This window comes from Mesocricetus auratus, unplaced genomic scaffold (genome assembly GCF_017639785.1).
Source record: "Mesocricetus auratus isolate SY011 unplaced genomic scaffold, BCM_Maur_2.0 Super-Scaffold_100019, whole genome shotgun sequence".
Lineage (NCBI taxonomy): Eukaryota > Metazoa > Chordata > Mammalia > Rodentia > Cricetidae > Mesocricetus > Mesocricetus auratus.
In genome coordinates this window covers 15,630,271-15,702,359 of record NW_024429200.1, presented here as the reverse complement: position 1 = coordinate 15,702,359, position 72,089 = coordinate 15,630,271, and the positions used below count along the sequence as shown (strand labels likewise).

Here is a 72,089-nt window from a genome sequence, read left to right as displayed (position 1 = left end):
CACGGGAGTGACACAGGACTTGAAGAACAAGAGGAACTGGCTGATGATGTTGAGGAGGTCCATGGTCTGCTGTGAGACGCCCGTGGCCATGTAGGCAGTGACGATGTTGCAGATATTCTCAGGGATGATGCAAAACCCATATAAAATGGTTAGGGCCACCACCGTGCAGTTCATCTGGCTCTCCAGATGGATCTGTCGCTTGTTCCCACGGGTACTGGCCTTCTCTGCTTTGCGGATCTTCCGAGCAGTCACCAGAGAGCAGGTGATGGTGAAAAGTGTGGGCAGACAAAAGTAGCAGCCGAAATACCACCAGAGCCTTGCACCGTCGTAAGTGAGGGCCAAAACATAGATGGTGTCCGGTAAATCGGGAGAGATCTTTATGACACACCGTTCTGCAGGAGCCTGGCCACTAAAGCCCAAATCCTCCTTGCTCAGTTGGCGGAGGACAACTTCCGGAAGTGCCAGCAGCAAAGCGCCAACCCAGATCACCGCAAGTTTGGCAGTGGTGGATGAACAATTTTCGATCATTTCATAGTACATCTGTACGTTGGTGGCAGCCCGGAAGCGATCTATGCACAGTGCGCATAAGGTGAAAGTAGTGACGCCCAGAGAAGCCACCTGTGGGGGACACAGAAGGCACAGGTTCTGAGAGATCATAACACTGGAAAATAGAAACGGGAGAGAGCACACAGGAGGAGAGGTAAGGGGAGGGCAAAGTACAAGAGGGCATGGGAGAGAGGAGGGAGGAGAGGCGAGGAGGACTGCGGAGGGCAGAGGAGAAGAGGGGAGGACCGGGACAGGGGAGGGCAGAGAACTGGAGATAGAGAATTGAAGGCAGGGGAAATACTGGAAGATTGGGAAGGGAAACTGGACCAATCACTTAGGTAAATCATTTGGGCCTGATAAAAAGAAAGCTTGTAATATTTCTGGGTGATGTACACACACACACACACACACACACACACACTCACACTCACACATACACAGAGCCTGGAACTTGTAGGAAGGTCAGCAAGTCCTGTGTGATTTTTCTGTCACAGATAAGAACCTCCGGAGGCTGAAAGAGTTTCAGTCGCTGGGAAAATGCCAGCCATCAGGACATCTAGATAAACAGCAGAGACTGGCTTGTGTCTCGTTTTTTATCACTGCAGAGGATCGTCACGTTTTCCCAGGTGGGACTCAGACTGCCTCACACAGCCAGTGCTTCTGAGCTGATTGTTTCTCTCAAGCTCCTTGATTGGAGATACCCCCCAATGTTTCCTAAACACAAAATAAGACACACTTTCTGTTCTTTTCTACAAAACAAGAAAGAGAAATTCTCCAGGGATCAAAATCCGTGAGAAAATACATTTCAAGTCAGTCACTAACAGCCCCTTTTCTCCTTGGGGTTTCCTGGCATTTGGTGCAGGGTGCTAGGAGTCGATGCACACAGACAGAAGATAAACTTAGGACCAATGTAACTAAGGACGCTGGGAAATGACATAGTATGTGCTTGCCTCCAAGCCTGATGACCTCAGATTGATTCCCAGATCCAACTTCCTACAAGGGGAGACCTGACATTTGCAAATGGTCCTCTGACTTCTGCTTGTGTGCACTCTGTTGTGTCTGTTTTCAGATGGGTGGATCCTAAGGACTCTAGCCTAATGATGGGTTGAACCCATCATGATGCATTGAACCCTAGATGGGCTCACAATGTGATGGCTTTGTTGACAGGTGGTGAAAGGCAAGAGAAAGGGCCTCGTTGGGGGAGAGTAAGTCATTGGAGGACACCAGAGTAAGTCATTGGAGGACACGTCCTTGGAGCTTTATCTCATCTAGATGCTGCCCTTTACTTTCCTTTCTTTGCTTGAGTTTGTCAAGAGATGAAGTAAGGATGCTCTCCCCAAGCCTCCAGACAATAGGCTCCCACAAGCATAATGTTCTGCTTAAGTCTCCACTGTGATGCTTTGCCGTAGCACCCAAGGACAAACCTATGAAACCATGAGTCCTTCTAAGTTATTTCTCAAAAGTTTTGGCCACAGAGATGCAAAAAGAACTAAGACACAAACTGTCATTTGTCTGCGAAATATTCCTTAGGCATTGGGTATATTCTAGTAAAGCACAGATATACGCAGTCAATGCATGTACATATTTATTGATAACAACACTAAGCCAAGCACTGTGCTCGTTACTGAAGATTTAGAAGGGAACAAACAGCTGTTCCTCCAGTTCACAGCCAGCCAGGAGTGGTAGAACAATACTAAAGTCACAAGCTCAACCTTGCAATCACCTGAAACAAAATTTACCTACGTATTTGGTGGGATATGTAAGCAATTTAGCATTTAATTAATATGAATACTTCTTTTGGTTTAAAAAAGGACAATAAATAAAAAGTGTTGATGCTTTAGAAATAAAAGTCTTCAGGTAGAAGAAATGCTTCGGACTTTGCCCCAGAAACTGAGTTAAGCACAGTTGTTCCCATGCCTGTTGATGAGAAAGTTTTAAATCATAGTTATGTATGATGGCTTGGCAAAAAGGAACAAGGAAATTAAAATATAATGTTAGTATCAGCTTTTTAGAACCCAATGGGATCATGATAGCAAAACCATTATAATGCTATGACATTTGTTGTTTATCTGCCACATTCAAGCTGCCTCTACCCCCAGAGCTATGCCAACATGTTTTGTAGGTTCTCTCCAATATGCTTTCTTCTTCCCACACATGACACATCACACAACATCCCTAAGCTCTCATATGAAATATTTCATAGCCCATTTCATGACTACTTTTACTATTATTGGTGAAAATAACCTTACAATGGGATATAACATTTTAACAGCATGGAAAACAAAAGGCAACACAAATTTACAAGGAAGCTCTGAATGAGTCAGATAAACAGCTTACCACTGAATTTATGGCCATAACACTTCAAGTCCTTTTCAAAATCCTCCCAAATACCCATATAGTTAGGGAAATGAAAAGCCACATTATAAAAATTAACTTTCAAATATAGGAAGACTTGGAGGGAGGCAGAGGACCAACAGTGATGTAGGTGCTCATTTATAAGTATCTCAAATAATTCAAAAATAAGTAATAAAGAGAAAGTTAACTTTTACTATGATGATTCATTCCTTTTGATGGATATTTGCTTCGCATTTCAGCTCCAAATGCTAAACAATTTTATAACCGAGGTCCACATCACATTATTGTTTTCTAATGAGGCAACTTTTTAATGTCACTATCCACACTTGGAGGGGATTTTAAGAAAGATTGTTACTATCTAGGGGTCTCCATCAAACAACATCACGAGGAAACTACAGTACTTTGCAAATTGTTTTCAAATTTTGTATTTGTATTTAAGGTTTTGAAGTGTTTTGATTTACTTATTATAAGAATGTGAACTAAAGAAACCCTCAGCTGCTCAGGTATCAGCCAATCCTCCCAAGAGTCCCTGTGCAGTCTCACTAAGGAAAATGTTTGTGCATGGTTCCCTGTCATCACTGTCATGAATATTCAGAGTCCATGCACAACTACGAACCCCTGCGGGTTTTTTATGCTGCAAATATTTTTTAAATGATGAAAAGTGCTTGTGATAAAAGGAAGTCTTGGCAAAACAAAAACCGGTGACTGAGAAGATGCAGCACACCTACTGGTTAGTAGGTTTCTTTCATTACTTACAAAGAACACACAATGTACAATGGATAGCATATTCTTTCCCTTATTCTAATAATTAGTTTAGAGAGTTCTAAACTCTCAAGCACATATTACAAGTGCCAGTGTCTAGCTCTGGGTCAGTTACAGATCATTAAGTAAGAAGTGACAGTAAATTCATGTGGGAAGACGAGTATTAAATGGGAGTGGTAGATTGCCAGCTACAGAAACTGTGGAAACTGTGTCTTAATGAGAACATGCTCTCTGTCTAGAAAAAAAAAGCAGAACAATTCCAGGTTCCATACATTGTATCTCACAGCAAATATCAGGACAGATTTTACTCGTGATTTGCATGGGCTCCATCTCTTTGTCCATTAATTCTTTTAATGTATTTGACTGGCAGATAGATAGCCACATTCCCAAAGTTTCACTATATAGGTTAGAATCTCAAATGCATCTATATTCTTCTGTGGTTGTCTTGAGAGATCATTCCAGTTTTCATGTACAAAATTCACATAAGTCCTGTATCAAGCTTCTTATTTACCAATCATCCTTCTTTCTGATAGCTTGCTCTGCAGTTAAGACTCAGCAGAAATACTTGAACCCAGAAAGGTCACAAGAGCATCAGAAAGAGTTATTGAAGGAGACAGTAGGGAAAGCTGTGCTATCCCAAATGCTGATAGCCCTTGGAATGTAGTTGCCAACAGCAACTGCAACCCAAATGTCAGTCTTAGACCTCGTTGCTCTCCTGCTGTCACCACCTGCAGCCCTATTACTTCAGATATTTTCTGAAAATTCACTCATGCACTAAATTTTATGATGTGAAAGAAAAAGAAACGTGTAAAATGCTCTGCTAAGTAACTCCCCAGACTATTTATAGGTTTTAGCACATATAAAGATTTAGCTGTTTATCTCAGAGACAAATAGATAAAAAATCATCAGAATAGGAGAATTAGCCCAGTTTCTGCATACTCATATATAAAATCTATCCATGTAATTAAAAGTGACTAAATGCTAAGATAACATGAAAAATATCACTGTCACAATTTTAAATATACTTGTTTACCTACAGCTTATTAAAAACTCTATGAAGATGAGTATTGCAATCATTTGCAATTATGAAACTGTGTCATGAACTCTGGATCTTCTGCATGTAATGACCATATATGATGGATAAACCACTGTGATGCATGCTCTTGGGAGGAAAGCTGTAAGGCATTGGCTTAGACAGGTAGTTCTTTGGTGCATCACCCTGAGATGGGATGAGTGAGATGCTGTCTCTTATGAATTAAATGCCAATGTAGAGAATAATAAACAGCAATAAATTCAGAAATGATAGACAAAATTTTTAAGGGTAGATGAAAGCTGGAGGCAGGGTGTTTTAATGACTGGGGGAAAAAGTCATTAGAGGATTGGTATCAAAATTCAGAAAAGGCAAAAGCATCAAAATAAAAAATCTCAAAGATTTTCTTTCCAACAACAAGTCCTGCTGTTCTCTGTATCCCCGAGGAGCAACAATAAAGCTCCTTCAGCTCCTGCCCTTCATAGGGCAGCTTCAAGGAACTGTAGCATCTACAGCAAGACTCCAACAATAGTCCAGGTCTGAGAATTGACCCAGGGTACAATTCCAAAGTATGGGCTTAAGGGTCACTCTCTCTCCTTAATCAGACTTACAATGTGACTGTAACAATTGTGACAGCATCATTGTGGATTTACTAAATTCTGCTTTCAGTACCTAAGAGAGTGTTATATAAGTTCATGCTACAAAATGAATGCTTGTACACACACACACACACACACACACAAACGTGTATATACACACCCATATGTACAGAACTATACATGCTATATCATGCTTACTGGCCAAAAAAACCCATAATGAATAAGATATACATTATATCTTCAAATAGCATCAAACCAAAACCACAGTTTCTCCATTACCTCCTACTTGCTACTATCTATCTAGCAAGTAGGCTTGAGGATGGAATGGCTGTGCTGGATGGATAGACTTGACTTTACACACTTTATAACATGCTTTCTGTGACTCACCTTACTCTGGGACACATCCATGCATTTTAGAATCCACTCAAGGTGGGTAGAGAAACATAATTTCCAAATGTCCCTTAAGGAGATGGCTACAGATGTCTAACTAGCTTCCTAAGCTGACCGAATTATTTTTCCATATTATACATTTCCAAAGGTTATGATCTACATCTTGTCAAATAATACCAATGTGCTACTTAAGCCATTACAGTGGGATACATTTGGGATTGGCCTTTTCAATTGCATGCTAACAATCGAGATAGTCATAAATTGTACCTTAAGGCTTTCATTCAGCTCTGTAGGCTGAAAGGATGAATCACACAGGCAAAGACCCTGAAGACCACCCAGAATTTGGCTCTCAATATGCTTTTTGTTGGTCCTGACATGTACAGTGACCCTCATAAAGTTGAAAGGATTTTCTCTTCTTTAGAAAAATAATAGCCCAGAACAGAGGTTGTCACTTATGTGCCACTTTGATCATTAACGGGACCATTTAATGTCTGAATGGCTACTTGACTTTTCTCTTATAGGCTGGTATATTTTAGAGATGGAGCTGTTGCTGTGGTAACTTTTGCCAACTTGAAGATCTATGAAGTGCTTGAGAAGGAATACTTCAGACTGAAGTCACTCATTATAAATGTTGGATGGTATTACTAACCCAAACTGGACTCCATATTGAATTCATATAAAAAGTTTTATTCCTAATAGAAGTTAGAGTAGAATTCATACAATTAGTGTCCCAGATATTCCAGACCACATCTGGTACCACAAGAGACGAATTATAACCTTCCCCTTAGCCATCTTTGATAAGGAGGTGGGTAGTGTAGACTCCTCCCTTTACTGCGGACTCTGGGACATTACACTCATAGAAAGAAATGAAATAAACAAAAGAAGTATAGAGGATTTTAAAAATATGCTGGAAGTGGCTTCTTTTAAGGAATGGACCCTTTTGTTATAGAAGCTAACCAAATCAATACATTTAGATACTTTATAATGACACAATACAAATAAAGTTCCCTGCCTAGAAACTGCAATATTCTTCAGGCAACCCCTTATATCACTGGCAAGACTTACCTAAAGAAACCCAGTCAAATGATTATGAAACTCATAGATAGGCTCTGACTATCCAACACCAACTTCTTCTGGGAAATTTATGTATATTGTATCATGGATCCTAAATTTCTGCTCCAACTTGTTGATGACCAATTTAAGACAGCTATGTTACACCACTGAGGAGTAATTACATCAACAAGTTGTGGATGACAATGTCTTTAGGGAAAGATTCATTGTGAAACTCTCTTCTTGCATAAGAACAAGAAAGGATTTCACTTTCCATCACAAGTCATTTTGAAGGTCAATGGTTTCCTAGGTTCTTTAAAAAAAGCACAACAGAACAAGGCAAAATAATGACAACAGTAGAAATCACACTTTGGAAGTACTTTTCAGGGTTTACAGATGAAGTTTCATGAAGTTAAAAATCTACAGAGATTAAAAAGTAAACGGGAGAAAAAAATTCAAGCTATGAAATAGGGAAAGGTGTTTTGCCAAAGGCACATCAGACAGGGGGTTAATATTCAGGATATATAAAGAACTGAAAATACCAAACACTGAAAATCATTCAAACAATAGGTGAGCTAATGAACCGAATAGATAGTTATTGAAGAAACAACAATCAATAGATTTAGAAAAAGTGTGCAACACGCTTAGCCTTTGGTGAAATACAAATTAAAATTTCATTGAGATTGCTTGCATCTGAGTCAGAATAACTATCATTAAGAAAGGCAAAGGTGCGGGACATCAAATGTGGCAAGGATGTGAAGGGGAAGGAAACATCATTCATCACTGCTAGTGAGAACTTAAGCCTGTTAAGCCACTGTGGAAATCATTAGGAAGATCCCTCAAAAATACAAACTGAAAAAATTTATTATATAAACCAGCTATGGCACTCAGGCATAGAGTCATAAGACCCAAGTTAAGTTCCACATAGATAGCTTAACTTCTATGCTTAGTGTTGCATTTTAACAATACCCAGAAAATGGAATAGATTAAGAATGTTGGACACAACAGAATTTTATGCCGCCATAAAGAATATTCCAAACAAAATAAATGGAACTGCAAATTATAATAGTAAAGAAAACCCTTGCTATATTCAAAAAGACAAACACCCCATGTTTTTTCTCATATGCACAACATACATTTAAAATCCTATATGTAAGTATATACATGTACATGTGTATGGGATGCATGTCTATAGACTATGAAACTAGAAAAGGATTACCAGATGGGAGGAAGTCATCTTAAGTTGGGAAATAGAGTAATGGAATACATGTGATAAGAAAGCAGACGTTGGTATTCACTAGTGGAAGAGAGGCAACCAGCTGGAGCACGAGGCGATGAGTGAGAACAAAGTATATAGACATATACTCGTAGGAAGATGCCCTGTTGAAACCTATTTGATTGTCCAGTGATTTACAAAACTGATCTTTAGAAAAACCATGTCAGAAGAATATAAGGGGCTGGAGAATTAGCTCAGTGGTTAAGAGCACTTGCTGCTCTTATAGAAGACTTGAGTTCAGTTCTTAGCATCCACATGGCAGATCACAACCATCTATAACTCTATTTTCAGGGAATCTGATACCCTCATGTGATTTCTTCAGGTACAAGAGATGCACATAAATACATACAGGTATTCACATCCATAAAATAAAAAAATAAAAAATCATGTCAGTCTTTTGGAAAACAGTGATCTGTGGAGATCCTATGTAAGTAGTTGGCACTTTTTTTCCAAAGCTTACTAAAAATAAGGAGTAAAGCAACTGTTAAGTTATAGATCAAGTTGAGAAACATGCAAGAGAGCACGCAAAGTAAGCAAAACTCTTGTGGAATAAAAAGCATCTTTTACTAAATCTTCCATTGGAATCAGGTACCACTGCAGAGATAGATCAGTATAGTTCTAAGCAGTTTGCTTCATGGGAAACTCAATCTACATGCTTAAATAATTTCTGTAAAACAGGGAAATTTCTAACCAAGGTCATGAAAACTGTATTCTAACTTTGCTTTTATATCTAAAATGTTCAATACATCTATTTATATAGCATCTTTTGTTTACAAGGTATCCTAGAGAACAAGGGCATTATTGTTGAGAAATCCCATTCATTTGGGTCATGAATGGCGATCTATTATAAGGCAGTGGTTATAGGAATAACACCCAGTCAGGAAAGGGCAGGATGAGCACAGGGCACTTTCCTTTCAAGCTCTAAATGGCTGTAACTTGTATGCTTTTGGCTTTTTCTTGCATTTTCCATAATCTCCATCGTTGCAGCACTTCAGGGCAACTTCACCAGGAAAAGGATACTGTACACCATGAGAGAGCACATTCAATAGACCTGTTGTTGATCAGATTGCTGTAAATAAGATGACCTTTATGAAAAGGCCATCATTTTAGAGTGAGTACAGATGATAACTATGGCAGGAACATGCTTTGAATAGTGTTTCCAAACGCAAAGATACAAATAGACAAGTAGGCCTCGCTCCTCATGTGTGCATAGAGCTCTGAAACCAAAGGGTTATACATAACCACAAGTCCACAAAGAGAAGGTCTCTTGCCCTTTGAATATGAACAATACTTAATATAACACATCACATCTAACACAAACCAAAATTAGTCTGTTAGAACTACCCTATTTTATTTATATGTGATTTCTAATGTCACTAAGAAAAGTATATGTAAGGCATTGACTGCTGACTGCCATTTTAGCCTCCCACTGCATACTTTGCACTTGTTTCATCTTAGTATTAAGTTAGCTCTGTTTAAAAACAAAATAAGACTATTTTAAAAACAATATATTGCTTCAAAAATTGATTTGATCATGCATTTTTTCTTTCAAGTTCCAGCTTGAATGAAGGTTTCTTTTCAACTACAACCTCTGTAACACAGTATATTCCTTCCATATTAAAAACTAAGTTACATTTGTCTCATGCAACATTATTTAGCTAAATATCTGTCAATTTTTCATTAATTTTAAAAACAGAACAGTAAGCAATATTGATGCCACTTGTCTTAAGATATAAGCTACCATTTCGAATGAACTAAGTCAATGATAATTTTTATGTCCCACATTTATTCCCAGTAATTAGAAATTTGTTTGAAAATGTCATTTCCCAAGCTTACAGTCCAGCTTTCAATTCTTGGTACCATTATGATATTTTAGTCTCAACTTAATGGAACTTGGAATTGAATCTGGGTAAGTCTTCATGAATAAGCAACAGATTTTCAACTTACTTTTCTTGTCATTACTTAAATCTATTTGCATGATAATTAGTCCAAACTAAAACAGAATTACTTGTAGTTGAATATTTCTGCCACTTTTAATGATACTGAAAAAAAACATTTAACATGAAATTTCTTAGCTTTTAACTAGAATTATACTATTGGTAACCTGGTAAAGAAATAGCCTCTCTTTATTTATTTGGCCCTCATTAAAATGGCAAATATTTGCAATTCTGACATCTTGAAGTGAATTAATTTATTAGATTGTCTTTCCTGAAAGAAAGATACTTGAACAAAGGACAAGACACAAAACAGACTAGGTAAGAGGACAGGGAAGTGGAGCATGCTAATACAAGGTTATTTTGCTAAAAATAGCAGTCAATAATAGAGTCATAGACCTGCAGGAAGCAAGGCATTCTAGGCAAGAATGAAATCAGTTAATTGGACCTCATTAATGATATGAACCATTCATACATGCAGAAAAATAACATAAAAATTATCACAAATTCACAAGCATAGAGTATCTGTTCTTTATAGTAAGTTTTGTCCATTATGGAAATGATCTAAAAAATCAATACCCACTTTGCAAACAGAAAGACCCCAAAGTTTGAAACTCTGGTAATTCCATTCTCTACCGTGATATTTGAGATGACATCACTTTTTTTGGCGCAGAGAATAGTATTTTAATAAGGATACTTAAGAGTGAGTCTTGGCAACATAGTTGTGTTAATTATGGGACTTTGGCAGGTAAGTTCTTGAGAGATAAAATGAGGAAGTACCCTTGAAGAATGTGAACATGAAACACATTTTGGTGAGTAGATGCCTGTCCATCTCTCGCTTTCCACAGTATACATCTCAGATGCAGTTCTATGTGCTTCCAAAGTGACAAAATTAAATATGGTTGCAACACATTAAGAGGAGGGAAAATGCCATCAAGACCATGCATTAGCATGAAGAGCAAGGTAGATCCTTGCCGGCTCCACCTATGGTTATACTAATAAACTCAAAATTTTTTCCTTGGCTTTATTTTTGTTTTGTGACCATTTATTGTGCCTTTGCTTTGTTTAAAGACACTTTGCTTACAGATTTGGGATACCTTGGGACCGCTAAGGAGCTCAAAGTCTCCAGAAATTAATCCAATTCTTGTACATGTTTTATGGTTCCTTTTCCCAGGCTTGTAATAATGTGCAAAGTGTCTCCTTTGTCAACCTTCCTTCTTAGTTTCTCTAAGGTCATATTAAGCACAATTGCATGGCTTTGAGATTATCAAAAAAATGACCCAACTTAACGTATTATTGAATTGCTAAATAAAATGCCAATTAGTTAATGTTTACATAGATGATGAGCAGAACTGATAGTTATTAAGTAAAGATAGTTCTTTTGGCATTTATATAAATTTTGTATTTTAAAAGAAATTTCTAGTCCCTTTCTGCTGATTTATTTTGTAAATTTTAAATTTTATATATCAGGAAAGTTAATGACATTATGAAAACAAGAATTAGAAGATTTTCACAGCTATGACTTTTCAACATGAATCTAAGTCGTGGGAGAATTTAAATTAGTGACTGTAATGTAACTGAAAAGAACATTGCATGGAACAGAGTTTTCAAATGAATTTCTCCATATTTGGTCATAATCCATTATGATTGTGGACTGGTCCATCTGAGACCATCCCAGAATTTCCCCAATGCTTCCTTAAGGTCTATATTACAGTGTTAGTTATGCTGAAAACCATTATATTACTCTTTGAAAACTTTAATAACCATAGCTTACCTATGATAGTCATCTTTAGAAAGTTTTACATCTTTTCCTCCACCCATGTCTCCTAACATGTTGCCTTTTGCTGAAAAAAAAAAGTCTAAAAAATGCGTAATGAGTGAATAGTCAGTGGATCAATGGAAGCCTAATGGCATATATGAAAAGGGATCGTAGACACCGATGAATTATTTAGACTGTTCTTAGTCATCAGGTGCTATTGTTTTATACATAGTCCTTAAGAGCTTAGTGTCAGATAATAATTCTAGGAGAGAAACAAAATGCATGTCCCTGACCTTGATCCACTGATGAGCTTTCAAAAGGTCTCATTTCCACCACAATCACGTTAGCTATTTGGAGCTGAAATTTAGTTATTATAACCTTTGCTGATTAAGCTCCAAATTCAGTTAACTTCACCATATACTTTTTCAGGATAGGAGTGTCAATGAAAGCCCAGTCTGGGAAACTGACTCTCTTTCCCACTGGAGTCTCCAACCAAATATTTGCTCACGCTTGGAAATGTAGAAAAGGATTACAATGGGATTAATGGGAAGCCATAAAATATTTGTTAAGTACCATTCTCACAGATCGAGTCCATTTTCCCAGAGAATATTGTTAGTAACTTTCAAATTGCTCATAAAACTGCATGTTTCCACTTAAAAGTCCATCAGAATACCTAATAGCTAATCTGCGACTAAAGCAAATTTAGCATCTGCTGTGATAAATGTGCTATTACTAGAATGTGGGGTTTAGGAAAGTTTGTGTATTATTGCACAGTTACTGGTCATGCCATCTTCAGCATCCAATTACCCTTCCTTTCTTCACTTGTCAGTGCTGAGTACAAGCTAAGGCAATGAAAGAACTATTTGTTTTACACAGTTTAAAAACCAATATTTCCCGAGTGCTGGGATTAAAGGCGTGCGCCACCACCGCCTGGCTAAAAACCAATATTTCCAGAACCATTGAAAATGCCATCTCTTTTCATAAGAAAATATTCTAGATTTATCACAAATTATTTCTGAGCAGAATGTCTGGTGAGATGTGTTCCCTTGAGTCATCTTTTATCTCTAGACAGGAATCTGGTATCCCAGAAAAATAAAATAGTTAAATCTGTGATGACCCAAGATTTACTGGAAGATGCCACTTTTCAACGAAGGTGTGGGTCCTTTAAACTACAGAATAACTTATATCATTTGCAACCCATAATTACATCTAAGCAGAAAGCATTTTTGGCAATGGTCTGGGATCATCTGATACACTGGCTTCGACTGGCTTCCATCTACCAACTAATGAGCAAAGAGCTGTTCTGCTTGCCATATTCAGATAATCACTTGGCTTCAAACACACGCTCCATCTTTGAGTAGCTAGGATGGTAGGGAACTCTTGTACCATTATCCTTCTACAACCCATACCCAAGCCTCCACAGCATGAAGCCATTCTGTATATCTATTTCTTTGAGTACTATTTCCCTAATGTCTATGTGATAGGCCAACTTAAACTGATGTGTCTGTGATGGTAGCTACCAAATCCATCCAAGTTCTCTTTCCCATATTCTTTCCCACCTCCATTTCCCTACCATTGTATTACTCTTAATATCTGTTGGTTTTATGCCAAGCCATGATTATTATATTTTTAAAAATAAATCAGCTACAAACCATGAAACTTATTGCACAAAAAGATGAAAACTTATGAATAGCAAAAGCTATGAAGTTCACATACTGAGTAGTGCTAACTTATTATGTTTTCTTATCTAATAGATACAGGGATTTTTTTTCAAAAGATGCAAAGAGGTAGAAATAAAATCAAACAATCTTTGGATACAACTTTGATTTATAAATGGTTTTCTAACCAGAAAACAGCAACCAGACGGCTGAGTCTGTGGGTCTGGGTACCTCTGCCTGTTAAATCCCTTCCTTCGTTATCAAAATGAGGATGGAACCTCCAGTGCTGTATCTGATGTAATTTGGAAAGGGTAAAGCCATTGTAGTGGATACTGTGATTGTCTAACCTGGTTGCTCTCAAGTCTTCCTTCAGGGATGAAGCATTGTTTCTTCCAGATGATGGAGTATGGTTTTCTGACAGTCATGGATGGCAGCCCTCTTCACCAAAGAGATTCATTGGACTCAAGGTTATGCCCCATTTCTGAAAGTAATTTCTATCCAGTGATGAGCTCATTATAGACTACAAAGGCCCTCTTACTCAATTCATCACATCTCTTCATAGCCACCCTAACACTAAAATTGCCCCAGGTGTCAGCAGAGGTCTTTGTGGCAACTTCAAAAATAGCTCAGATTCTACCTCTGCCTAGATCCACTTCAGTGCCAAACAAGTGTTGAACCTGCTCATGCCCCAATAAACTTCATGCCCTACCCCACTCCAAACCACACGCGAAAAATGCTCCATCTCAGGGCCTGTATAGTTAGCCATCTGACTTGGGGCACTGACCAAATCCTTTTTCCTTCTCTGAAATAGCAAAAATACTGTATGTGAATTTTGGACTGTAGCTTCTATTTTTAGAAATTGGAAATTAGGAAATTGACACCATGGTTCAATAATTATTTTATAAAATATGCTAAAGTATTATAAAACTATTTCAGAGAAATAAAATCTAGTGATAGGTTGATTGCCATGTATATTGTAATAGTAAAAGTATACAATATAAAAAATGTGTTATGTAAACCACATTTGAAGTAAATATTTTCAAGTGAGCCTTTGCTTCTCTAGGAAAAAAAATCAAATCAAACCCTAGTAAATGGAAAGAGATAGGGCTATAATAAAAAATAAGCAAAACTACAGAGAGTAAGGAAAAAATTTTTACTAGCAACAAGAGAGGCTTTAACAAAAGTCTCAATGAGAAAACTAAGTTGAAAATGCAGAACAAAGTGTTTCTATATGTTTGTAAACTCTCAGACTAGATGTGGTGATGCACAACTGTAATCCCCCAACTCCAGAAATGGAACAAGAAAGAGAATCGAAAGTTCCAGGACAGCCTCAACTACACAGTACTTCTGAGGCCAGCTTCCATTATGTGAGACCCAGTTTCAAGGAACTAAAAGCCAAATAAAAACTTCAGAATTAGTGAGAAAGAAACTCAAGTGTGAACTGAGCACCATTACTTAGAAAAGTCTAGGTCTCATTAAACTAACCTAAGTTTTTATAATCTTTCTTTTGTTTGATACAATTGTTTTCACTTGTGGTTTTCCTTCTGTGACCTTGGGTCATTTGATTCTTTATCTTGTTTCTTATTCTGCCTTCCCTGTTGCTTTTATACCCAGTGTATAAAACCAACCCCGGCCCCAACACTTCAGTTCCCACCCAGACAAGTCAACACAGTTCCTGCTTGCAGACTGCCTCTCCTGTTGAAGTTGACATTTTATTTTTTTAACTCTCCTTCTTGCCTGAAGTCTTTTGCATTGTTAAAAAGAAGAATCAGAGCTAAGCAAGAACTTAAGCTAAAACAAAAAACTATGTTAAAAACAAGAACCTAAGCTAAAATTGCCTTTGAAAATACAATTGTAAATTGACACATATTCTTTTATGTAATTCACCTATGTACTCTCAAATTGAAAAGTGAACTGTCTCCCCAATAAATGACAGTGTTTCAGAGTTCTCCATGCTTGGCAACAAGGGAGGCCTTGGATCCCGGTAAGTAGCAACAGCTGATTTAGCTGCTATGGCTGGCCCTACATATGAGCACAGACAGAATAACAGAGGGTCTTATTGACCGGCTCTGGCTCTGGACCTTCTGGTCAGGCACTGTTTTCTATTTACTTATCCTGGAGTTTTTACCCTGAGACAATGTTGAACATAGTGTCAACTGGCCCTGGTGCCAGACAGATCAGAGAGGCTGGAATATTTACAGTTTCCCTTCTTGTGTTTCCATAAATGAAATGGGCAGACTGAATGGAGAAAATCAAGGCCCAGCTGGCTGAAACCACAACTGGCAGCCAAATACTTGGACAGGTTCCAAGAGCTGGTGTTTAAAGAGAGGCCAATTCACAGAGCAAATTCCACCTCCCAGAGCAATGCCTGGTAGAGTAGTTTTAGCACGAAGCAGTAAACCCTTTACTTGCACAAACAATTTGTATTTCCAAAGTTTGGAAGATAACTGTTTTCTTCAGAAATGTTTTTATCTTAAGAGTAAATCCCTTAAAAATAGCCTATTCTTGACAGCCATAGTAGTAGCAAGTTTGTATCACATATTCTGTAAATGTTGGATTACCAGGGATGGTCCTAACCTCTTATTTTTGTTTAAGTTCATTTGGAAGAATGGACTTCTTTTAAAAGTTAAGAAGTATCCACAGTGAAACAAGGGACACCTATGAAGTAGCAGTGTAGAAAATAGCCAACTTAAACTAGTTTGGGGGGTTCCTAATACATCACAAGGCCAATTGAAAAGCAAAGACTGATTTCCTTTTATACATAAAATATAACTCCAGGTTTGGTAGTTTAGCAAATGCTCAGTAGTCTCTCTGGGGGATGGGAAGATGCAGGAATCATAATGAAACACTAGAACTTTGAGAAATAAATGCTAATGGCTCCCTCTCCTCTTTTACTAGGCACCGGTAAGGACAACCACAAGGAAGGGCCATTATTTAACCCTGGGCTCTCGGAAGAGTGCCAAGTCAGAAATACCGCCATATTCAGAGGACGATTGTACATGTTATACAGGACCATCTTTTTATTCTCAGGCTGGGAGCAGAGAAGTTTGAAGGTGATTTAGCAAAGCTGCTTTCTTTCATATACACACATGCTTGCATAAGTGACTGAGGAAAAGAGAAGACATTCAGAGAAAGGAGCAAGGGGTCCCACCAAGTAGGTACATCCAACCGCTGTTCTTTTGCTCTAATTCCGGAAACAGACAAAGGCAGTAGCTAGAAGGCATTACCTCAATATAGGGCACGATCTTGCAGGAGAAATCTTCCAAAAGCCACTTCTTGGTCAACTCATGGAAGATGACTAGGGGCAGGCAAAAGAAGATGATGAGAAAGTCCCAGAAGGCTAGGTTTGCCAAGAGAGAATTGGAGATGCTCCTCATATAGTAATTGTGACACACGATGCACATCACTGCTAAGTTACCAATGATGCCGGTCCCAAAGATCACCACAGATAAGCACATGACTGCATAGGCTCCATAGGACTCCTGGGTCAGGGGGTAGAAGGGGTTCTTCAGTCTCACACGCCTGCTGGTGCTGCTTCCACGGCGCGAACCCCCTTGGTCAGGGACCCAGTCATCCACAGACCCGTTTTGCGGTAGTGCCCTGCCTGGAGGAGCAATGGTCCTCCCTTCATGCCCCGGTGGAGGCTTTTGGTGGGAGCCCTGGGGTTGTCCACTTCTCCGCGGCCAGTAGAAAAGATCTCTGGGTTCAGGTTCCGTTTTCACACTCTGCTCCTGGCTGCTCCGTGGAATGCCAGAGCCCCTGGGACTCATCTCTTCCCCCTCTGACGTCTGAAGGAAGAGGTGGAGGTCCGTAGGGTCCCTTCTCCCCAAATTTCCACGTGGCTCTTTACTCTGGTCACCTTTCCATCTCCAGGCAGCAGGCGGCTTGGTTGGGGGACCCAAGGGCCCAACAGCTGCTGCACCTGCCACCTCTTCACTCACACCTGTCTTGCCACCCCTGGCTGGTGGGAGGTCCCAAGAGATTGCCCCTCTCACCTCTGATTCCAGTTTCTCACTGGGCATACGGACTCGCAGAACCTCTCTTGCAGAATTTCCTGGTCCCCGGGCATCCCTGCTGCGGCGCTGAGGCAGTGGGGAACAGCTCTCCCCCAGACAAGTTCCATTCCTGGCCTCAGGGACAAAGCTCAGGGCAGCAGAGACAGAAACCTTCAGCAGCAGGAGGAGCATCAGCCGCGCTGTAAGCGAGGGAGGCGCGCCCCGGGCCGGCATGGCTCGGCAAGGGCGCTCCTAGTAGCCCCGCTCTTGCTTAGCACCGACACCTGCTGCCAAACTTGGTCCAGGGAGTTAGGCACATGTCACATACTCACCACTGGGCAGTGGAGAGGAGCTGAAGATGACCGGGAGAGCAGAGAACAGAGCAACACACCCCCTACAATCCTTTCACGTTTGGCGTCCTGTGCATTTCGCAGCCAAATCTAATCCAAGCTCTGTGCACCCGAAGGTTCTCAGGGAAATAGCAGATCGACCAGGCTGACCTTGAAAAGTTGCAAACGCCACCTGATTGTTGCCTAATGTTGCGACTGGACACAGCCTGGAGCAAGCACTGCGTTCCTCCCTGCCTTTGGGTGGTGGCTGCCTTCTTGGTAACAGTTGCTCTGCTATTTACATCCTTTTGGTACAGCTTTATCCAGTCGCTAGTCGAGGTCTCTAGAGAGAAAGAAAAACAAGTCCCCTCCACCAGGGGACTGGCTGTCACAATCCCACTCCCGGCTGGCTGGCAGGGAACCCGTGGCAAACAGAGTCAACACTGATGCCCAGAGGAAACTCTTGACTGGTCTAACTCCGGCCACTTTCGAGGCTACTGTTGTCAAGGAGAAGTCAGATTCGAAACCCGTGGCCGCTGTCAAAGTTGTTGTTGCTCCTGCAGCTCAAAGTTGACAAGGGGCTGGCGCCAGAGGCTGCGCGTAATGCACGGGCGGAGAAGGCGTAGGGTGGAGGGAGAGGGAGCAGAGGGCGCTGCTGGTTTGTGCACGGTGTTGTGGGGTGCAAGAGCTTGTCACTGCCATCACCATCACAGCCCCGGCGGAGAGCGTGGTGCCTGGAACCGCTGCAGGCGGGCGGAGCGGTGCGTGGTCGCCAGGGGAGGTGGCCGGGCCTCTCCCAGCCGCTCAGCCACTGCGCGCGCTTCGCTCCAGGCCTCCTCCCTCTCGCCCTCCTTCTAACAGAGCTTCTGGTTTGTGGAGAGACGGGATCCCCTGGTGGTTTTACCACACACTAAACCCACACACGTTTCATTCAAGCCGTTTCCAGCGGCTTTCACTCGGAAGCTGTGAGCGATCGGGGAACAAGGGCGGAGGCGCCGAGCCTGCGCGGCTAGAGGCACGGGGGATGAACTCCATGTGTTATTTCCCTAGGCATTCCAACCAGCCCGACCTAACCGGTCACCACCCAGGAGAGAGGAGGACCTCAGGACAACGGGTGCGGGCGGGGATCCCGGGAGAACGTAGAAAGGGCGAGACTCTTACGATCTGCAACAATTGGTAGCAGCTGGTGCGCATGCTCAGGCCTTGGACTACCCCGGGGAATAGTGACACATTCACAGCCTCAGATTCCCCAGAGCAGAAGCAGAAGAGAAACAGAGCTCGCAGGTTTCATTCACTGAGTGAGAGAGGAGGTGTAAGGTGAGCAGACTCCAAGTGGCATTACCTTTAACATTGACTTTGAAAGCATCCTGCCCGGAGGTGGAAGTTAGGACAAATCTCCGGGGCAGAAGAAAACAGCGTCCCTTGATGTGCTAAGGAGAACTGACAGCAGAGGGAGAACTCCCAGCCTCTGTGTATGCCTTTCCAACCTTTATAAACTCACAGCCATCATGGTATAGCTACTAAAACAAACATCCGACAGGTTAAAAAAAAAAGGAAAAAAATAAGTATATTGTGAAATGGAGACAAAGTCAACAACAGAAGAATTATCCAAGGATGCAAGAGAAAATATAATTGTGGTAAACAGCCACAAACTCTTTGCAATCCAAGCACTTGCGTTTGTGAGTATGTGTTTACATACAAAAGGGACTATAATAAGATTCAATTAAATGTCTAGACATGGAAAGCATGTCATAGGTCATAAAGCAGTAAGTTACCACAAAAGGGACACAAGAGGAGAAAGGTCAGGAGAGTGAAGAGAGATGAGAAGATGAAATTGGACCATAAGGCTTAAAGAATTTCAACTGGGATGTGGGACACAAGTGTGCTGCCTCATCACCCTAATTCTTACCTCTGACTTCCAGAACCTATATTTTTGCATTTTACACTAATAAATTTGCATTCATTTTTCAAAGAAATTATGATAAATATAACTACCTTAGGGTTCCCCATTTTTGAATTAGTAAGGCCACTATCTATCTATCCACAGGTTGGAATTACAATGTGTTTGGGAGTATTAGGGGGACCTCATGCTGTGGACAAGGTAAAGAAAAACCTGACTTTAGTTCGTCTTATGAGCCTGAAGCACTTTTGTGGTACAAGATTGCAGTTGCCAAGAGAAATCCTGTAGGAATTCTGTGTGGGGACATTTCCAGAAAGGCTTAAACAAGGAGGAAAGACTAACCCTGAATGAAGGCAGTACCACTTCTGCTGTTGTGGATTGAATAAAGAGGAAGAACCCACTTGAACATCAGAGTTCCTTTTCTCTGCACTGTGACTGCAGACACAATGTGCCTGGGACCTCACTCCCTGCCATGATAAACTGTCTCCCCTTTAAACTGTGGCCTTTGCCATGTATTTTGCCACAGCATTGAGAAAAAATAACTAATATTGCACATGTGTTGATAAATCTCCTAAAGAAACTGTGAAAGGAGGTCCTTACAATTCCTATGTACAACGGAAAAGTGTTTTAATATGTAACTTTTGAAGTTGGCCTTGGGACTAAAAGGAGCAAGCATCATAGCATGGTTCAGGAATGCTGTCTACCTTCCTGCGTTTTCGTTAATAGGTGACATCTTATGAAGCTCTTCATAAATTCATTCTTGTCAAGGCACAGACAGGGAGGCTTGCAGCCAACAGCCCCAACAAGCAAAACTGATAAGGGGAGAAAAAGTGGTAAGGGGGAAACCTTTAATTGAAAAAAAATGGTCAAGAAATAAAATGAGGAATTTCACAAAAGGTAGGAACCAAATGACAAGTCAAGCTGTAGAAAGAACTCAACGTGAGCTTGTTGGATAACTGTAAATGAAAATACAGTTCTTTTAAACTGGAGAGAGAGAGAGAGATGAGAGAGACAGACACACACAGAGACAGAGAGAGAGGAAGATAATTGCATTTGAGGGACTAGAAAGAAATGAGAACTCACAGGCTGCTGTTGAAGGAGAAAGAAATTTGCCAATATCTTAAAATATTGCAGGTTCATATCCTATGAATCTAAACCAAGATAAAAATAAACCGTGTGGAGCCTTTGTGTGTGTGTCTGTCTTACATGGAATCCTCCCCGTTACTTCTATGAGCAACAACAACAACCACAATCCCACGGTGGGGGGGGTTGTAATGACAACCAAGATAGGAATGGCCATTTCTGTTACAGTGTATGTAATAAAATACAAACTAAACATGTGTGTCTTATCAACCAGACAGCTTTCAAAACCATGAATATAACAGAATTGGGGATCAATGGGTCTACTGTACTGTACCGCCATTTGAGCATAATGGAGATGTGATGGGAGGAGTCTTCTAATGTAATTAAAGATTATTTTTAAAGAATTCCAAAACAGAGTTGGGTTAATTGGAGAACAGGGGGAAAAGGTGCCAATACAAAATCTGTGGTACAATTTTCCCTCTCAAATTACCTTCAAGTTTGGATTGTATATGTAAACAATTTTTCTACCCTTCTGGATTGCTTCAATGTCCCACTCACTCGTTCCTGTAGCACTCAGAAAGGAATAGAATCTGAAGTATAGGGATAAAACCCATTTATGTCCTGCGTGGATGCTCCAGCTGGCATGGTTAAAATGGCAGAACACAGCTCCCAAGTAGACAGCTGATGCTTCTGTGGCTCATGAAAACACTGGAGGGCTGCTTGTGTGCATCTGTGTGCTGCCTCCCTTTCCCTAAGCATCCCCTCCTCCACCTCAACAGTGATGCCTTTCCGTTTGGATGGATGCCATGTCCTAGCTCCTTAAGTTTCACAGTGACCAGGAGAAAAACCATGGGAGCTCTACTGGAGTCAGGAACCATATCAATTATTTACCTCTTGAAAAAATATAATTTCCTTCTGAAATATAAGTATACAAATGACTTCTTTCAGATCTGCTCACACATTTCATTATGTTGATCAGATGGATATGAAAGGAAGATCAAAGATGTAAAAATTCAATGTCATTGCTAGTCCAGCTATTTGTACTTTTTAGCAAAATTTAAACACCATTAAGGATATATAAGCCTTAATGGGTAACGTGTGTGACAAATAAATATCTGAATTAATTGGCTTATTTTCTAAGAAAGTTTAGAATGTATTCAAAAAAAAGAAGTAAAACAAACGCCTTTCAAATGCTTTCCCAATGCTTCTCTCAGCTGTTGCTATAATCTTAAAAATAGGAATCGTCACAGCTCATCTATTTCAGTAGTTTCTGCTTTAGAAGTAAATATCAGAAAAGAAGTTAGCTACTCAGTGTCTGTACTAAAGCTGAGGCCAGTTATCTCTATACAAAGGACTGGTTTGGTCATGGGTATTTTCCATGTCAGCATTCCATAGGCTTTCTATTGCACAGTATTGACTTTTATAGAAAAGAGTACATGTAAATTATTACATGTCACAGTATTTCTATAAAATCTATTACACTCCATTTAGTGTGGTGTGCTGAAATAAAACATATTGAAGTGAAATACTATTTCAAGTTTTAAGATACATCACTGAACAGAAGATAATTTATGCAGTGGCTAATTGATCTTTCAAATAATTTTTCTTCCTTTTGTGCTTCAAATAATTAACAAAACACTGTATTTACAAGAGGACTTTTAACATGCTACCAATAGATCTTTATCTGAAATTCAACTGTCTTATTTTGATTTTGAAAATTTGTGATCTCAAATTCTCTGTTTAAATTTTGTTCCCATTCACCCACCTATTATCTATCCATTAATATTATTTTCACATATGAAAGCTTAATTAGAACTAATAGGAAAATAGTTTTGTTAGAACTATCACATCAATGTAATTGTACCTATGTTTTAAAATCAAAATTAAAGTATTTATATTTGGGGGCATCCTGAGGTACACAAGACCATGTCTCAAAAGAAAAGTAAGATAAAATGTTTTTTAATGAAAATTATCTTTCATAACAGAAAAATGTAGTTCTTGGACTATATAAAGTGTTTGTCCAGTGATACTACACTATGTGAAAAGCTGAAAATGCAAAAAGATACAAAATTTAAGATGAATTAGCACATGCATGACCAAACGTTTCCAACATGTTTATGGATGCAAATGTTCAAGAGATTCAGCCTCTTTTCTCACTGAAAATCCAAAGAGAAACAGATAGTTTCATACTTACCAATCTGTAGTGGTTGCACAAGTGATGGCTTGTCTCTAGCAATTATATTACTTCAGTTTTAGGCCTTTTGAATATTATTGTAAGTGGTATTCTGAAAGAAATTTCCAGGGGAATTGCAACATCAAGTATATTTTACTTATTTCTCCTTCTATGTGGGTTCAAGTGTAGGTTCTGTTAATAAGATTGTTCTTAAAACTTTTCTGCCAAGCATTCTGCTTAAGTGAGTTGATAATATAGAATCTCAAAGGCAACGCAAGCCAAACTGCAGCATTAGCAGTCCCTGTAAAAAACAACGACTGCCTCACTAATTTGAATCTTCAGCAACATGACTGGAATTTAATCTTTATATACTGAGATGGCGAGTGAGTTAGGGCATGCATTCGCATATAAAAAGCCAAAGAACGAGGTAAGTTGGCACAGAATTGAAATGTGAATACACCAGTCACTTGGATCTCTTGGCAGCCTATTAAATTTTAGCTATGGCAAAGAAATCAGTTCAATGGATACAATGAAGCCTTACACTTCTACACTTCTAGCAATTCCTTTCTTGATTTATAGTTGAAGTATAAATGGTACTAGAATGAAGTTTGCTTGTGTAAAATTCAATTCTAAAGGTAGATCAACAAAAGGAAAATTCATTCAGTATTAATCTGCCTGATTTGCTTTTAAATCTATTAGGCTTTCAACCCAAATATGTTCTCTCTTGGAGTTAAGACCCAAATGAGGGGCATTCATAGTAAGGGCTCATGGTGGACAGATCTGCTTTACACTACATTTCAATTCACTCAAGATATGGAAAGGGAACAATTGAATAGTATCTTGACAACAATTTGACCTATCATCAAAATTTTGAATATTAAATATTTTTTCAAGTTGGGCAAATGTGATCAAATTAAGATTGTTAAGGTAACTATCTTCATTTTCATGTAGATACTTAAGACAACACTTCATTTTTAGGTTTCTCTGTACATAGACTTTTTAAACTGGGTCTTAAGAGTTCTTTTGTCATGTGTCCCCCTTCAGGAGCTCAGTAGCCTTCCTATAGCCAAGAAACAGCCTTCTCCTGTGTCACACCATACACCTGTGACATATGACTAGTGACCCTGAGGCATTCTATCCTTTAAAGAAGTGGTCCTGGTGATCACTGGGTGTCCAGAGGGTGGCCTGTCTGGGAAGTGGAGACGAGAGCACTTTCCTCTCCTATATTCCAAAGTGCTTTTTAGTTCAGTGGGAGAGAGAGATTTTATCTATCATAAAATGTCCACTAATGTTAAGATCGGATTTCACAAAGAAGCTTTATTTGAGAGATGAATGTAACTGCTAAAAGAAATTAAAAAGTAATGAAAGTATAACCCAGTCAATTCTAAGATAAGGAAACTGAGAGCCAGTCTATGGGTTTACCTTCTTAATCATTTATGGTGCCAGTCAAACAAAAAGGAAGGAAGGAAGGAAGGAAGGAAGGAAACCTTTAAAAACAAAAACAAGGTCTTGAGAGTAAAGTGATCAGAAGTGGAAACTTCTGCAGAAGTTGCATTGGCCCAGACATTGAAGTAGAAGGAGAAGGAGCCCACAAGTTTCATTTATAGTCAAGTCTTCTCCTTTCACAAATCAAATTATTTTTATAAAGTCTATTATTGACATTGGGGGAAGGGAAATAAGGCCAGAAAAGATTGGGAGAAAAGGTGGAGCACATGAAACCACACAGGGTTTAGCACCTTTAGGAATCTTGTAAGAGAATTTTTATCCCTTAAGAAAAGTTAACATTTTAATTTCAGTAGAGTTGTTAATTAGGACACTAATAGAGAGTCAGTTGAACTAAATCTGACTTATACACCTATAAGTCTTTTTATTGAACAACAATTACTATCTACCTCAGTACTGAGGTCCTGTGCTATGCACGATTCACATGCACCAGTGAGCTGTGAACAAAGCCACTGTGGCAAGAATCCGCCTGAAACACAGAACTCTTAAAATATGGACAATTCCGTAGAAGATACCATTTGAAAAATTAGAAGCAGAATAAAATATTCTTATAAAGACTGGAGGCCACCACAAATAGATGTCCATGAAAAAGAGAATTTTAAGCTGAGAATTTAAGAGTAGACGGGAATGGGAGGGAGGAAAGAGAGAGGGCAATTGGATACACAAATGACAGGATAAGACTAGCAAAGTGGCAAGAGTACAATGTAGCTGGGTGCAGAGGCAGAGGGGGTAGAGAGTCTTAGAGGGCTTTTATGAATGAACTCATAAGCCCTTAATTTTCAACCAAGAGCGGGGCTCCACCAGAGGTCCTACAGAATCCCCTGTAGCAATAGAGTGCAGGAGGGCATAAGGAAATGTTGGGGCTACAAACCATCCTTTGTCTCTGCTTCTGATGCAGCTTTGCTCTTTCTTCCTGCATTTTGGTTTCATTTGTACCTCATGAATGCGCTAAAATATACCTGCCAACACGTCTTTGAGCTATGAGAAACATAGTCAAAAAAGAAAGAGAATGACCTGATTATTTAGTTCTAATAATCCAGGAAGGAACTCAACATGGTCACATGACTATCCCTGGACTTTTCCTGCGTAGTTCAGCAAAGCTGTGCAAGCTAAGCTGCCCACGGCCTGCAAGGCTCCATTGCAGTTGTGTTACGCTGAGAAGCACATTCCTGAACAAAGTAAATGTGGGGCTCTTCCCACAAACATTTTTAACACTGTCCATTGGAACTTTGTTGCTTCATAAGGTCAGCCATCTTATTCCCATTCCACTTTTACCATTCATTTTCATTAGGATATATTAATATTACTAAATAATAGGTGCTATTATTTTCAAACATGTATATAAAGTACCTTAATTCTATTTCTCATCTCCTACTCCCTTACCCTCCATTTCCTATCTTGCTTGCCCCTTCCTCTTTTTTAAATAATCTACTTCTGTGTCTTTCTGTTGTTAAATCTAGACACTATATATGAAAGAAAACATGCTGTATTTGTCTTTCTAACACCGACTTGCTTTGCTTGAAAATCTGTTTCCTTATCTGTGAAATCCAGTTGTACTTGTCACTATAGTTATATAAGTAAGCATTATATAAAGAAATGAGATGTGACTGAGAAAGCAGTTATTTGCTCTCGACATTTCATAAAGTCAATTTAAAATGTTTTAAATTATATGTGAGATGATGACAAAATATTGTAAGAAGTTCAAACACTTATGTTTCCAAATTCCATCACAGTGTTTTCACTCTAGTGAGATTCAAACTGGAAATGTAAATAACTTGTTATAGCTGTTGCTTGTACAAGAAAGAGAATGGGAGGGACTGAGGAGGGAGGTTAATCAGTAAAATATTTTCTCTATAAGCATAAGGACCTAAGTTCGGATCTGCAGTGCCATGTAAAAAGGTGGGTCTAGTGGGCTCCTGTGATCCTGTAGTGCTGAGGAAGCAGAAACAGGAGGACAGCTGGAACTGGCTAGCTAGCCTATGATGTCAAATCAGTATGTTACAGGTTCAGTGAGAGATCCTGCCTCAAAAGAATCAATGGGGTATATAGATCCATAAAGAAAGACAACTGACTTTGACTCCTGGCCTACACACACATACATGTGTATGTACACACATACATACTCACATGTGTACACTAATACACATAAATACATCATGCACACACATGTAGGAAGGCAGAAAGAGAATGAGGTGTTTGATTTAGCAAGAGAAACCCTGTTCTTGGCCAACTCTTAAAAGGTTAATGAATAAGCAAGCATTTGTGTGTTTTAGTTTCAAAAATGTTAAAACTATATGTTAACCACTTTAAAAATAATTGCCCTTTAGTTAAACGACTGTTACAAGTTCTAAGTGAAACAGATAAGAGTTCCTATGGCAGCTATTTAGACTGATGACAGTATATCAAACATTTCATGGTACCTGTCTTATTTGATCTACAAAACTTCCTTTCTTCCTAAACCCTTCTTTAATTACCAATAAGGCATAGGTATCCATAAATTACCACAACCTCAAAACAATTTCCCTGGGTGTGTCATTCACACATGTTCAATAATCTTAGTGTTCTAATTATTGTCATTTTCCTGGAGAATTCTCTAGGTGGTCAAATACAAAAATCATCTCAGTTTTCAGGCAGAAAATAGGATTATTTCCACAGTTTATTGTTTTATGCATTTAAAAACACAAATATTAATGTTTCTCATATAGTCTGTGATGAAATGCAACATATATTACTGGATTCATTAATTAAAATGTTGAGTATTTTGTAAATTAGTGTTTCTGTTTATACAAAAAGCAAAACAAAAAATGGTTATATCAGGAAGCTTGATGTGCCCATTGTCCCAGTTAAAGAAAAGATTCCTTTTTTATCATTTTAAACCAAGAGGTATGAAACAGTCTTGTAAAAAGAGATGGCAAAATTCCAAATCATAGCTTTAAAAATCCTTGTCACAAGGACGCATCATTGAAAATACAAGAGGCAAATCAATTGTTCTTCAATAGAGAGCCATGATCAAATAATAAAATCACAACGACAAGGGCAGCCTCAGGATATAGGGGAAAGGTTGTTGTTTTTGTTGATAGCCAACATTCTGAAGAGTCATCTTGGGTTTCGGCTGAAACAAAGCCTGGAATGTTCTACTGTATGTCTTCACCAATGCATGGCTACTGATGACATTTGCTCATGAGCTTTCTCTGCAGGAGAGGCAAAGCCTTTAGGGGGAAGAATTTTCCATCAGAGTAGACATGCCATGGTTGATCTGTCAGAGAGAGTCAGGCTGGCCATTCTTCTTCCCAAGGGTGTTAAGAAAAGACAATGTCAAAGAAAATGCTAACACTTTCATTGAAGGCATTTGGTGAATTAGTAAGTGCCCTAAGAAATCAAAAGCCCGGGAAGGACATCCACTGGCATCTTCTGATTTAAAATTACCACACAGATACAATTAAAAAATTATCGATAATTCTTTTGATGATCCAGTAGTACAGATACATGGCTGACATTGTATGCATTTATTCACAGCTCATATTCATACATCCATTTTACAAATATTTATCAGATTTCTACCACTCCAATGCACAGTGATGGGCTCCAGGGGTTGTTGAGGTTAGAGAAAACAGATATAAAACTCTTTTCATAGTAAGTGTGGAAAGCAAAAATATGGCATCATATATAAAGAAGTGTTAACATCATGTATGCATAAATATGCAGCTAAATTTTTGCATCTTTTCATGTGTGTTACAATGTTGCTTAATGTGTGGTTAGTATATAGGATTTGTATTCAGAAATGGTATGATTTGATACTCTTAACATGAAAAGAGAACAAACAGAATTCTTGCTCTAAAACAAATCAAATATGCAAACCATCAACTTTAAGGCTATTAGTATTGCTTCTTGCTGTATAGTAAGATGTTCTGTAATGGCTAACATCAGTTGCACGCAAAAGTGAGTAGTGTTCCTTTTAGAATGTTGAATATAGTGAATGTGCAAAAGATTGGGAACATGAAAACTAAACATACGCTCTGCGGAGTATACTGAATAATATTAGTGACCTAAAGAGTAATAAAGATGTAGTGTCATAACAATAATGAGAATCAATTTCATAGAATATTCTGATAAAGGCAATTGAGTCAAATATATATATGATATATATATATATATATATATGTCAGTTATGTTCAAGGTATCTCCATGTTAGACTTTTGTGAAGATTGCTTGCTGGAGGTTTCCTCACTGAGTTTGAAGCCTAGTACTATTGAAGCCTGATCCTGCATATAGAACTCACTTCATGCCACCTCATGTAAATACTCAAGAAGGTGATAATTTTATTTTGTGCTAGCTATTTGCACCTAGTGAGGGGTCAGGCATGAAGCCAGAATCTCCAGAACAGCCAGGTTAGTAGAGCCTGTGTGTGTGTGTGTGTGTGTGTGTGTGTGTGTGTGTGTGTGTGTGTGTGCCTGTGCGTGTTTGTAGGTGTGTCCTTTGATGATAGTAGAGGAAGCTCCCCACCACACCACATCCTTCCTCTCTTCAGGGGTATTGGGGAGTATGCAAGACCATAGCTGCATCTTTAGTCCACTGTATTACCTCCTGCTTTGTGGAACTGTTCTCTTTCTCTGAATTCTGTCCCCACTTGCCCTTGATGTTTCATTTCATCCTGTCAATCATATCACCATCCGATTGTGACAGCGTGAAAGCTATTACATTAGTTTCAGAAATAAAGAAACTGAGGCTGTGGGCATTACAATTACTCATCTAAATTAAAGAGATTCTGCTAAACTCCTCTCTGCTCTGGTAAAGTTCAACCTTTATAATAGAGAATGAGCCTGATTAAGAAAAAATATTATACCCACAAATGTGTAATTGTGGCACTGAGGCATGGGGGTATGTCTTTTCAACTTTTCAGGTTATACATGAAAATATCAATGCGGTATTACATATGTGTATATAGTACGCATGTGAATAACCTAAGTGATTATGGCAGTCTGCTCACTCATCTCACTAAGACTAATGGCAAACGAAGAGCTGTGCATATAACATCCACAGAACATTAAATCTTTACATTTCAGAATGCCTTCTGATGTAAGTCAATAAGGTGAGAGTGTGACATTCATATTCAAGGGGAGATACTGTAAGAAGTATTTTGTGATAGTATTTCTGAATGAAACTAACATTTAAGCCTGTGTATTTGAGTTAATCTAAGCACCCTCCATGATGCAAGTGGACCACTTCAATGAGATGAAAGCCTGACTGAAACAAAAGTCTGAGCCTAGCGAAAGTCTAAGACTCCTCAGTCTTGCATGCTGGCCTTCAGTTGTGACAGCAGCCCATCCTTGATCTCCATACTCTGTTAGTCTACCCTTCAGACTGTAAACATGGCAGTCTAATTATGTTTGAGCTCTCCATTGCTTCTTGCTGTATAGTAAGACAATGTTTGAGCTCTCCATTAAAATAAATATCTTTCTGTATTTACATAACCTTCGAATTGTGTTTTCTGGTTTGGGAAGAAAGGGAATCCTAAGTAATTATTAGCATTACCTTTTTAGACCATGTTTCAATGTATGTAATCTTCAGTAGGGTGCAGTCTATTACAAAGGAGTAGAATAGGCATGGAGTATGAAAGTCAAGGCTCATGTGATGGATTTTTTTTATTAGACTGTATTCATGGCTTGGTACAGGCACTCCTTTATCCAACACATGGCGGCATCTGTGGTAGCTGCAGGTACTGTTCTAGGAGCTGATACACTGTGGAAAGAAGTGACAGCATCCTGGTTCTTGGCTTCTCATTTATGTAGAGCAGGCAGATGCTGCATCACTAAAAAAGCAAAGCCCAAAAATGTGCAAAGTAATTTCTGAAATCTCTAGAGGCAGAACATTTCTGCCTGCAAGTCAAGATGTAGAACACACGGTTACTTATCCAGCACCATGTATACCTGCACAACACCATGTCACAGCATGATGGTAATAGAATAAACCTCTGAAAATGTAAGCTACCTACCTTAATTAAATGTTTTCTCTTTGTAAGAGTTGCTGTGGTTATGGTATCTCTTCACAGCAATACAAACACTAGCTAAGACACAGGGCTCAAAAGATCAAATGTGGCCCACCTAGACACTAAAAATTTGTGGTTAGTAAGGAGGCACAACATATGGAAAAATTAGATTATGTAAATATAGAGAAATCATTTACAGGAACACATGCATTTAAATGATGGACCAGGAAAAGCAGGCAAATGTTCTCAGATGAGCCTCATGCATGAGAGGAGAGGCAACATATATGGGACATGTAAATAATGGCAGAATAATCAACACCTAGAAATTTATGCTAACATAACTTGTTTGTCTCTTTCTTCTGTTAGTCAAAGATATCCAAACACTTCTCCTTTTAGCTTGGACATCTGGGAACTTAGAATCAATAGCTTCTAATTTCCTCAAGTAAACCTTTGTTCCTAAATTTTTGTGATGCTTTATCTACATTCTCTTTGACATAAAAAATTTAATTACATGAATATTTGATTTTGAATGAGGTCTGGGGTAGTAGCAAATGAAGTCTAGTGTTTCTCTATCCAAAACAATGATTTTTTTTATTTATTCATCTCTCATATATTATATACCCTGACTGCTGGTTCCCCTCCCCCTTCTCTTTCCATTCTCTCCCCCATCTCCACTTCTCTCCCAGATTTTCTCCTCCTACCTTTTCCTTCAGAAAGGAACAGGTCTCCCAAGGATATCAAGCAAACATGGTATATCATTTTACAATAAGAGTAGGTACCTCCCATCAGCTAGTGAATGAAGACTCTAGGACGGCATATAAATTGGTTATCAATCTCATTAGTGGAGAAGAGCATTTAAGGTAGCCTCTAGACTATTGCTTAGATTGTTAGTTGGGGTCAACCTTGTAGATCTCTGGACATTTCCCTAGTGCCAGATTTCTCTTTAAATCTATAATGGCTCCTTCTATTATGGTATTTCTTTTCTTGCTCTCCTCTATTCTTCCCCTGACTCAATCTTCCTGCTCTCTAACGATCTCTTTTCCCCTCCTCTTTTCCTAACTCTTTCTCCCTCTACAATGCTCCCAATTAGCTCAGGAGATCTTGTCCCTTTTCCCTTCTCCGGGGGACCATGTATGTCTCTCTTAGGGTCCTCCTTGTTTCCTAGCTTCTCTGGCGGTGTGCATTGTAGACTGGTAATCTTTTGCTCTATGTCTAAATCCATATATGAGTGAGTACATATCATGTTTGTCTTTTTGTGACTGGGTTAACTCACTCAGGATGGTTTCTTCTAGTTCCATCCATTTGCCTGTGAACTTCAAGATTCCATTGTTTTTTTTCTGCTGAGTAGTACTCCATTGTGTAAATGTACCACATCTTCTTCATCCATTCTTCAGTTGGGGGGCATCTAGGCTGCTTCCAGGATCTGGCTATTACAAATAATGCTTCTATGAACATGGCTGAACAGATTTCCTTGTTGTATGAATGTGAATCTTTTGTGTATATGCCTAAGAATAGACTTGCTGAATCTTGTGGTAGACTGATTCCCATTTTCCTGAGGAATCTCCATACTGATTTCCAAAGTGGCTGCATGAGTTTGCACTCCCACCAGCAATGGAGAAGTCTTTATCCAGGAGCTGATAGAAACAGAATTTGACACCCACAGCTAAACACTGAGCTGAACTCCTGGAATCCAGTTGCACAGAGGGAGGAGTTATGAGCAACGGGTCAAGACCAGGCTGGAGAAACCCACAGAAACTGCTGACCTGAACAAGGGGGAGCTCATGGACTCCAGACTGGGAAACCAGCATAGATCTGTTCCAGACCCCCTGAATGAGGATGTCAGTTTTGAGGACTGGTTAATCTATGGGGCCTCAGGTAGTGTATAAATATGTAGCCTTGTACACGAATGGACTTTGGGAGCACACTCCACGAGAGGGATACTCTCTCTGTCTAGACACATGGGGGAGGGTCTAAGCCCTGCTCCAAATGATATGATAGACTTTAAAGATCCCCCATGGAAGGCCTCACCCTCCCTGGGGAGCAGAAAAGGGATGGGGTAAGGGGTAGATGGAACACAGGGCAGGAGGGGAGGGAGAGGAAACTGGGATTAACATGTAAAACAAGCTTGTTTCTAATTTAAGTAAAAAAGAAAAAAAAAGAGTAGGCACCAACCCTCCCCTCACACTAATACTTGATAACACAAACCAGTAGTAGGAAGAGTCCCCAAAGCAGACAAAGGAGTCAGGCACAATCCCTTCTCCTACCACTACAAGTCCCAGATGAACACCAAGTTTCACAAGTATAACATAGATGTAGAGGATCTAGGTCAGGCCCATACAGGCTCCCTGGTTGTCAGTTCAGTCTCTGTAAGCCCTGGTCAGTTGATTCTGTGGTTTGTAGGAGTCAGAGGGTGACCTGCAAGTGAAAAAAAAAATGTCCCGAAACAACATTCTAAGACAAAGAACTTCCAAAGACGCCTTTGAGTTTGTTTTGTGTTGTCATCTACTGTTGGACATGCAGCCTACCCTTAAGAGTGGTTTGTTTTTTCCAGTTGAACTCCCTTGCAGAAAACTAATTTTTAATTTGCCAGTGGTAATTAACAGATAGTTATCATGAAAATGGCGTCTGGGTTTGTGATGTGGAATTGGGTACACTTCTCTCCACAGTGGGACCCCATATCTGGCACACCTATGCCGCCACAGTCTGGGAGTTAATATGTGTATCAGTCCTACTGTGCTTAGAGTGCTTTGTTTCCTTGGTGTCCTCCATCTCCTCTGGCTCTTTCTTTCTGCCCTAAGCATGTCTTTTAAATTAATTATTTTTTACAAAGCTAAACTTCTTGAATGATTTTAAACTTTAAAGAGGAGTTGTACTCAACAGGTTATAGGCGAAACAAAATGTTTTCATTCTACCTAGGGAAAGTTTGATATTACAGCTTCTTGTCTCTTCTGAAAATTTTCCTTCTGAGTATCAGGGGAAAGACGAAGGCACTAAGGTCAGATAAAATTTCTGCCATATGGTTCTTTTCAACCCATGACATTAGTTATTAAGCAGTTTCAAAATTCAAAATTAGGAATTACTACCTAAGGTTGCAAGGCACAACATATAAAATTGGAAATGTGCGTGTGTAAATTTTCATACACATACACTACACATTTTAATTAACATAAATTATGGTTTTTACCCTACTTAAGTACAAGTTTAAGTTATGTTTACGTACATTCCCAATATTCTGCAATCTACCTCAGAAGTTTTCCTTCTTGCACAATCCCATATACATATTAAAAACAACCCTCATCACCCTTTATTTCTAGACACTACCATTATATTTCTTTTTTGTGTGTGAATTAGACTACCATGGATGGTCCATCAGCATTGAGTCACAGTATTTGAGCTTTTGCAACTGTCTTTATTTACTTAGCATGTCCTCAAGGCTCAGCAAGTTTTAACATGTAATATGCATTTTTCTTTTTCAGGACGATTAAGATTCCATTGTGTTTGTATGCCACATTATGTTTTAGCATAATCTTTCACCCATCCATAGACATATGGGCTATTTCTACCTCTTGGCAGTAGTTAATTGTGATGATATATTATTTATGATCTAATAAAGATTTCCTGGAGTATCAGAATGCAAAACTAGCCACAAGCCATAGCAGTTGAGCAGTGGAAGCACACCCCTTTAATTCCAGAACCCGGGAAACAGAGGCAGATGAATCTCTGTGGGTTCAAGGCCTCCCAAGTCTACATGAGACTGAATCAGTCTAAAAGAGAAACTGAGCTCATCCCAGCACTAGAGAGAATATAAGAAGCTCAGTTCAGTCTCAGAGAGGAGACTAGGATTCTGAGGCTTGGTGGAGAGCACTGCAGTCGGAGTTGCAATCAGGTTTGGTGGATTGCCCCTTCAGTTTGAGCATTGGTAGAGATGAGAACTTTTTAGTGGCTGACTGCTTTGCTTCTCTGATCTTTAAGAAAGCTTTATGAAATCACAAACAATATATCACCACAGTTAATATGGTCATATGGATATGTTTATGCAAATATTGCTTTGTTGTGTTGCTTTCAGCATGTGTAACTAGAAGTATACCTGGGCCATATGGCAATTTTATGGGGTTTTTTTCACATTGTAACAGAGTCACTGTCCTTTCTCACCAACAATTTGTGAGGGATATATTTTTATCAACCAGCAACAATACTGATAGTTATGAGGTAACTCATTGTGGTTATAGCTGGGATCAGTTAAATATCTTAACATGTATAAATCATGTAGCATCCATTAAGCTTTAAGAAAATTTTTATGGATTCATTTTCTCTGGTAATGGCAATTCATTAGATGTGTACACATTGAAATATGAAATCCTTGCAAAGAAATTGTGACAAAAATAGACACCTCCAATGAGAAGGCCCACACCATGATGTGTACACACTTTTGGACTCGTCTGCTTGGAAAAAGTTGTTAGAGAACTGGCTTGTGCCTCTATCCAGGTGGAACTTATTAGTAGCTAATTACTATGTTCTTATCTGAAAATATCTGCACCTGCTACTCCCATGTGTTCTTCAACACACTGTCTGTTACAAAGTATATTAAGAAGAAAAGGCAATCATGCACAATGCCTGAGGTGCTATTTATATTAAGCTTGAGCTAGGTTAGATCAAATATATTATTTTTTAAAAATTAACGTATCATTCAAATCGGTCATGCAACGAAGTGGACGTTTACACTCTAAATTTTAATCTCTTTGAGATCAAAGGCTATGATAGTTTATGACCACTCTACATATGTTCCATTCTGGTTCCATTCCAGGCACTTAGTAGGCATATTGGAAGGCTGTTAGTCAAACAAATAAATGAATTATTGAAATTAATATGGTTGTGTACACCAAGACTCTAATAGAAAACATGCACTCCACCTATGATACCTTGAGGAAAGTTGGTTTATCACAGATATAAGTAGAAAACAAGGTGTCTGGGAAATTCCAACGACCAAATGGGAACCCAAGCCACAGATGAAGGAAATAGAGGTTACCAGGATTCAGGAGGGGAAAGGAGACCCATTTTCAGAGGGACAATCTTCCTTGTACACCTCTCCTTGGCTCCATCTGATAAAGCCTAAACCTAAAGACACAAAATTTCTATTGTGCTGTTTTATTTTTTCTCCACAGCATGATGAAAATTTATTTTATGCCATTTGAAGGGAGCAATTCAATGTATTTAAACACGTGGGCATGCCCACGTGGTCTCATCAGGAGGAAGGTAACGGGCCAGGCAGGCCCATCACCTGTCCATTGACAGAGTAAGCACACTAAAGTGGAAAGTGGATCTGGAAGGGCAAACAGGAGTCTCAGACTACTGCTCTGATCTAGCCAACAATCTGAGGGACGCAACACAGGTGTGACCTGTAGTCACATACACTAGCACATCCGTCTACAGATCACTCTTATATCCACTTTGGTTTGATTGTTTTTTTCAGTCATAGATGCAATTAAACATGTCCACTTTTAGTGTGAGACTAGAAACACATACATACATACGTACATACATACATACATACACACACACACACACACACACACACACACACACACACACACTTCTCCAAGGGAATGAGGAAGAAATAAGATACATGAAGAGAAATCAGGAAAGAAAAAAATGGAAATATGGAAGGCTGAGAGAAATAAGGAAAAATAAAAGCTTATACATATGATAGGAAAGACAAATGCATCAAGAAACATCCAGGTGTTGAGAAACAAGGGGGTCTGCCGAAAATGGATAAGATGGGGAAAGGAGGGCAGGAGAGGGGGCAGAGGAAACGGAGTCAGCAAAGCTGGGCCACTGGACTCAGGCTATCTGTCACTAGTTCAAACTGTAGGCAGAGCAACACCATGCAACTGTTTTTTAATGCTGGGCAAATTTAGTAATAAAATATATATTTAGCCAGGAAAATTATCTGGCTCTCTGAATTGATACAAATGTTCTTCATTTAATTTATAAATGAACAAAGTATGTTTCCATGGAAGAGAAACTGATACACACACACACACACACACACACATTTTAATTTTAATGCATAAAGACTTGGAAGCAATTTTACCATGAAGAAAACGGAAAGAGAATTATTACTATCCATCACTCATAAACTGTTTTTCATATCTTCCTTAATGTTCATTCTCTGCTTTCCTACATTGCCTTATGTGATCCTGTGATTGAATGCAATTATTACCTGTCAATAGATATTTTCTGTATGTACAGATACAACTATTGATACATACACTTTCACCTTTTTCTATGGAACATTATGGAAGTTTGGTTATTACTGAGTTCTCCAATGGTCTTTGCACATGTCTGCTATGCCTGATGCTGCTGTGCCTTTGTCAGCTCTAATGTGAGAGTCACACAGAAAATTAAGAGCACATTGTTATAGTCAATGAGTGATGGATTTAGAGTCCATGTCTCTTTGGTCTTCTGCTCTTTTCTCTAACTTGAAAATTGCCTCCCTAACTGAAGAGTTTATTTGAAGTAACAGAAAAGCAGTAATGTGTCAGTAAAATGTTATTTGGATTCCATTTCTTTTTCCCTTAAAAAAGTAAAACTCTCTCCTGGTTATTTCACAAGTGCTAGAAACCTGTAGAGCAATAACCATCATTTCAATGTGATAAACTGTTTTTGAAGTGATGTTCTTACTTATGTCTGAAACCAAATTCAATATGAACTGTTCCTTTCATTTCATCATAATTCACTACTGACTTAAAAAAATCTTACTGCAGAAACTAAGAAAAACTATAGGTTCACTATAGAATAACATAATTCCTTCACTTGGGGATTAGGGACAGTGACTTCAGTGACTCTGTAGCATGACACACAATACTAACTCATCAGAATACAGTAAGGAAATTCTTTGACAAAGGTACTCATGCTGCTAATATAGTCACTTTGTAGCTAGTTAATGCTGGTGAGTGGGCAGTGTTGACTCTTACTGTTAACCAAAATAAATATGTGTGTCTATGAGATCAACATTATTTTGATTAAAAGGAGAGACTAGGGGGCAGTTAGTACAAATTAAAAGAGAATTGAAGGAGGTAAGAAGATTCTGTGAGTCCCTATTAATACACAGGCAAAATTACTCTTTAATGAGATAGTTTAACATTTCAAGCTTACAATGACTATGAACTTTATAAAGTGTGGTGATAACTTGCTTGTACAAATAAAGCCTGTCTGGGGGTCAAAGAATGGAGCATGCCACTAGCTAGCCATGGAGGTCTGGACGTATGTACAGACTGACAGGAAGTGAGATAGCTGGGCAGAAACAGAATATAATCAGGGAGAAACAGGAACTTGCTTTCTTGTCTGCAAAAGTGCTAAGGAGATAAGGTGTGGCCATGGCTTACTCTTCTCTGATCTCTCAGCATTTTCTTCTACATCTGACTCCAGGTTTTTATTACTTAGACCAATTAAGAACTCCATTTACAATAAAAAGTTTTATTTACTTTGTGTATTGAGGTAGGGGAAGAATGCTTGCGTTGTCTTCCAGAGTGGACATCAGAGGACAACTTGCTGGGGTTGATTCTGTTCTTCTATCATGTGTACCCTGAGGATCAAACTCAGGCCATCAGCATTGACAGAAAGTGCTTTTACCTGCTGAGCCATCTTGCTAGCTGTACTATGAACTTTTATTTTTTAAAAAATATGTGAATGAGACTCCAGACTTCAAAGTTAAACTCTCTTGTATATTAGGAGCTGCTTTTGGAGAATGAAGGCTGTATATCCAACAGCCTTACTTGCCCTGGGATTCTGGTGAGAGGATGTTGAATTACCAGATTGGCATGGGTTCCCCTAAACACACTTGGACATGCAGTCCAAGCATTTCCTTGGATGGTTTTCAGAGCTGAAATCCACTCTAGCCTACTTCTGAGAGGACACAGTAACTTTAGCATTCCCGGAGAACTTTTCGGAGCCTCTGATACGTCGAAGGGAACTGGAACTGGCATGAACACCAGCAGCTGGGACAGAGTCAGTTAAGTTTCAGGAGGTCTCTGAACACACGTTTGCAGAGCTGCTGAAAGAGGTTGTGAGCTGATGCTTGTTGTCTCACACTCAAATTATTTCTAGAGCAGTTCAGAATCCTGTGAGAAACAGCTCCCTTGCCTGCCTCAATGTTGGTAATGCCACAGTGCAGTTTCTAGCTTCAGGGTTCCAATGTGTTTGATTTGATCACAATAAGTTTGCACTTTAGATTGGTTGGACCTTTCAGTATTTACATTCTTGATCTGAAAATCCAAGCTCTGTGTATAAATAATTCACAATTTAACATCCATTATAAATTGCATGTATAAACAAAATGTTTAACTTACACATTAATCAGAGAGTTTCTTAAGAAAAGGATTCTTTTACATTAACATTGGGTATGAGTAGAAATCTGTGCAGCTGCAACTATGTGCATTTTCAGTTATGAGCTCATTAAGAGAAAATTGTGACAGTTAATCAGCATGCAAATGACATGTTTATATATGATTTCAAATTCATTTTGACATATGTAAGAATACTAAACATTAAAATTTAAGACATTAGCCTTGCAATGAAAAACTACAAACTACTGAAAATCTGCCTTACTCACAGAAACATTGAAATAAAAATTTAATTAATAGTTATCAAAGTAATACTTTTTCCTTGTTTATAACAGGTGCAACATGCACTCAGTTCTCACTCTTGTACTCCAAACCTCACCTGTCACCTCTATTCACCAAACTCTGGTATGTGATTCATTTCAGTAACTGAAGGTTTTAGGCATGCATTCAGAATTAAATGAGTCTGCTTCAATGTCCATCCTGAGTTATTTTCTCTTCATTCAGATTTTAAAGCATACTACAGTTTCTCAATGTCAAAAGGGGAGTTCATATCACCTCTGTTAGGAACTTCACAAGGCCCCTAAATGAAGGAAAGGAGTTGTGAATTAAAAGGGATAAAAGGTAAGTGTATAGGTAACCGAAGGAGTTTCCTGCAGTATCCTTCAGTTGTGCTTTTTAATTCTCATCACTCCCTTGGGAGATCCTGAAAGCCATGAGAATTAGCATCTCCTCAGCAGCCCAATTAGGCATTATGCTAATCGGCTCACATCCGTTATCCTCTTTAAATATCAGTATTCCTAGAAAATGGGGCAAACTGAGGTTAAGGAAATGAACTTGGTCACACCCAAGAGTGCCTGAAAGTCGAGAGCACTGTTTCTAAACCAGGTGTGGCTCCAGACCACATGGGGAGAAGCAGTGGACCATGATACACCTTCCTTAGACAATCTTTCGATCCCTACTTCACACTGGCTTTCTTCAAACTTTTTGCCATTTCCTCAATAGCTTAGTGGTTCATGAGTGTAATGTTGGACTTCACAAACAGCGCTCACAAGCACTTCTTCTCTACAATATAGACTCCCTAAAGGACAAATACTATCTTCACATTACAAATAACAAAAAGTCAAAAGGGGGTAACTTGAAAGAATGCAAGATCTGGGAAGATGCATTCAAAACTGGGTATGCCAACACAAGGAATCTGAGGTGGGACCATCTCTACACTATCAAGGCCAACCATAGCTCTCCAACCATAAGACAAAACAGAAAAAGAAAAGAATGAGGAGGAAAGGAAAATGATATGGGAAGAGACTAATTAAATGACAAGACTGCAGTGAGCTAGTGCTGTGTGAATCAGAGAATGGAACTGCAATGAGAAAATACAGCATGGTATAGAAATGTAGCTATAAAGTAGGAGAAAATGAAAATAGACAAAGAAGGAGGGAATGCACAGAAACAAAGGACAGGGAAATGAAAGAAAAGAAACTAAAATTTGCTTAGATTCTTCTACAAAGCAGACATTTTTACATATATGACACCATGTAAGCTTCATATTAACTCATTCAAAGGTTTCATAGAATGTTTTCTCTCAGTTTTCTAAATTAGAATGGCAAACACAATTTGGATAACATTGAACCACCCGAAGAGCACAAACTAGAAGCAACATCTTTTGATTGCTAGCTGCCACATATTTAAGTTTAGATGGGAAACAACAAAATAGAGATTGATATTTAGATTATTGTGAAGAAATGTCATTTGCTTGCTAAATTAGAAATATTCTTTATGATGCTTCTGGTTATAATATCTCACATATTTGTTGAATTGAATAGAAAATATTTTCTAAATTCCCCCAATGCTTAGTACATTCATTTTAACAGGTTAATATTTGTGTTTTACTTGCAAATTGGAAGACACTTTTGTGTGTTTGATAATGACCTCTTTTGTTTCTGTTTATTTCACTATACAAGGAAGCCTTATTACTGGGGCCTACTAGACATTGCAACACCCCTTTCTGAATCTTTAGGATCTGTAAGAAGAGGAAAGGGATAAATTAGTTTGTTCATTTATTTAACCAGCTGAAAGAGTAGGCAGCTAGAGAAAGTGAGGAATGAACACGTTTCTTTTGGAAGTCAATTTTCCTTGATTGTAGCCAGAAATTAATTATGATGAAGTTGTGTGTGCATACACACACATGTATATATGTGTATATACAATCAAATATGAGTATATTTTTATCTATTTTTATAATTGTAGTATGTGTTAATGTTAGAATCTAATTGTAAACCAGGACTTTCATGTTCCTTCAGATAAGTGATCCCACTGTTTCTGTCTGACTTACAGTTATGTCCCACACAATTACTTATGGCAATTGAAAATACTTACTGTGACTTTAGTCCTAGATCAGGTCCTAGTTTATCCAGGCACATAATAGCATCAAAGATTTCTTTGAGACTAGTGTTCATTGATATAACAAAATACCTAAGGTAATGAACACAAAAAGTGTATTTGACCTCCCAGTGGTTGTGGTTCCAATCCATAACCAACTTGTTCTGTTGCTTTGGGCCTGTGGTGTTGAGTCACATCCTTGCAGGAATGTTTGACAGACTGAAAATTGCTTACATCAGGATCTAGAGGTCCCACAGTGTTCTTCAAAGTCACGTCCCCGCCCCCAATGACCTAAATCTTCCATGAGGCCCTATTTCACAATAGTCTCTCAATAGCATCATCATGGGATCATCTCTTAAATACACTGCCATTTGGGGGACTCTGAAGATGCAAACTACAGGAAGACCACTTCTTCCCAGATAGGCTTGGTACCAGGTTATATCTGCCCTTTCTTCATTTTTCTTCTATTTTCTCAAGATGGAGCAGGACTCTCACTGTTTCCAGAAAATGCTGTCACTAGTTCTTATTTCACTGTACTGGTGAAAGGCTTCTTCCTTTTCATGTGATTTTGGCAAGAGAGGTGTTGAGTAATTCACTGGAAATCTACATGAAAGAAATCAGACTGATACTGATGTTATTAACATAAACCTAAATTATATTTGGAGGTCCATCTTCATATATCTTCAACAACTGAATGGTAATTCTTTCAAAACCAACAAATGCTTGTGAGAAATCATCTTAACTGTCTTTTCCACATTTGCAAACACAGAACATACACATGTGAAAATGCTCTAAGTGATTCTGCTAGAATCAGACTGTGCAATAGGACCTTCACTGCTGTCCTGCAAGCACTCTGAGATTTCCATCTTCTTGCATTATAAATTTAACTGAAAATCTTCTGAAATACTTGTTCAAGGATCTCAGTGTAGTTGGTTCATAGTACCTGCTGACTGAGGCTAAGGAAAAATAGAAAAACTGGTCTTTGGCTATTTACTAAAATTACATTCCATTGAAGATATTGTTTTTCTCTAAATCTTCTTAAAATTTTTCAGGAGAAAGTCAAATTTCATTTGAAAAAACAAGCAAATAAACAAAAACACCAACCACAACAACAACAACAAAAACCTAAAAAATTACAAGCAAACATCAGTAATAAAGGTTGATTTCCCAGATCATGGGAACAGTGTTCTTGCCATCTTTGTATCCTGTTCAACATTAGTAAGAAAGAAACGCAGAGGCTCCCTACGGGCAGTAATTAGCACATGCCCAAGGGCTGGAAATGATTTCCATAGAGTCTTGCATCTCCAACCTTCCAGCTAAACAAGAGACAAAGATGCACTTGATTGCACCGCGTGTGCTTCCTTCCTTTCTCGGGTTCTACCTCATTTCTACCTTCCTAATTTTCTGTTCCTTGTCTCTATATTGTTTTTAGATCTTTTTTTTCTTCAGGTGATCTCTCAGTGTTTGTTGTCCTCTGGGTGACTTTTTCTAAGTATATTATCTGACATTTGCCATTTTTTTGTCCCCAGTGTTATCTGCCATTCCACTTGCAATTTCATTTTCTCTTCCTGACCAACACATAATAATTGTACGTGTCTACAGTATAAACCGTGATAATTTAGCTCACATCTGCAAGATGTAATGATCAAATCAAGATAATTAGCAGTTGCAGATGCTTATTATGTCTTCCTGTTTGGAGCCTTTGGACTCCTTTCTACTACTGCGTAAGATAAATGGGGAGTTGTTACAAACTATCATCACTATACTGTACTGTGGGACACATTTCTCCTGACAGAACCCTCGTCACCTATTATCTGACTTCCCTCTATACCTATTCTCTTTAGTCGTACATTCTGGGGCAGAGCAACTAATCAATTGGCAATGATTGCAAGTCTTTTTCATTATAGTATAAATGTAGTCTCACTCAGATGGACACATCCTGCTTCTTTGGCCCAGGGTATACTTGTTAGTTTTTATGCCAGCTGGACATGAGTCGGGGTTACCTGGTAAGAAGAGAAGGGGTCTTATTTGAAAATTATTTCATAGGAGTAGACCATAGGCAAGTCTCTAGAGCATTTTCTTGATTGAAGATTGATGCTGGATGGCCCAGCTTGCTGTGGGAGACACTTATCTTGCACAGGTGGTCATGGGTGATATAAGAGAGCATACTGAACAAGCCGTGAGTAAATAAGCTCATAGTGAGCACTCTTCTATGTCTACGGCCTCTGCATCTGCTCCTGCATCCAACTTTCTGCTTTGAGCTCTTTCCCTGACTTCCTTGGATACTGAACTATGATGTGAAAGTGTAAGCAAAATAAACCCTTTCTTCCTCAAACTGCTTAGTGTTATGATCTTTATAAAAGCAATGAAAACACCGAGACAACAGGGTAGCCTTCTTTTCTGCCTTAGTTCCCAATCATACCTCCATGATTATCTAAGACTAGGCTTTGCCTCATCCTGTATGACTTTAGTAGCCTAGGTAACACTCCTAACTCCTACTGCTCCCAGAAACTTTAAAAAGAGTTCTTACAGGAAGGGTTAATACCTTTTCTGACTCAAGGTTGACTTCCATGACAAAAACAAAGTTTTTCAAGATAGAAGTCCTAAATGGTTCTCCTCTTGAAACAACAACGATTGTAGAGTATAGTTTACTACCAAAGCTATTCTGAAATGCCTAGCCTATCTAGCATGAAAGACAGGAATATGGAATTTCAAATTAAAATAAAATTACGAACACAAGGAGGTAAGTGACTAAATTAGCTTTGATTAAAATGACTTACATAGTTAATGCCTGATTGCAGAACAGAACACAAAGTATCAAATCTTCAAAGACAAGGTGAGTGAAAAGGAAATACTCTGCCTAGAGCTAGATGAAGATTTTAAAGAAACTTGTCTGTCTAGAAGTTGGTGTCCCCCTGTACCATTATAAGCATTAGGAAATTTTTACATGAGTCTCTCACTTAAATTAACATTAATGTTGTATGAAGAAAATGTGGGTGGCGATTTTAAGCTAATATAATCTTGGCATTTGTTAAAAGGAAGGAACTGAAAGGCTAAATATTAAAGTCAATCAAAACCAGACTGACATGTCAACAAGTATCTGGGAAAGTTCACAGGGGCTCTCCTCCAGGTGAAGAGCTACAGTCAATTGAGGGCTGTTGAGAGAGGGAGAATTAGTTTTTTCCAGGGATATTAAACCTCTGATGGTTTATCCAATTTCAACGAGTCTGTCTTAAACAAATGTACAAAGTGATCAACACTAAACAGGAAATTTACTTGTGTGTGAAATGTGATGTGTGTGTGTGTGTGTGAAGTGTGATTGTGTGTGTGTGTGTGTGTGTGTGTGTGTGTGTGTGTGTGTGTGTATAACTATAACTAAATAAGAGTCTGCGAATTTGAGAGGCCATAGTGGAAAACATGGGAAGAGTTGTAGCAGGGAGATGAAGTCATGGGAATTATGCAAACAAAACAAAACATAAAAAACAGTACTCATAAATGAAATTGTAAAAATTAAATGTAAAAAAGCAAAGTCCATTGTGTAATGAAAGGGTCATAAAGACATCCATACCCAAAAGAAATGACTAAGTCCAGAGAGAAAGGAGACCATTAATAATGTGGAAGCTTAGGTGAGACAGTGAAGAAGCAAAAGGAGATACCCTGAGCTTCAGATGTCTAGGAAGAACAGTGGCCACACTGAAGACATGACAGCTAAAGGCTTTTCAGAACTGGTAAGGCACATTAGGATTTAGTCCCAGGGCTCCCAAGGTATCCCCAAAGCTATAAATGATAATTTCCTCAAAACACAATAAAACTTTTACAGATAAAGGGGCAGTGAGCTATTTAAGTGGCTAGAGGCCCATCAAACCTGTTGATCTGAGTTTGAGATCAGAGACCCTAAGATGGTTTGAATGAGACATTCCCATTTGTTGGTGCTGTTTGAGGAGTCTTAGGGGTACAATCTTGCTGGAGGAATTATGTTAATAGGGTCCAGCTGTGAGTTTCAAAAACCACTCACCATTCCGAGTTAAAGATGTCTGTTTACTGTTTGTGGTTTGAGATGGTAGTTCTCAGCTTCCAGCTCCAGTCACCATGTCTGCTGTGGGCTGTCTCCACCATTGTGATCTCTAACCCTCTGAAATCATAAATACAATGTAAACTTGCTTCTGTAAGTCACCTTGGTCATGGTGTTTTATCAGAGAAACAGAAAAACAACTAATACAGACACACATGGTGGAAGGAGAGAACAGAGTCCTCTGACATCCACAGGCATGCCATGACACACTCCCACATTTCAGGTAGACTGGGTCACTCTGGGTCTATTCAGAATGGCATGTCCTCTGTCTCACCTCTGACCTGTCAGCTCCTCTCCTCAAAAGAGTCTTTTGTTCTCTATCTTCTCCTGTCACTTTCCCAATCCTAAGCATCCTTTGTACTGCTTTTCCAATCACATGTCTCAGAAAGTTTCCCTTAACCTCCAGGTCTGACTTACTCCCAAGATCACTGCTTTGTACATCATCTCACAAACATCGCTGTAGACCTGGGCACCTCACTGAACTAAGATATGCAAAAACTGGGGTGGTATCTATTAAGAATCTGAATCATAGCCACTATTGAATAGATAACGAAATGTTTAAAATTAATGGAAAAGAGTTAGATGTAGATACATTAAATATTCATAGTCTCAAATTAGGATACTCACTATGAAACTAGTGTATTTCTTCAAGATGGAGCCCTATTCACCAACCTAGAGAGTTACTGGAAAAGTATTTAGAAAATTTGTATAGAATTTCTAATGTATATTACTTTAATTAAATATTTGAAAGGTACAAATTATGTACTTTAAAGAAGCTATGCACATGTAATCCCTACTCTCTGCATTGTAAATTGATTTCCTGATTTCACATCAACTTCTTTTTGAAGAGCTTCTTTCTTTGGCCTCAATGTAATGGAAGGTGACTTTCAGAGAGAGGAAAGTGGCTTCTCTCAAGCACCCACAACTCACCTGACAATGCATTATAGGTACTGTTAGCCTTCTATCATTTTCTGACAGGCTCTCTACCTTCAACAAAGCATCGGCTTTATATAAATGCAGTCAGTGCCACAGGCTTGTCTTCGTAAATCCTGGTTGCCAAATCTGCCCATGCCACGAATGTGTGAGTTGACCGAGAACGCTGGTATTCACTCCTTTGCAGGTCTCATCAGAAAAGTGGAAGGGTCAGATGATGGTAATTCTGTCTCCATCAAATGCCTATAAAAGGCTGGCAAACTGGGGGAACAGGAAAGTTAGTAAAAGAAAAATGTTAGGCTTTCATAACTGATGACACTTTGATAACACAGTCCTCGAAGACCATTCTGCCTTATCCAGCTCTTTGCAGCTGAGAGGAAAGCAGTCCTGCTGCTGGGGCAGACAGATGTATCTATCTGAAGAAAGCAGACTCATGAAGGCCTTGCCCTTTTATAGCACAAGAGAGCTGGCAAGGCATGTCTGTGTTGGTAGCTTCAACCCTGGGGACAGCAACAAGTAGAGGAATGTGTAATACAGAATATAAATTGCTGAGTCCAACTCTCAGTATTCTGATTCACTACGTGATATTTTGTTCATTTTTCTTTGTATTCTTGTTGCTGTTGTTTTGAGATAAGGGCTTGCTGCATAGCTCAGGTAACCTTGAACTCACTGCAACCATCTGAGCATTCCAGGGCTTCAGATTATAAACTGTTGTTTGACTTTTCCTGGGGAGATGCAAACATGTGTCTATTTATCCCAACAGAGCATCGAGGACATAAATGATTCATGGAGCTTCCTTACTGGAACATGGGTGACTCAAAGAAGAGCTACATTACCAAAAGCCCACCAGGGCACAGTGGCAACTCACAAAACCTTGAGAGTCAAGTTCAAATCTCTAGAATTCACATAAAAACCAGGTTGTAATTGTGCTCATTTATAACCCCAGCACTGTCTGAGGTGGAGACAGGAGGCTTGCTAGCTACCAGATTAGCTACAGATTCATTGAAAGCCTTTCTTAGAGGAAGTAAAAGTGAATATTGATAAAGGAGAACCCCCAGCACTTTCATTGGTTTCTGTGAACACACGGGAGCTGACATCTGTACACACGTGTATATACAAGGCACATATTACACTTGTACACAGACACACAACAAATACACATACACCTGTACACACATACATAAGACTATGTGCACCTATATATTTATCCATACTTCTGGTTTTGATGCCTCCCTGTAGGTCTGACTTTTCAAGTTTTAAGGATTCCCAACACTCAGCAAACTCCTTCAGATTTCTTTGTGCTTCTGGTCTGCTAGCAGCGGATCATCAGCTGTTATTATTTGAAAATTCTGCATGGTCTTTCTTTAAAAAAATATATTCTTTCTGGAGACAAAAATGCCAGTGGAAAGGATGTTCTTTTGGCATTATCAGGGATTTATTTCGGTGGCCCTCCTTGCCTTTACTGTATTTAGTGAGAAATCAATCATCTTTGAAACACCACTTCCTGTACACAATGTCCTATTACCTTCATCCCCAACACACACACAAAACTCTCAGGCTTTCAAGATTTTCTTCTCTTAGTTGTAGCATTTTATAATCTATACACTTATGGCTTCCTATGTATTCATTTAGCTAAATTTCCTCTAGTATTTTTAAACATGAGTTTGTTCTTCAAGAAACTTGATACATTTCATATATTTTCAGCATATTCTGTTCTCTATTTTCTCCCTCTTTGTCAGATGAGAGATCACAAAATACCTATATCACACAGCCTCATATCAGTCCTCATATCTCTGAATGCCTGCTCCTTATCTTCAATAATTTACTCCTTCAAATTGCATTGATTTCTCCCTGTTTTCTTCCCCATGCCCACCTCTTACAGTCTTCCCTTTTTTTCCTCCTTCTTCCCTTTTTTCTCCATTTCTTTTCTCTTTTATGCTTTTGTTGTTCTGGGCAAAAAAAAAAAAAAAAAAAAAAAAAAAAAAAAGGCCTTGCAAAAGGTTGGTAAGTGTTCTACCCTGATCTATACACCTAGCCCATTTCAACTGTTTTCTTCATTTCCATTACACTGTTAAATGTATCACATAACACTGTTCAGTCTCCAGTTGAAAAAGTTACACTAGATCACCATATCCTGGCCCATAACTCTGGCAGAAGCCTTCCACCTCATCAGGGACCAGTCCAACTCTCTGAAAACAAGGCAGAAACCTCCTACCTCACCAAAAGCCAAGACAGGATCCTGAGCCTCCGTGGAGCCCTGGCCAGATCAGAGACCACACTCACACTCCCGCACTTGAAAAGCAAACCCTTGAAGAACCAGAGGCCATCTAGGCCATCAGATGTCCAGGCCCCAATGTGGGTAGAGACCCTCTAATCAACCACAGTTTATGACGGCCAGAAGACCAGAGAGGAAAGAGAAACCAAGGAAGAAGACACCCATCCAGCAATGACAAATCCAGAAATTGGCACCTAGACCCATAATCACTCCAAATTCAGATGACTAAATATAAGTGTAAGAGCACAAACAACAATAGCCAGGTAAATATGTCACTGTCAGAGGCCAGCCATCCTACTACAGCAAGCCCTGAATAGTCCAACACAGCTGAAGCATAAGAAAATAACCTTAAAACCAATTTTATTATGATGATAGCGGTTCTTAATGAGAAAAATGAATAAATGCCTTAAAGAAATTAAGGAAAAGGCAAGCAAACAATTAGAGGGAATCAATAAATCTCCAAAAGAATGTCATGAAAATCAAGCAAAAAGCAAACAGTTGAAGCAAATGAATAAAACAGTTAAAAACCTGAAAATGGAAATAGAAGGAATAGAGAAAACACAAACTGAGGGATTCTGGAAATGGAAAATCTAGGTGAGTGAATAGGAACCGCAGGTGCAAGCACCACACACTGAATACAAGAGATGGATGGAAGAAAGAATCTCAGGCTCTGAAGACAAGATAGAAGAACTAACACATGGGTCAAAGAAAATGTTAAATCTAAAAAACGTGTAACAAAGTATCCAGAAAATCTGGGACACAATAAAAAGATCAAACCTAAGAATAATAGGAATAGAAGGAGAAGAATTCCAACTCAAAGGTACAGACAATATATTAAACGAAAATCATAAAAGAACATTTTCATGCCTATAAAGGTTCAAGAAGCTTACAGAATACCAAATAGATTGGACTAGATTAGAAAGACCCCTCTTCACATAATAACCAAAATACTAAAGACACAGAACAAATCTGCAAGAGGAAGGGGCCAAATACCATATAGAGACAGACCTATTAGAATTACACCCTACTTCCCAATGGAGACCCTACTAAAAGCCAGAAGAGCCAGGATAGATGTTGTGCAGACTCTGAGACCACAGTTGTGAGCCACGGCAAAACCCTTCAATCACCATAGATGGAGATCACAAGCTAGTCCACGACAAAGTCAAATTTAAATAGTATCTATCTACAAATCCAGCCTTACAGAAGGTATTAGAAGGAAAACTCTAACCTAAGGTTAACTACACCCATAAAACACAGGCACTAATTGTACACTAGCATAACCCAAAGAAGGTAAACACACACACACTATCAGCACCACTAACTACAACAAAATGACAGGAAATGAGAATCATTGGTCATTGATATCTCTCAAAAACAATGGACTCAATTTCCCAATAAAAAGACACAGACTAACACAATGGATGCACAAACAAGACCCATCTTTCTGCTGCATACAAGAAACAAACCTCAACATTAAAGCTTTCCCAATAAAGCATTGGAAAAAGATTTTCTAAGCAAATGGCTCCAAGAATCAAGCTGCTATAGCTATTCTAATATATAACAAAACAGACTTCAGGCAAAAATTAATCAAAACAGATAGTGAAGAACATTTTATACTCAAAAGGAAAAATCTACCAAAATGACATTCCAAATCTCACCATCTAGGCCCTAAACACCAGGGCACCCTCATTTGTAATGGAAACAATACTAAAGCTTAAATCACATGTTGACCCTCATACACTGATAGTGGGGGAACTTCAGCACCCCACACTCACCAATGGACAGGCCATCCAGACAAAAACTAAACAGATAAATGCTGGGGCTAACAGACTTATGACCCAAATGGACCTAGCAAATAGCTAAAGGACATTTTACCGAAACACAAAAGAATACACCTTCTCAGCACCTCATGGAAAATTCTCCAAAACTGACCACATACTTGGTCACAAGGCAAGTATCAACAGATGCAAGAAAATCAAAATATTTCTACATACTGTCAGACTACCACTGATTAAATTTGGAATTCAACAACACGAAAACATGTGGAAGCCTACAAACTAATGGAAACTAAAGAATTATCTACTGAATTACCACTGGGTCAAGGGAGCAATAAAGGAATTAAAGGCTTCCTAAACTTTAATAAAACTGAATGAACAATTTATCCAAACTTATGGAATATAATGAAAGCAGTCCTAGGAGGAAAGTTCATAGCAATAAGTGCCTTCATAAAGAATTTAGAGATTATTTTATACTAGCAACCTAACAGCACACCTAAAAGCTCTAGAACAACAAGAAGCAAACAAACTCAAGAGGCATAGATGGCAGGAAATAAACAGACTGAGTACTGAAATCAATAAAACAGAAACACAAACAACAATACAAAGAATCAGTGAAACCAAGAGTTGGTTGTTTGAGAAAAACAACAAGATAGGTAAACCCTTCTCCAAATTACCAATGGACACAGAGAGAATATTCAAGTTAAAAAAAAATCAGAAAGAAAAAGGGGGGACATGATAACAGACACTGAGGAAATCCAGAGAATAATTTAGTCATACTTCAAAAACCTGTCCTCTAAAAAATTGGAAAACCTAAAAGAAATATACAATTTTTTGATGGATATCATAACCCCTAAGGAAATAGAAGCAGTCATTAAAAGCCTCACAACAACAACACATAAATGCCAGAGCTGGATAGTTTTAAATTCTACCATACATTTAAAGAGGAGCTAATACAAACAACGCTGCTATGAACATAGTTGAACAGATGTCCTTGTATGAATGTGCATTATTTGGGTGTATGCCCAAGAGAGGAATTGCTGGATATTGAGGTAGACTGATTCCCATTTTCCTAAGAAACCACCATACTGATTTCAAGAGTGGCTGTACAAGTTGGCATTCCCACCAACAATGGAGGAGTATTCCTTTTTCTACACATCATCTCCAGCATAGACTGTCATTGGAGTTTTTGATTTTAGCCATCCTGACAGGTGTAAGATGGTATCTCAGAATTGTGTTGTGTTGCATTTCCTTGATTGCTAAAGATGTTGAGCACTTCCTTAAGTGTCTATCAGCCATTTTAGATTCCTCTATTGAGAATTCTCGATTATCACATATACATATATATATAATTTTTAAATTTAAATTAAAAAAGGTTGCTTCACATGTCCATTCCAGGTCCCTCTCTGTTTCCCTCTCCTCCTCCCGTGCCCTCTCAACAACCCCCGCAATATCCCCTCATTTCCCCAGGGAGGGTGAGGCCCTCCATGGGGGTATCCATAGTCTGTCATTTCATCCAGGGCAGGGCCTAGACCCTCCCCCAAGTGTTCAGGGTGAGAGTGAATCTCTCATTGTTGGATGGGAGCCCAAAGTCCATTTGTATACAGGGAATAAATACTAATCTACTACCCAAGGCTCAATAGATTACCTAGGCCTCCTCACTGACACCCACATTCAGGGGGTCTTGATCAGTCCCATGCTGGATTCCCAGGCATCAGTCTGGGATTTAAGAGCTAACCCTTCTCAGGTCAGCTGTTTCTGGGGGTTAAACCAGCCCAGTCTTAATCCCTTTGGTCATCAGTCTTCCCTCTCTGTCACTGGATTTCTTGATTTCAGCTCAGTGCTTAGCCATTGGATTCCATCAGACACTGAAAGAAGGTTCTGTTTCCCAGACTCTCTGACCATGGGATTGTAGGCTGGCACTACCCAGATATATGTCTAAAATCCATCTATGAGAGAGTAAATGCCATGTTTCTCTTTTTGTGATTGGGTTACCTCCTCGCTCAGGATAGTTTCTTCTAGTGCCATCCATTTGCCTGCAAATCTCAGGATTCCATTGTTTTTTTCTTCTGAATCATAGTCCATTGTGTAAATGTACCAAATTTTCTCTATCCACTCTTCAATTGAGGGGCATCTAGGTTGCTTCCAAGTTCTGGCTATTAAAAATAATGCTCCTGTGAACATAGTGGAACAGACATCCTTGTTGTATCAATGGGCATCTTTTGGATATATGACTAAGAGTGGAGTTGCTGGGTCTTGTGGTAGATTTATTCCCATTTTTCTGAGGAATCTCCATAATTATTTCCAAAGTGGCTGTACAAGTTGGCACTCCCACCAGAAATGGAGGATTGTTCCCCTTTTACCACATCCTCTCCAGCATAAATTATCGTTGGTGTTTTTGATTTTAGCCATTCTGATAGGAGTGAGATGGTATCTCAGAGTTGTTTTGATTTGCATTTCCCATATGGCTAAGGATGTTGAGCACTTTCTCAAGTGCCTGTCAGCCATTTTAGACTCCTCTATTGAAAATTCTCTACTTAGTTCTGTAGCCCACTTTTTAATTGGATCCTTTGGCATGTTGGATACTTGCTTCTTGAGTTCTTTTGTAAGTTTTGGAGATCAGCCCTCTGTCAGATGTGGGGTTAGTGAATATTTTTTCCCATTCTGTGGGTTGCCTTTTTGTCTTGCTGTGTCCTTTGCCTTACAGAAGCTTCCCGGTTTCAGGAGGTCCCATCTATTAATTGTTGATCTCACTTGTCTGGGCTAGTGGTGTTATGTTCAGGAAGCTGTCTCCTGTACCAATTCGTTAGTCCAGCACCATTTGTTGAAGATGCTTTCTTTGTTCCATTGTAAATTTTTAGCTTTTTTGTCGAAGATCAGATGTTCATACGTGTGCGGGTTAGTATCAGGGTTATCCATTCAATTCCATTATTCTACCTACCTATTTTTGTGCCAATACCAAGCTGTTTTCAGGACTATAGCTCTATAATAGAGCTTGAAGTCAGGGATGGTGATGCCTCCCGACGTTGCCTTGTTGAACAGGGTTGTTTTGGCTATCCTGGATCTTTTGTTTCTCCATACAAAATTGATTATTGTTCTTTCAAGGTCTGTGAAGAATTGTGCTGGGATTTTAATGGGGATTTCATTGAATCTGTAGATTGCTTTTGGCAGGATTGCCATTTTTGCAACATTTATCCTACCTATCCAAAAGCATGGGAGATCTTTCCATTTTCTGAGGGCTTCTGTAATTTCATTCTTTAAAGACTCAAAGTTGTTGAGATATAGGTCTTTCACTTGTTTGGTTAGCATTACACCAAGGTATTTTATGTTTTTTGTGGCAATTGTAAAGGATGATGTTTCTCTGATTTCTTTCTCAGCCCTTTTATCATCTGCATATAGTAGGGCCTGCCACTTTGCTGGAGGTGTTAATCAGATGTAAGAGTTCCCTGGTAGAGTTCTGTGGATCATTTATGTAAACTATCATATAATCTGCAAATAGTGAAAGTTTGACCTCTTCCTTTCCAATTTGTATTCCCTTGATCTCCTTTTGTTGTCGTATGGCTCTGGCTAGAACAATATTGAAAAGGTATGGAGAGAGTGGACAGCCTTGTCTTGTTCCTGATTTTAGAGGAATTGCATTGAGTTTCTGTTCATTTAGTTTGATGTTGGCTGTTAGTTTACTGTATATAGCTTTTATTATGTTTAAGTATGTTCCTGTTATCCCAGATCTCTCCAAGCCTTTTATCATGAAGGGGTGTTGGATTTTGTCAAAGGCTTTTTCAGCATCTAATGAGATGATTATGTGATTTTTGTTTTTCAGCTTGTTTATATGGAGGATTATGTTGATGGATTTTCGTATGTTGAACCATCCCTGCATCCCTGGGATGAAACCTACTTGATGGTGGTGAATGATTGTTTTGATGTGTTCTTGGATTCGATTTGCCAGTATTTTATTGAGTATTTTTGAATCAATGTTCATGAGGGATATTGGTCTGAAGTTCTCTTTCTTAGTTGTGTCTTTGTGTGGCTTGGGTATCCAGGTAATTGAAGCCTCGTAAAAAAGTTTGGCAAAGACCTGTCTGCTTCTATTGCATGGAATATTTTTAGAAGAATTGGTATAAGCTGTTCTTTGAATTTCTGGTAGAATTCTGCACTGAGGCCATCTGAACCTGGGCTTTTTTTGGGTTGGGAGACTTTTGATGACTGCTTCTATTTCCAGAGAGGTTATAGGTTTATTTAAATTGCTTATCTGTTCTTGATTTAATTTTGGCAATTGATAGCTATCCAGGAAGTTGTCCATTTCCTTTAAATTTTCGAATTTTGTAGAGTACAGGTTTTCAAAGTATGACGTGATGATTCTCTGAAGTTCCTCAGAGTCTGTTGTTATGTCCCCCTTTTCATTTCTGATTTTGTTAACTTGCATGTTCATACTCTGCTGTTTGTTAAGTTGGGACAAAGGTTTGTCTGTGTTGTTGATTTTCTCAAAGAACCAACTCTAAGATGCATTGATTCTTTGTATTGTTTTCCTAGTTTCTACTTTATTGATTTCAGCCCTCAATTTGAGTATTTCCTGGCATCTACTCCTCCTGGGGGAGTTTTCTCCTTTGTGTTCTAGAGCTTTCAGCTGTGCTGTTAATTCTCTAGTGTAACTATTCTCCAGTTTCTTCATGTGGGCACTTAGTGCTATGTACTTCCCCCATAACACTGCTTTCAAAGTGTCCCATAGGTTTGGGTATGTTGTGTCTTCATTCCCATTGAATTCTAGGAAGTCTTTTTTTATTTTTTCTTTGACCCAAGTACGGTGTAGTTGCGCATTATTCAATTTCCATGAGTTTGTAGGTTTTCTGCAATTTGTGTTGTTGTTAAGTTCTAATTTTAATGCATGGTGGTATGATAAGATGCACGGAGTTATTCCAATTTTTTTGTAGCTGCTGAGGTTTGGTATGTTGCCAAGTATGTGGCCGTTTTTTTGAGAAGGTTCCATGTGGTGGTGAGAAGAAGGTATATTCTTTTTTATGTGGATGAAATGTTCTATATATGTCTGTTAATCCCAGTTGGGTCATAACTTCTATTAGACCCTTTGCTTCTTTGTTGAGTTTCTGTCTGGTATTCCTGTCTAGTGGTGAGAGTAGAGTGTTGAAATCTCCCATTATAAGTGTGTGGGGCTTTCTATTTGATTTAAGTTTTAGTAATGTTTCTTTTACGAACGTGGATGCCTTTGTATTGGGGCATAGATGTTCAGAATTGAAACGTCATCTTGGTGGATTTCGTCTGTGATGAGTATATAATGACCTCCTTTTCTTTAGATTGATTTTATTATAAAGTCTAATTTTTTAGATATTAGGATTGCTACCTCTGCTTGTTTCTTGGGTCCATTTGATTTGAAAATCTGTTCCAAACTGTTAACTCTCAGGTAATGTCTGTCTTTGAGGGTGAGGTGTGTTTATTGTATGCAGCAGAAGGATGGGTTCTGTCTTCGTAACCATTCTGTTAGCCTGTGTCTTTTTATGGATGAGTTAAGGCCATTAATATTGAGGGATATTAATGACCACTGATTGCTCATTCTTCTTTGATTTGAAATGGTTGTTGTTGGTGGAATTATGTGTAGAATTCCACCCCTTTGTTCTTTTGGCTGTTGGTAAAGTAGGATTATCTAATGCCTATGTTTTTCTGGTTGTAGTTAATTTCCTTGGGATGGAGTTTTCCTTCCTGAACCTTCTGCAGCCTGGGTTAGTGGATACCTATTACTTGAATCTAGTTTTGTCATGGAATATCTTGCTTTCACCATCTATAGTGATTGAGAGCTTTGCCGGGTATAGTAGTCTGGCCTGGCATCCTTGGTCTCTTAGTGTTGGTAGAATATCTATCCAGGACCTTCTGGCTTTCAGAGATTCTATGGAGAAGTCAGGAGTAATTCTGATAGGTTTGCCTTAGCCATTTTCCTTAGCTGCTCTTAATATTCTTTCTTTATTCTGTATATTTGGGGTCTTGATTATTATGTGGCGAGGGGACTTTTTTTTCTGATCCACTCTATTTGGTGTTCTGTAAGCTTCTTGCACCTTCATTAGCATGTATTTCTTTAGGTTGGGAAAGTTTTCTTCTATGATTTTGTTGAATATGTTTTCTGCACCTTTGAGGTGGTTTTCTTCACCTCCTTCTATACCTTTTATTCTTAGGTTTGGTCTTTTCATGGTGCCCCGTATTTCCTGGATGTTTTGTGTTGGACTTAAGATTTTCATTGGTTGATGAATCCATTTCTCCTAGTATATCTTCAACGCCTGAGATTCTCTCTTCCATCTCTTGTATTCTGTTGGTAATGCTTTTATCAGTAGTACCTGACAATTTGCCCAGCTTTTCTATTTCCAGCCATTCTTCAGATTGTGGGTTTTTTTTTAATTGCCTCTATTTCAGTTTTCAACCCTTACACTGTTTTAATTGTTTCTTGCAATTTTTGGTTTATCTTTTCGTCCATTTGTTGCATTTTATGAATTTTTTGGTTTGTTTTTTCTTCCATTTCTTGGTTTGTTTTTTCTTCTATTTTTTGCCTTTTTTTGTTTGCTTTTTCTTCAAGTTCTTGTATTTTTTGGTTTGTTTTTTCTTTCATTTCTTGCATTTTTGGTTTATTTTTTCTTCCATTTCTTACTTTTTTTTATCCATTTCTTTGAGGGATTTTCCTATATCCTCTTTTAGGGCCTTATCATTTTCTTGAAGTTGTTTTGAGGTCATTCTCTTCTGCTTCATTTGCATTGGAATGTTGGAGTCTTGCTGATGTGGAATCTCTAGAATCTGGGTGTGTCATATTTGTTTTTCTGTTGCTGAGTGTGTTTTTGTATTGTCTCTTTCCTATCTCTTCTTCTAGTGGGTACAGAAAGAGTCCCTTACTGGTCTGGTGGTTAGGGGACCAGAGTTCCATTTCGGTGGGTACTAGCAAGTCCAATACTCTGGTAGTTCTCTTCCTCGTCCTCGTTCTGGTCCCATGGATGAAGAAGACCAGGAATCTGGGGTGCTTAACCTCCCTCCTGGTCCCCTGGTCCCTTTGGTGGAATACTTGGGATCTGGGGTACTTGGCTCCCGCTGGGATGGGAGGCTCTGTGGCAGTCCCCAGGGAATCCCCAGGCACTGGAATGCAGACCCAGATGCAGGAGCTGTTTTACCTGGTCCTGCAGGACCAGCTAGTCCTCTTGTCTCCTTGGTGGAAGACAAGGCTCTGGAGTGCTTGGCTCCCCCCGGGATGGGAAGCTTTGTGGCCATTCCCAGTCACTGGAAGGCATGCCGGGAAGTGGGGCCTTGTTTACCTGGATCCACTGGTTTCTTGGTCTCATCGGTGGAAGAGAAGACCTGGAATTTGGGGTGCTTAGCCTCCTACCTGGTCCCCTGGTCCCTTTGGTGGAAGAAAGGACCTAGAATCTGGGGTGCTTGGCTCCCGTTGGGATGGGAAGCTCTGTGGCATTTCCCAGGAAATCCCCAGGCACTGGAATGCAGGCCCAGATGCAGGGCCTGTTTTACCTGGTCCCTCTGGACCAGCTGGTCCCCTGGTCTTGTTGGTGGAAGAGAAGACCTGGAATCTAGGGTGCTTAACTCTGTGGCAGTTCCTAGGCAATCCCCAGGCACTGGAATCTGCATCCCACTTTTTTTTTAAAATTTTATTTTATTTTCCAGTTTAAATTTAGATAAGAAACAAGGTTGCTTCACAAGTCAGTTCCAGGTTTTTAATTGAATTGTTTGGTGTTTTGGTGACTAGCTTCTTGAGTTCACTGCATATTTAGAAAATCAGCACTCTGTCAGATGTGCATTTGGTGAATATCTTTTCCCATTCTGTGGGCTGCCGTTTTGTCTTGTTGACAGTGTCCTTTGCCTTACAGAAGCTTCTCAGTTTCAGGAGGTTCCATTTATTAATTGTTGATCTCCGTGTCTGTTCTACTGGTGTACCAATTCACTCAAGGGTACCTCCCACTTTCTCTTCTAAGAGGTTCAGTGTAGCTGGATTTATGTTGAGCTGTTTGATCCATCTGGACTTAAATTTTGTGCATGGTGATAGATAGGGATGTATCTGCAATCTTTTACATGTCCACATCCGGTTATGCCAGTCCCAGTCATTGAAAATGATTTCTTTTTTCCATTATATAACTTTGGATAGTATACACAGAGGAAAGGACTACCAGCCAACAATCCACACCACTAGAGAAACTAGGAAACAAGGAGGATCCCAAGAGAAGAATGCATGGCACCCGAAGAAGGGGAGTAGGGCAAAAACCCCGAGCAAACTGGGAGTATGAGGGATGGGAGTATGGGGGAGCAAAGGGAGGTTGGAATAAGAGAGGGGGAGATGAGCAGGAGGACTGGGACAGGGGTGGAATAGAGGAGGGCAAGAAAGGGGATGCCTTGATAGAGGGAGCCAGTATAGGTTTGGAGAGAGGTCTGGCTAAGGGGAGAAAAGTTGGGAAGCCAAAGGGATGACCCCAACTAAGAATCTAGGCAGTGGTGGAGAGGCTGCCTTTGATGCCCTTACCCTATAATGAGATTGATGACTACTTTGGTTGTCATTCTTGGAGCTTTTATCCAGTAGCTGACTGAATCAGAAAAAGGTATCCACAGTTAAACACTGAACCATACTCTCTGATCGTTCCCTGTGGAGGGCCTCACTATCTTTGTGGAGTGGGTGGTAGAAGGCTGGGGGGGGGGTCAGTGGGGAGCATTGGATCATGGGAGGGCAAGGGGATGGGTGGATTGGTATGTAAATAAGAGTGCTTCTAAAATTAAAAAAAATCTGTCAAAAAAAGAACTAACACCAATACTCTTCAAAGTATTTCACAAAATAGAAATAGAAGGAACATAGTCAAGTTCTTTTTATGAGGCCCCAGTTACCCTGATACCCAAACCACACAAGGACTCAGCAAAGAAAGAGAATCACAGACTGATTTTCTTCACGAACACTGGTACAAAAATAAATGCTGGTAAACTGAATCAAAGAACAAATAAAAAAAAAGACCATCCACCATGATCAAGTAGGTTTTATCCCAGAGATACAGGGATGGTTCAACATACAAAAATCTGTCAATGTTATTCACCTTATAAACACACTGAAAGAAAAAAAAAACCCTACATGATCATTTCACTAGATTTTGTAAAAACTTTTGACAAAATCCAACACTCCTTTACGATAAAAGTCTTGAAGAGATCAGGGATATAAGATACATACTTATATATAATAAAGGCAATATACAGCAAGTCAACAGAAAACATCAAATTAAATGGAAGGAAACACAAAGGAAGTCTACTAAAATCAGGAACGAGACAGGGTTATTCACTCTCTCCATATCTATTCACAGTACTTCAAGTTCTAGCTAAAGCAATAACACAACTAAAGGAAATCAAGGGGCTAGAAATTGGAAAATAGGAAGCCAAAATATCATTAGTACAAGATGATAGGATAGAATATGTAAACAACTTCAAAAATTATACCAGGGATCTCACTCCTATAACTGATAAGCACCCTTAGTAAAGTGGCTGGATACAAGATTAACCCCTGAAAATCAGGAGCCCTCCTATACACAAACAAGAAATGGGTAGAGAAAGAAATCAGAGAAACGACACCTTTCACAATACTCAAAACTAATATAAAATACCTTTATGTAACTCTAATCAAGCAAGTGGAAGACCTGCTTGACAAGCACTTCAAAAGTATCAAAAAATGGAAAGATCTCCTATGCTTATGAACTTGTAGGGTTAAAATAGTAAAAATGGCCATCTTACCAAAAGCAATCTACAAATTCATTGTAATCCCCATCAAATTTCCAGCACAATTCTTCACAAATCTCAAAATAGCAACACTGAACTTCATATGAAAAAAAAAATTCCCAAGACAGCTAAACAATCCTGTAAAATAAAAAACATCTACAGATATCATCATCCCTGATTTCAAGTTCTGCTATAGAACTATCTGTCCTGCCTATGGGATGTGCTGTGATAAGGATGGATTGTGGGAGTGGCAAACCCATGACTGGTCCAGCCTCAGGCCCATGCCATGAGAGTGAGCCTGGCACTGCCTGGATCACCAGGACCCAGACTGGATGGCCCATAGACCTAGGACAGAACCAAACACAACTGGCAAAAATAAAATAGTCAATGTAATGATTACTAATGATTTTCTGCTTTACTCATAGACTAGTGTCTAGCTCAATTATCTGATGGAGACAGATGCAGAGAACCTGGACAATCATTAGGCTGAGCTCAGGGAATCCTGCTGAAGAGGAAAAAGATTGTAAAAGCCAGAGGGGTCAAGAAAACCCGAGGATCAACAAATCTGGGCTCACAGGAGCTCACAGAGAAAACCAACAACCAGGGAACCTACATGCGACTGACTTACTTTAGGCCTTCTGCATATATGTGTGAGTTGTATAGCTTGGTTCTCTTGTGGGACTCCTAACAGTGGGAGCAGGTGCTGTCTTTGACTCTTTTGCTGGCTTTTAGGACTCTATTCCTCTTATTGGGTTATCTTGCCCATTCTTACTATAATGGGAGGTGCTTAGTCTTACTACAACTTGTTATGTCATGTTCTGTTGACATCATGGAAGGCTTGCCCTTTTCTGAATAGAAGGAAGGAAGAGAAAGGAGGTGGAGAGCTCTGGATGGCGGGGAACAGTGTGGCAGAGAAGAAATGGGGAAGGGAGTGGGAGTACAGGAGGGAGGAGAAACTGCAAAGGGAAAAACGAATACATTAAAAACATTTACATTATTTTCTAATTTATAGCTTATATTTTATGCCAATGTTCTCTACATGCTCCCTATTATATTCATTTTCTGGTCCTTAAACAGAATTAAAATAGTGATTTAAATGATTATCTGCTAATTCCAAAATCTTTTCATCTTTGAATTTGTTGATTTATTTCAATTGAACCCCTTCTTTTCTTGATTCAGGGTCACAGGTTTAATCCGTATATTTAAAATTATTATTGTTTACACATTATAGATCATACTTAGGGAGATGTTAGATTCTGTTATCACTCTTTTAGTATTATATTTTCCCTAGATGATTGTCAAATTATTAATTGTTCATCTTTAATTTAGGAGGTTTTGTTAAAATATGGGCATTTTTTAGATTGTTTACAAATTATGACAAATCCCAGAAATCAATTTAAGAGAAATCAATAATATTTAAGTGAAAAACTACCTTGAGAATGGCTTAGGGACTGACCTAACTGGGTTGACAGGGAGTGAAAAAAATAACAGACACACATATAGAAAATCCGGGGTCAGGTAGACTGTGTGTTTTGATGGAGATGCACTGCCAACAACCCATAAACTCAGCACATTTGTTATAGATGGCAGGAACCAGGAGAATAAAGAAGTGGGGGGTAGCTAATATTGGTATCAAGTTGCAGTAATCTGGGAGGAGGAATCTGTGGTTGACAGTTTCTACACACTCTGGTCTTAGATAAAGGTCAATCATTTGTCAGTATTAGTATTTGGAATAGGGAAAGACCTTGTTATTTGTCTGAGCCTGACCTGGGGAAAGTTTTGCCATTTCCAAGGGTCTGGGGCTTTGGGATCCTTGACGTGGACAATCTCATGTCATTAATAAAGATCCACTCAAGACTTCACCCACCTCCCACAAATAAGGAAGGAATTTGTCAAGCATCCTGATTTCCTATGGTTTATACTACAAATGCTAGCCTTCTCTAACACGGGCAGTAGCCAAACTGTCCACTAAGACCCTCAAACACATCCACTATTGTATTCATCTTGAGATGCCTTAAGTCTCCAGAGTTTTTGCAGAAAGCTGATATTTACTCTGTGATGCTCCATCTCTGTAATTCTTTCTTATTGGGGGTGACTTATGAGCCATTTAGACATCCCTTACTTCTGCCCCTTGGCTTTCCAACTCAAAAACTACAGCAGCTTTGTGTTTTAGTCTTGCTACATGGTTACTACTACAACTCTGGTGAAAAAGTAAAAATAGCACAATTTCTCAATGGCTTGGCTGGAATTCTACTCTGAATTATTCTTCAGTATCTATTACATTGTTCGGATTTTATAACTTTTTTGTGGGTGGAGGGAGGATAATGGAACTCAATCTGTCTCAATGGTATCAGAACTGGAACACCTGTCCTCCTGGTGGGCTGAGGGCTATTTTTATGAAACATATCATTGGTGAGCAGCTTCCATGTGCTGGCAAAACTCCTCAGTGCAACAGTGAAGACAGAGAAAATTCCCTGCCTTTAGTTAGTTGAAATTATAGTGAAAACAGGATACAGAAAATACAAATACAGATGTCACTGTTGGTAGTAAAAAGTTCTAAGGAAAAGATTAATCATATTAAGAATGCAGAGGGTGAGAGGGATATGGGTAGGGACTTAGCTCCATGCTAGAGGCACAGAAACACAGACCTCATCAGTGAGGAAGCCACTGAGGGAGATTAGAAAAGTATTTTATGCTTAAGGAAATCAAATCAGAAGTCTCAAGAAAGACATTTGGTATCAGGTTACTGAAACAAAAGGATCAGCATGCCTGCAAAGGAAGTAACAGTTGGTAGGCTCCAGGAGCCTCTGCAGGCAGATCACCTGTAGCCTTGTCAGTCATGGGCATTGTCTTGACGTGAGGGAACCACGAAGCCAAATGAGGAAATGTTAATTTACACTATACTGAAAAGGGCTACCTACCTCACTTTTAGAACAGATTGGAGTTGTACTTCAACGTCTGTGGTTATTTTAGTCAACATGCCTGGTAGTATGCTTCTTATCATGAAGAAGTCAGAAGAGACTACATTGTTACCTTGGGAATCACCATGTGTAAAGCAAACACACCAGGCCTTTGCCTTAATATCTGGCTTGGTTCATCAGGCCTGTCAAAAACCATGTGGTGACAATAAAATTGAGAAAACTATTCTGAAAGCACAAACTGCGGGATCAAAGGGTCCTAAATTCACCCCAATTCTCTGTTTTTTACATTTTTTTTTCAGACAGGTTCTCACTTAGCTTAGATTGACCTCAACTAAGCTATGTAGCCAAGGCTGGCCTTGAACCCTTGATGCTCCTCCTGTCTCTGCCTCATAGTGTTGGGAGTACAAGTGTATAATGACAAGGCCTCTTTGGTTTCAGTTTTGTTGTTGTTGTCTACAAGAAAAGTATGTGGGAACATTTGATTCTTTTAAAGCACTACGAGATTTATTTTATAGAGCTTGACTTTGATGGCCTTATTACTTATATTTCAGATCGAATGTTGTTTCTCTTTGTAAGGATAGTGACAGTGGTTGCACAACAAAACCAGCATTCTGACAGTCCCCTAATTCCTGGGGAAGTCTACAGCATATCTTTGTCAATATGCATGGACCATTTCTTTAGCATTCATAAGCTATTCTCCTTTCCCTTTTGAAAAATAATTTCAAATGAATTTGACAGAGGAATAAAGTAGTCCAAACAAATCACATTTCCTCAAATCAATGAAACGGAAAAACATTGAGTATCACAGAAAATATGTATCATTTAGATTATTTCCCACTCAATCCAAGATCACCGAAGGAAATTCAGTGAACACATCAATTAATTAAGAGTCTTCAATGGCCTGCCAGAAGAAGTTTGGATTTCTTTGGTTATTTCAACTGTGATATTTTCTCTGTATATCATTTTTATCTATTAAAGATGCAGTCAATTTGACCATTAAAAACATTGCCTGATTCATTAAAAAAAGACTATTTGCTTATAGTCTTAAAAGCCTTAAAAGCTAACCTCATCATAATGAAAATGAGAAATAATGAGTTATGCTTCATGGGAAGATGATGAGAATTGTAGAAACCTTGTTTATATGTTATCTTAAAATAAGCAATGGCTTTTGCTGATTGGATATTTAAATTCAGTGGAATGTTCCTTGGGAACATTAAATGATGTCTTTCTTAATTGAAGAATGGGAATACCATAAATTAGCAACCTCTTTATTGTTTGTCCACTTATTCTAGAGCCCAGCCACATGTGAAGATGTTAAAACTGCTGCTGTAACAATACTTATTTTCACACCCACATTTGAGCAAAACACCTAAGTAGGTGTGGTGGCTCATGCCTGTAGTCTGAGTACTGGGAGGCTAAAGATTAGTTAGTGCCTAGAAAGCCTGAGCTACATAGTTCCATGACAGCCTGGGCTACATAGTTTCATGTCAGCCCTGGCTAAGAGTAAGATTCTGTCTAAGCTAAAATAATAAGCATACTGTTACAAAACTGCATTAAGTTGCTATACTGGCTGGTTACATGTGTCAACTTGACACAAGCTAGAGTCATCAGAGAGGAAGGAGTCTAGGCTGAGGAAATGCCTCCATGAGATTTGGCTGTAAGGCATTTTCTCAATTATTGATCAATGGGGGAGAGCCAGTTCATGGTGGGTGGAGCCAACCCTTGCCTAATAGTCCTGAGTTCTATAAGAAAGCAGGTTGAGCAAGCCATGAGAAGCAAGCCAGTAAGAGCCACTCCTCCATGGCCTCTCATCAGCTCCTGACTCCAGGATCCTGCTGTTTGACATCCTGTCCTGACTTCCTTCAATGATGAACAGCAGCACTGAAATGCTTGCCAAGTAAACAAAATCCTATGAAGATCATCACTATCAGCAGCAGTCTGATTCATTCTGCTGGTAAGTTTTAGCAGGCACTTATGGCTTACTGATACTGAGGCGGTTCTACCAGCCCTGAACAAAGGGAAGAAGGCAATGAAATCTCTCGCTGAGTGCAAAGACACATGCTAACTAGCTTTTGGTCAGCTTGATGACATTCCTAAACAAGCAACAACAGCGGGGTAGGACTTTTTCTGTCTCAGCTTCTCAGTGTTGAGCTAATGGTTTACTGTCCACATAACCTTAATGTGAAGAGCGTATGGTAGAGTGAAGACGATTATGTTAGGCCCTGTTGTTCAGGAAGCCGAGAGGTGGGGAAAAGAAATACCTTTGAAGTGCATGATTACAGAGACCAGATTTATCCAGTGTGGCCACACAACTCAATTTCTGCCACCTCCTAATAACCCACTCAATGATGAATTCAGCAATACATTAATCTAATGACTTGATCAGACTCCTTAACAATAACTTTCTGAAAGCCCATCAACTGGCAATCATGTCATTAACAGCAGCTTGTCGGGAGGACAGGAGACACTTCATATTCCATTCCTTTCTCATGGTTGACTTAATTAGGAAAAATGTGTTCATTCGCAGTGCTTCTGTTCCATCCTCAGTGGTGACCTTAGTCAAATTAGTCCCTCTTTTAAATATCAGGTCAGGCCTACTAGCACATAGTGATTTCTGCCATTTGGAGTTGGTCCTTCTGCAGTAGTTATCTTTTACATAATAGGAATGAGGTATTGAGAAAATAGAGGTTGAAATAAAAAAGAAAATTATTTAAGTAATGTAAATTAGTTCAATGATTCCTCCATTTCATTGCTGTCTGCAATATCTTGACTGGAGTTGTCCCCAAATTAACTGAGCGTGCACCTTTTTCCCTTTGTCACCACTGTAGAAGGGCTTAGAAGGATGTTGAGGCATCAGAAAAACAAGAGTAGAATAAACTGAAGTCTTTCTAGGAGAACAGCAACAGGGTAACACCACTGGGCCCTTTATGAGAGCTCTTTGTACTCAAGTCTGAGCATTTCAGGGCATTGTTTCATTCAGTCCACCACTCTCCCTGACATTTTCATGTTTCCAGTGTTCAAAGACTTAGCCAGCTAATTTCAGCCATGTGGTCACATGTTGAATCCATGAAGCCCTGAACCAAAATTGATGGTGATGCCTGAGAATTTGACATTAAAGCTAAATGTAATGTGAAACCAGAGTTAAGAATCACAATGTTGCAGATTTTAGTGTGAGGTGCTTTTACTTGAATGTTTTTTGAATCAAGCAGGAAAAGCCTGAAGAGTAGGCACTACACATAGGCACTATATTCCCATAACTTCTAAAAGCGCGTCTGAATATTTTACAAGATAACACAGCTAACAATGCACAATACTGGGCATGAGCTGCAAAGACTCCCTGTTCACTCTGCGTAACAATGACATAGGGTTCAGAGTTGAAAGTGAATATCTGGCTTTCAGATATCTGCTGGCTTAACACCACTGATGGTATCAACACATGCTAGTACTCTGATTTGTGAAGGGGCTTTCTAATGTGGTAGGATCCTTTCATATTAGGGACATTAGAAACCAGCTATACCATGTCAACAATTTCTAGACTCTGGGTCCTGAGAAATAAACAGAGCTCAGTCCTGGCTTCTAAGGTACTCATACTCTATTGGGGAAAGAAAACAAAATAAACAGATAAATAAATCAATGGATTAATGCAAAGGAGAAACACAAGATGCAAGGTGGGTAAATGTGACAGGACAGGGTGGATTTTATATCATCAGGATAGTCTGACAGTGACTGTAGTATTAAAGATGTTGTGGAGTACATACACCCTGGAACATTAATTACCAAGCCCTTGGCGGAGATTTTGTCTGCCTGGTGTGCTGAAGAAACAGAGATCAGTGTTTGGATAACAGAAGACAAGAGCATCAACATAAGCTACCGGAGTCACAGAAAGGAAAAAGAAGCACATTGGTTGGTAACGGCCATCACAGCGTCACTATATGAGACTAGAAAATACAGACATCTGCTCTGCATTTTAACAATTCATCCTGGCTGCAGAGGGAGTCTTGTGAGGACACCGTGCAGCAGGAAGACCACGCAAAAGTTACGTTTACAGTTCAGGCAAGAAAAGATACTAGCCTAGCATGGGCAGCACAGTAGTAGGGGAAGGGGAAGTGCAGAACTGAAGAATAATGCATCATTCTTTTTCTAACGGATTGAATGTAGAATACACAGAAAAAAAGAGGGTGGCTGGTCCTAACGTTTGTTAATTTGGAACTTAGTAAATTTACTGTAGATTAATTCCTCTTTCAGGAAACTCCCAGTGGGCAACGGTTACGCGCTAAACATCTAACCAAAGAAAGATCTTAATGGGGGTAAAAAACTGGAATGCATAGTCCAAATGACAATGATTTATTAAAGCCCATGTTTTTCCTGACATGAAGCATGGCATGCAAAGCCTGCCAGCATCTGGATTTGGGCAGGAAAAAGAGCCTGTCTCCTCAAGGTCATTTCCTGTCAATAGAGAAAACCTCTTCCAGTTTTAAAAAAATTCCATGATTTTGACATAGTAACTTCTTACTGTTTATAATAGTTTTAAAATATGTAGACTTCATTCCATTTTCAAAAGAACTCTCTGCTATTCTTATTAAGTTTCTGCACTTCAACTACTTTTGATAAAACATATTATTCTTCTACTTATAGATTATGTAAATCTATTTTGTCATGAATAAGACTAACATGCAATTTTGCATAACCTAATAATATATATATATAATTCAATAAGAGAAATATAACTTCATGTACACTCTTCACACCCTATTAGCATTCCTTAGAATTGATTGTGTACATGTTTTCTTGCCAAAGTTCCTTTTTTCTTTTACTTGTATTATTTCCAGACACAGTAGCACAGACACCTTGAACTTGCTTTATACCCAATGCTGGCCTCGAACTGCTGATCCTGCCCCCACTTCCCAAGTTCTGGGATTACAAGACTGTGGCACCATGCCTGGCCTCATTCTTGTCCTTCTTCTAAAGGCATGTCCCCTATTTGCCTTTTTTTTTTTTTTTTTTACAAATCGTGACAAGTCATTTTCAGGTACATCCTGTATGAGTAATAACTCAATATCAATTTCTAAGCTGACCTTTAAATACCTATTTTGCACATTGTATTTTTTATCATAACCTCCATTTATGTTTTGGTCATTGTGTAGGAATATGTATCAGTGATTTCAACATTCAAGGACAAATTTCCCTTTGTAGGAATTTATCCAATAAGGATAAAGCACATTAAGACTTCCTTAAAAAAATAATGTTTACCTACAGCAAACAGTTTTCATCTGACTCCACAGGTTAATAATTCTGATTTACCAAGATCTTACCTTGGAGCTTTAGTGGTAGTAAATGTCTGTAATCCTAGTACTGGGGAGAAAAGCTTGGGTTGTGAGATCCTCACAAAACAAAACTAAAAAACCCAAAGCAGACCAAAACAAAACACTGAAGTTTTATTTTCCCTATAGTGCTGCAAGAAACTGGTATTTAGCTATACATGCATGCTTTTGTTAATTGTCATAGAAGCGGAGGAAACAAAATTACTTATGAAGCAGCTAAGTCTAGCAAAATACTGAAATTTTAAAACTCCCTTCTAAATGGAAGTCAAAAGTCAGATGAATAATAGTCTGCATAAAACCTATTGATTTTCATTTGGGAATTAATTTGATTTCAAGTAAAGAAAAACTATTCTAAAACAAACAAACAGAAACATATTTATATGCTTTTAGAGACTGCAACAATATTTAAAGAAATGTTTTGTTACTAGATGATTCAGAGATTAAGTTTTTTGTTTTTTTTTCTTTTTTTTTTTTTGTGGCAGGGTTTCTCTGTGGCTTTGGAGGCTGTCCTGGAACTAGCTTTTGTAGACCATGCTGGTCTCAAAGTCACAGAGATCCACCTGCCTCTATGTCTTGAGTGCTGGCACTAAAGGCATGCGCCACCAACACCCATGGAGGTTAAGGTTTTTAACAGATACATACTCTAACTCTTTGAAACACTGTTAACAAGTAGAGGTACTGGAAGAAACCCACACTAGGTACAAACAGCTTTCTCAGGTGATTGTCAGGTAAAGGACAACATCTGTAAGGAATCAAAACAGACCACGGTTCTCTATACACACACTTCCACACACTTTCTTCTTCTTCCTCCCAATGTGTGACTTTATGGTCCATATTTCAAGTACAAACATAAGTAGACTTTCGTTAAGATGTTGCCACCGTCTGAAAGCAGCAGTCCCCCTGACTGAATGCATCAAGACCTGACAGTCAGAAACATTTTCCTCTTACCTCTGTAATGGTAGTGGAGGCTGGAGACATTGCAACCATTAAATGCACACTTAACTGGAAGGGACATTTATCTCCTTGTAAGAAGATCTCCACTTTGAAACTTTAACTCGTCTCAAATTTCCTAGGAGTTCTAATCACAATGCTGCAGGGAAAAGTAATACATAGCATTTGTGAACTACTTCCTGACCTCTATGTAGATATAATGTTACACACGAGTGCTCCTAAGTTCCCAGGATGCAGGGGCAAAGACATATTGTTTCATCTAGATTTTACTAGCTGTTGAAATCCATACTTTTCTGATGGATGAGGAAAGATTACAAAACCATCTAGAGATCCCAAGGCACCAGCAGAGCAACATAGCTTTTACTTTCTCCAAGATGATATTCTACGATTTTGGGGTGAGTTGTCAAAGACTTAATCAAGTTTGAAATTCTTAGTAAAACCACATAGAAGGTGTCCTTCCCTCCATTGTTTTTCTGTCCCTATGAATCTGTTAAAGCATGGAAAGTATCTCCAGGGAACAGTGCCACAGTAGTTCTATTCTAAGTGAGTCTCCAAAATACTTATACCTAAGACTCTATAGACTACAGTGTACAAGATATGGTGAAATCAGTTTAGGACCTCAAGATTCATCTGTAGGAGAAACAAGACCGAAGATAGATTGAAGTAATATTAATAATATAGTATAACATGATTAACTATGAATTTACAGAGGTAGCTACACAGAAACAAAGATGTGTTCTTATAATCATTCAAAATTAAATAACGGGAAATAAGATATTTAATAGAAACCACAACAGGCATCCAAGAAAAGTAATCACAAAATTACCACCAGAAGGGCCTTTAAGCAATGGCCTTCTTCCTCTCTGAACATGGACATAAGAAACAAGCCTACTATAGAAGGTGTCAAAAGAAAAATTAATAGTACTGTGTTTACAACATAATTTTATTTCAAAGAATATACACATGTTCTTAGGGAAAGAATCTGGAAACAGCTTGGCAAATTAAAATGACCTCTGGTATCACAGCTAAGTCAGTAGTAACTTCACATATACTCGCTTGTTTAAAACTCTTAATTGTATATTATTACTTCTATTAACTATGGCTATGAGGATAAGCTTTAGAATGTAGTTAGGAAATAAACTGATCTAGCAAAGAGGAGAAATAGATTCTTTTTTAAGATCCATGATCTTACCAGCACCATGAAATTGGCTAGGTTTCTAGTGCCAGGTATGATTTCCCTCTTATTCAGGAGGACCTAAGTCCAATAAGCAAAGTTGTTGGTTATCAATGACAAGTGAGTACCACTATTGTACCTTTACAAGTATTTTAAAATTGCATCAACATCTTACCATGCTGTCGTGGTTCACAGATGTCACAGCTGGTTAGGACTATCAACTGCTTCTTTCTCATGGCCGCTTGCACAGTATTTCATGGTACCATGGAAGCTAGAATGCAGGAAGGTGGCTTTCAGGTTAGAATAAGTTAAAATAATCTGAGCTCTTTGTCTCTACTGTGTGGTGGTGTCTTCAGCACCACAACTTCTGAGAAGCAGCAAAGAACATTAGCAATAGTCTATATTGTCTTGAGAGTTAACTGGAATACCCTGACCAAGCATTCAAAAGGAATTTTCCTGTGCCTGGTATTGTTCTTGTGGAGAGCATTGTCAGCCTAAGAGGCACAATTTCCTTCATATTCATTTGTTATTTATGTATATCCTATGTATATATATTTGCTTATACGCAATGTATATAATTTTAGGTAAATGTGAACTTATCCTTATAAATATGAATCTTATCCTTATACCCAAGTGTAGTCGTTACCCCTAATCAAAGAAGCTTTTCTTAAAGCACATGTAGACTATCACATGTCATTACCCCTCACCTATAGGCTATATAACTTTACTTCGTTAGATCAGGCATGTGACTTCTCCTGGGACTGGAGAACTCATCTGGGAGCTGCTTTGCTCAACTTTTTTCTTTTTCTATTGGGCTTGATCTGACTTATTGAGCCAGTGGAGAAACCTATTATCAAGATACAGAAAACCTATTACAAAATAGCACAGTAGCTGGAAAAAGAAAAACATTCCAAAATAACATCAAATTTAAGTATATCTATCTACAAATCTAGTCATACAGAAGGCATGAGAAGTAAAACCTGAATCTAAAGAGACTAACCACATCCAAGACTACACAAGGAATAAACAATCCCAAACTAGTAAATCAAAACATGGGACCTATACCATAACAGTATAAAATAACAAAATCAAATAAACAGTACTCATTGAGAACTTTAGTATTAATGGTTTCAATTTTCTAATAAAAAGATACACATACATCCAGTACCACCTAAATAACAGGAATCAACTAGAATTGGTCATTGATATCTCTAAATATCAATGGTCTCAATTTCTCAATAAAAACATACAGACTAACAGAATGAATGTGAAAATGGGATTCACCCTTCTTCAGCATCCAATAAATAAACCCTACCATCAAGAACAGACATCACCTCAGGATGAAGGAATTCTAAGGCTCTCTCCTTCCTTATCACCACATAGTAGGCAGCTATGTTCTGCCACATGCCCCTACCATGAGATCTGCTGTGGGGATCACAGACCCTGGCCGGAAACCCACCCCTCCATCAGACTGGGAGCAGGCAGCTGCGAGATAATATTTACTGAAAACAATTCAGTGCCATAAAGCTCTTGATAGGGCTCCGATAAGGGCTGGCTCACTGAAACACCATGACTTTGATCCCCCCTATGTACGGCTAGATGCTTCTTCCTGCTCCCTGCTGTTTCTCCCCAATTCTGGGGCCGGAGATTAAACCACCAGCCAGGAGGGTGAGAAGTCTGTGAGAGCTGTGAGAGGTGTGTGAGAGCACGGTTGGAGAATTGTGTGTGGATGGATGGCAGAAGTCTTTTAAAAGGGAAGCGTTTTTTCTTGGGGAGTTCTCCTAAGCCGACTTGGGGAGATAAAGTTTTCTTAAAGCAACCGACCGGTCTCTGTGTCATCTATCCCGATCACCTGGCTACACTCTCAGATGCAGGCTGCT

The 72,089-nt window shown here is 39.0% G+C and overlaps 1 protein-coding gene and 1 long non-coding RNA gene across 2 annotated transcripts in view; both read right to left on the bottom strand.

The window, feature by feature from the left end:
* Gpr37 (G protein-coupled receptor 37) overlaps positions 1-18,764 on the bottom strand; it is a 19,486-nt gene extending 722 nt beyond the window's left edge. The window contains exons 1-2 of the mRNA XM_005078063.4: positions 16,587-18,764; positions 1-618 (exon numbers count right to left, since the gene is read on the bottom strand). The exon at positions 1-618 is cut by the window's left edge and continues 722 nt beyond it. Coding sequence (XP_005078120.1) covers positions 1-618; positions 16,587-17,588 — 1,620 coding nt within the window. The 5' untranslated portion in view covers positions 17,589-18,764. The remainder of the gene's footprint in view (positions 619-16,586) is intronic.
* A 23,355-nt stretch (positions 18,765-42,119) lies between these two features.
* Positions 42,120-71,671, bottom strand: LOC110342434. The gene is made up of 4 exons (XR_002384495.2): positions 70,385-71,671; positions 69,033-69,174; positions 46,052-46,315; positions 42,120-45,181 (listed from the first exon to the last, which is right to left on the bottom strand). It is a non-coding gene; the product is annotated as an uncharacterized LOC110342434 (long non-coding RNA).
* Between the last annotated feature and the right edge of the window lie 418 nt (positions 71,672-72,089).